The 72,089-nt window shown below is 43.2% G+C and overlaps 1 long non-coding RNA gene across 1 annotated transcript; it reads right to left on the reverse strand.

The window, feature by feature from the left end:
- Positions 1-24,670: 24,670 nt before the first annotated feature.
- LOC140133963 (uncharacterized) lies at positions 24,671-31,346 on the reverse strand. The gene is made up of 3 exons (XR_011855991.1): positions 31,281-31,346; positions 28,789-28,978; positions 24,671-25,061 (listed from the first exon to the last, which is right to left on the reverse strand). It is a non-coding gene; the product is annotated as an uncharacterized lncRNA (long non-coding RNA).
- Positions 31,347-72,089: the final 40,743 nt, after the last annotated feature.

The raw sequence follows: 72,089 nt of genomic DNA on the forward strand, positions 1-72,089 counted from the left end.
TAATGATGGGTCAGTGTTATCTATATGGAGGTCATTGTACAGGGAGGGGGAGGAGATAAGCTGTGACATCATCTATTGTAAGTAGTGATGTAATGATGGGTCAGTGTTATCTATATAGAGATCATTGTACAGGGAGGGGAGGAGATAAGCTGTGACATCATCTATTGTCAGTAGTGATGTAATGATGGGTCAATGTTATCTATATAGAGGACATTGTACAGGGAGGAGGAGGAGAAAAGCTGTGCCATCATCTATTGTCAGTAGTGATGTAATGATGGGTCAGTGTTATCTATATAGAGGTCATTGTACAGGGAGGAGGAGGAGATAAGCAGTAACATCATCTATTGTCAGTAGTGATGTAATGATGGGTCAGTGTTATCTATATAGAGGTACAGGGAGGGGGAGGAGATAAGCTGTGACCTCATCTATTGTCAGTAGTGATGTAATGATGGGTCAGTGTTATCTATATAGAGGTCATTGTACAGGGAGGAGGAGGAGAAAAGCTGTGCCATCATCTATTGTCAGTAGTGATGTAATGATGGGTCAGTGTTATCTATATAGAGGTCATTGTACAGGGAGGGGGAGGAGATAAGCTGTGACATCATCTATTGTCAGTAGTGATGTAATGATGGGTCAGTGTTATCTATATAGAGGACATTGTACAAGGCGGGGAAGGAGAAAAGCTGTGACATCATCTATTGTCAGTAGTGATGTAATGATGGGTCAGTGTTATCTATATAGAGGTCATTGTACAGGGAGGGGGAGGAGATAAGCTGTGACATCATATATTGTCAGTATTGATGTAATGATGGGTCAGTGTTATCTATATAGAGGTCATAGTACAGGGAGGGGGATGAGATAAGCTGTGACATCATCTATTGTTAGTAGTGATGTAATGATGGGTCAGTGTTATCTATATAGAGGTCATTGTACATGGAGGGGGAGGAGATAAGCTGTGACATAATCTATTGTCAATAGTGATGTAACGATGAGTCAGTGTTATTTATATAGAGGTCATTGTACAGGGGGAGGGGGGAGATAAGCTGTGACATCATCTATTGTCAGTAGTGATGTAATGATGGGTCAGTGTTATCTATATAGAGGACATTGTACAGGGAGGGGAAGGAGATAAGCTGTGACATCATCTATTGTCAGTAGTGATGTAATGATGGGTCAGTGTTATCTATATAGAGGTCATTGTACAGGGGGAGGGGGGAGATAAGCTGTGACATCATCTATTGTCAGTAGTGATGTAATGATGGGTCAGTGTTATCTATATAGAGGTCATTGTACAGGGAGGAGGAGGAGATAAGCTGTGACATCATCTATTGTCAGTAGTGATGTAATGATGGGTCAGTGTTATCTATTTAGATGTCATTGTACAGGGAGGGGGAGGAGATAAGCTGTGACATCATCTATTGTCAGTAGTGATGTAATGATGGGTCAGTGTTATCTATATAGAGGTCATTGTAAAGGGAGGAGGAGGAGATAAGCAGTAACATCATCTATTGTCAGTAGTGATGTAATGATGGGTCAGTGTTATCTATATAGAGGTACAGGGAGGGGGAGGAGATAAGCTGTGACCTCATCTATTGTCAGTAGTGATGTAATGATGGGTCAGTGTTATCTATATAGAGGTCATTGTACAGGGAGGAGGAGGAGAAAAGCTGTGCCATCATCTATTGTCAGTAGTGATGTAATGATGGGTCAGTGTTATCTATATAGAGGTCATTGTACAGGGAGGGGGAGGAGATAAGCTGTGACATCATCTATTGTCAGTAGTGATGTAATGATGGGTCAGTGTTATCTATATAGAGGACATTGTACAGGGAGGGGAAGGAGAAAAGCTGTGACATCATCTATTGTTAGTAGTGATGTAATGATGGGTCAGTGTTATCTATATAGAGGTCATTGTACATGGAGGGGGAGGAGATAAGCTGTGACATAATCTATTGTCAATAGTGATGTAACGATGAGTCAGTGTTATTTATATAGAGGTCATTGTACAGGGAGGGGAAGGAGATAAGCTGTGACATCATCTATTGTCAGTAGTGATGTAATGATGGGTCAGTGTTATCTATATAGAGGTCATTGTACAGGGGGAGGGGGGAGATAAGCTGTGACATCATCTATTGTCAGTAGTGATGTAATGATGGGTCAGTGTTATCTATATAGAGGTCATTGTACAGGGAGGAGGAGGAGATAAGCTGTGACATCATCTATTGTCAGTAGTGATGTAATGATGGGTCAGTGTTATCTATTTAGATGTCATTGTACAGGGAGGGGGAGGAGATAAGCTGTGACATCATCTATTGTCAGTAGTGATGTAATGATGGGTCAGTGTTATCTATATAGAGGTCATTGTACAGGGAGGAGGAGGAGATAAGCAGTAACATCATCTATTGTCAGTAGTGATGTAATGATGGGTCAGTGTTATCTATATAGAGGTACAGGGAGGGGGAGGAGTTAAGCTGTGACCTCATCTATTGTCAGTAGTGATGTAATGATGGGTCAGTGTTATCTATATAGAGGTCATTGTACAGGGAGGAGGAGGAGAAAAGCTGTGCCATCATCTATTGTCAGTAGTGATGTAATGATGGGTCAGTGTTATCTATATAGAGGTCATTGTACAGGGAGGGGGAGGAGATAAGCTGTGACATCATCTATTGTCAGTAGTGATGTAATGATAGGTCAATGTTATCTATATAGAGGACATTGTACAGGGAGGGGAAGGAGAAAAGCTGTGACATCATCTATTGTCAGTAGTGATGTAATGATGGGTCAGTGTTATCTATATAGAGGTCATTGTACAGGGAGGGGGAGGAGATAAGCTGTGACATCATATATTGTCAGTATTGATGTAACGATGGGTCAGTGTTATCTATATAGAGGTCATAGTACAGGGAGGGGGAGGAGATAAGCTGTGACATCATCTATTGTCAGTAGTGATGTAATGATGGGTCAGTGTTATCTATATAGAGGACATTGTACAGGGAGGGGAAGGAGATAAGCTGTGACATCATCTATTGTCAGTAGTGATGTAATGATGGGTCAGTGTTATCTATATAGAGGTCATTGTACAGGGGGAAGGGGGAGATAAGCTGTGACATCATCTATTGTCAGTAGTGATGTAATGATGGGTCAGTGTTATCTATATAGAGGTCATTGTAAAGGGAGGAGGAGGAGATAAGCTGTGACATCATCTATTGTCAGTAGTGATGTAATGATGGGTCAGTGTTATCTATTTAGATGTCATTGTACAGGGAGGGGGAGGAGATAAGCTGTGACATCATCTATTGTCAGTAGTGATGTAATGATGGGTCAGTGTTATCTATATAGAGGTCATTGTACAGGGAGGAGGAGGAGATAAGCAGTAACATCATCTATTGTCAGTAGTGATGTAATGATGGGTCAGTGTTATCTATATAGAGGTACAGGGAGGGGGAGGAGATAAGCTGTGACCTCATCTATTGTCAGTAGTGATGTAATGATGGGTCAGTGTTATCTATATAGAGGTCATTGTACAGGGAGGAGGAGGAGAAAAGCTGTGCCATCATCTATTGTCAGTAGTGATGTAATGATGGGTCAGTGTTATCTATATAGAGGTCATTGTACAGGGAGGGGGTGGAGATAAGCTGTGACATCATCTATTGTCAGTAGTGATGTAATGATGGGTCAGTGTTATCTATATAGAGGACATTGTACAGGGAGGGGAAGGAGAAAAGCTGTGACATCATCTATTGTTAGTAGTGATGTAATGATGGGTCAGTGTTATCTATATAGAGGTCATTGTACATGGAGGGGGAGGAGATAAGCTGTGACATAATCTATTGTCAATAGTTATGTAACGATGAGTCAGTGTTATTTATATAGAGGTCATTGTACAGGGAGGGGAAGGAGATAAGCTGTGACATCATCTATTGTCAGTAGTGATGTAATGATGGGTCAGTGTTATCTATATAGAGGTCATTGTACAGGGGGAGGGGGGAGATAAGCTGTTACATCATCTATTGTCAGTAGTGATGTAATGATGGGTCAGTGTTATCTATATAGAGGTCATTGTACAGGGAGGAGGAGGAGATAAGCTGTGACATCATCTATTGTCAGTAGTGATGTAATGATGGGTCAGTGTTATCTATTTAGATGTCATTGTACAGGGAGGGGGAGGAGATAAGCTGTGACATCATCTATTGTCAGTAGTGATATAATGATGGGTCAGTGTTATCTATATAGAGGTCATTGTACAGGGAGGAGGAGGAGATAAGCAGTAACATCATCTATTGTCAGTAGTGATGTAATGATGGGTCAGTGTTATCTATATAGAGGTACAGGGAGGGGGAGGAGTTAAGCTGTGACCTCATCTATTGTCAGTAGTGATGTAATGATGGGTCAGTGTTATCTATATAGAGGTCATTGTACAGGGAGGAGGAGGAGAAAAGCTGTGCCATCATCTATTGTCAGTAGTGATGTAATGATGGGTCAGTGTTATCTATATAGAGGTCATTGTACAGGGAGGGGGAGGAGATAAGCTGTGACATCATCTATTGTCAGTAGTGATGTAATGATGGGTCAGTGTTATCTATATAGAGGACATTGTACAGGGAGGGGAAGGAGAAAAGCTGTGACATCATCTATTGTTAGTAGTGATGTAATGATGGGTCAGTGTTATCTATATAGAGGTCATTGTACAGGGAGGGGGAGGAGATAAGCTGTGACATCATATATTGTCAGTATTGATGTAATGATGGGTCAGTGTTATCTATATAGAGGTCATAGTACAGGGAGGGGGATGAGATAAGCTGTGACATCATCTATTGTTAGTAGTGATGTAATGATGGGTCAGTGTTATCTATATAGAGGTCATTGTACATGGAGGGGGAGGAGATAAGCTGTGACATAATCTATTGTCAATAGTGATGTAACGATGAGTCAGTGTTATTTATATAGAGGTCATTGTACAGTGAGGGGAAGGAGATAAGCTGTGACATCATCTATTGTCAGTAGTGATGTAATGATGGGTCAGTGTTATCTATATAGAGGTCATTGTACAGGGGGAGGGGGGAGATAAGCTGTGACATCATCTATTGTCAGTAGTGATGTAATGATGGGTCAGTGTTATCTATATATATAGGTAATTGTACAGGGAGGGGGAGGAGATAAGCTGTGACATCATCTATTGTCAGTAGTGATGTAATGATGGGTCAGTGTTATCCATATAGAGGTCATTGTACAGGGAGGGGGAGGAGATAAGCTGTGACCTCATCTATTGTCAGTAGTGATGTAATGATGGGTCAGTGTTATCTATATAGAGGTCATTGTACAGGGAGGAGGAGGAGATAAGCTGTGACATCATCTATTGTCAGTAGTGATGTAATGATGGGTCAGTGTTATCTATTTAGATGTCATTGTACAGGGAGGGGGAGGAGATAAGCTATGACATAATCTATTGTTAGTAGTGATGTAATGATGGGTCAGTGTTATCTATATAGAGGTCATTGTACAGGGAGGGGGAGGAGATAAGCCGTGACATCATCTATTGTTTTGTTTATTAAAAATAAAATCTTAGATTAAAAAATGGGAAATTTTCTGGGAGCATTTTCCCATTTTGTTTTATAGTAACATTCCCGTGATAATCAAGCTTCTTTGATAATGTGGTAAATGCTCTAAAATCAGGATAACAGAAAGGAAAATCCAGCCGATGTGTGATGGATACAGAATGGTTTTCTTGCTGGAGATGTGTAAATTCTAGAGTGTCAGAGAACAGGATTAACAAAGCGGGGCATTCTTCTGGAAAAGCCAAGGTATTAATCATCTCCTACTTCTGAGCCGCTGCCAGCCTCATAATATCCATGGACGCAATTTAACTTTTTTCCATACTGCCATTTGTCAGTTAAAATAATTATAGTAATTGATTTACGACCCGTTCCCCACCGACCCTTTTTCTCTCAGATGTGTGAGTTTAAGCATTTCTATGTCAGGAGCCTGGAGCTATGGAAATGGCAGATATAAATCAATGTCTTATCAGCAGGAGTAACGTAACTTGGACAGTGATGAAATGTTTGATGTCTGTTTTGTTAAAGTCTCTGCAGCCTGTATTCTACAAGACATGTGCTAGGAGGGCACAAGTATGTGACAACACACAGATCATCAAATGTCTTAGTAGGGGGATGATCCCCTGTAACTGAGTATAGACTTATAGAAAAAAATGGAACATTCTGCGCTGGATTCGGGTCCGATTTATGATGGTAGTTCCTCCGCCGTCCACCAGCCTATCCTGGATGAAGGTGAGTGAAATTTTCGCGACACAATTTTTTTTTAAAATGCGGCGGTTTTTCAGAATCCGTCGGGTTTTCGTTCGGCCACGCCCCCGATTTCCGTTGCGTGCATGCTGGCGCCGATGTGCCACAATCCGATCACGTGAGCCAAAATCCCGGGGCAATTCAGGTACAATCGGCACAAATCGGAAATATTCGGGTAACACGTCGGGAAAACGCGAATCGGGCCCTTAGTAAATGACCCCCATTAAATCTAATTTATAAAGCTGTGTGTATGTGTGTGTATATTTATGTCTGCTAAAGGAACAAATTTTGCACAGCCGATTTCTGTGACTGCCAGAGACAGACAGTCACTGAAAGAGACTGTCAGAGACACCATCACTCAAAGAGATTGCCAGCAACAGACAGTCACTCAAAGCAACTACCAGAGACAGAGAAGGTCAGAGACAGAGATGGTCAAAAAAGTTTATAAAAAGGGGATGGTCAGATACAGTCTGAAACAGTCTATAGATACATATAAAATATTTTTTGTTAACCCATTCTGTTATAGCTAAGAGCAGTTATTTACTATCCCGGACAACCCCGGGAGCTATAGCTAGCATATAATAAAAAGTAAAACCTTAGTATTGACCACAAACAGCACAACCTGGTCCTGCAGCTTCCCTTCCTCCGACACGAGATAAATATTTATATGAGTTTATTTTCATTTTAGATGTCAAAGCAAAATATCAGGTACAACCATATTTAGGGCCAGATTTTATCATTCAGGGCACCAGTATAATACGGCTACATAGTCTCTGTCCTAAGTCCCCCACCGATCAGCAAGTTAGGCCCTATCCTGTGGATAGGGCCTAAATTGATTTGTGGGAAAACCTGAAACCTGAAACGGTTGAAATACTGAGCAATTATGAAAGGCCAAATAACACATCTCCACTAGGTGCTTCCATTGGATATCCAATGGTTCCCACAAGACCTCACATACTACAATGGGGTCTATAATTGTCTTAGTGTTCCTTCAGTTAATGTATCTATGTTTAAACTGAGCCTCCCCTGAAGATGTTAACCAGACCTTATACCCACATGTCTACAAAAGCATCAGACCCAACACCATTAAACCAAGTCATGGAGAGGTGTAAAAAGAAAATAAGCCGAAGGGCCCTACAGGGGGAAATTATCATACGATGATGCAATCCGCGCCCCTGTCCGGGCGAATATATAAGTGGATATGAACACCTGATCCATCCATGAGCCGGCTCCACCACCGGGCACAACTATGATCAGTGATGAATGCTTGCAGGCTTTGTTGAGTGTGCATGCACGGGGGATGAAGGGCCCTCACCGGCTCACTGAGCCGGCGTCCACTTCCCCTTCATGCTCACATGGTGTGGAGGTGGCGTAGTCGCAAAAGTAATCTCAATTTCTTGTATGATGCCAGAAAACTGGTGTAGATATCCCCCCCCCGATGCTCATCAGCATACACCACTATAACCTGGGAAACTTTCTTGTTCCTGATTTGATTAATCACTTCAGACCTGTTCATTTACAGGAGAACAGACACATTCAGGTTTGTACAGGAGAGGTTTTTTATCACTGCTGCACCTTCATTCTCAGATGTGGAGTCATTACATCTCCACCCGAGCGATATCTACTAATCATGCCAGGGCCTGGGACAGTCATATACAACATAGTGATAAGAAGAAGATGTGTGCACAAGATCACTTAGAAGGTTTCATGATCAAATATGACCTCAGTCGCTAAGAATTGATGAGTGACTGATATACACTGGAACAATAGCACCCCCGTTAGAGGGGTTGTCCAGGAATAGATATGAATGGGCTATCCTTAGGGTCTATCCTTGGGTCAGAATCAATATCAGATTTTTCTTTATGACAGTCTGATCTAAGGTATGGCAATGCATTGGCACATGGGGAGAAATGTCACCTGCTACACCTAGCTTGCTTTAGTCATTCCTGCCCACAGCATCTGAGGGGTCAAACTACCATGATCGGTGTGATCACCAACTATGACCGTCAGGGGCCCTGGGCTGTATGAATATTATAGCCCCTACAAGTCTGAAATTCTCTTCCTACATAAGGTGCTAGAATCAAACTTCTTGGAGAATGAAGGATGAGAGTCCCTTCTGCCTGTCATTAATTTGCAGTTTCAGGACTTTTGGAGGACCTTCAAAGGTCCTGAAATAGCTCTTGTGTACATGTGTATTGATAGCAGGAACAGATGCATGAGGATTTCATGGGTGAAGGTCCTTCTAAGTATAAAATTTGGTGGGTGGTTTGGGTGGCCATGGGCCCCCTAGAAAGCTTGGACCCTGGCTACCGCCCCAAACTGCCTATATTATAATCCACTACTGATGACCGTTGCCAAGTTCATGCTCCGATTGCCTACTGGTCACCTTTTGGACATCATAAAGTCTAATTGTACAATTTTCAACTTTTTGCACCGAAACAAAAAATGATTAATAAACTTATCCCACAGTCTTCACAATGTTCACACTTATATATTATGTTGAGAATAAGTATAAAAGTAATCTGAAGTCACATTGACTATGATTCATCCCCATATCTTGTGACTATAAGCTAGAGTAAACCATAAGAAACTAATTGGCACATGTGGATGAAAACATATGAACTCCTTAAAGAGGAAGTCACACTCCCCCCATTAGCTGTGTATGGGGCATGTGGGAGTGTGATGTTAAAACACATTTCCCCTTTATTGAGCTGTTTTTAGCCTCAGTCAAGTCATGTGATCGCAAACTATCTAAGGGGTGTGAAAGCCTGGATATAACACCGGCACTCCCAACACTTGGGGCTCCCACTTCCAATTATAATTCCAATTCTATAATACTCCCAGTATGATTTTTATTTGTCCTTATAGGAAATCTACTGCATGGATGCAGTATTTTATCTTTTTAAGGCCTCGTTTCGGAGAAAAAGGTCTTTTAAATTTAGGCAAACGTGTCACAGGAGCCTCTTGTGGCTCCATCGTCTACTACTTATTCACGCCTCTGTTCAGTGTTACTGCCCCCCTCCTCAGCCAGAGAGCTACTTACATCATAATAAGCAGACAATGGAGCAAGAAGGGGCTGCTGTGAGTTAGGCCGGAGCCCCTGAGGCTTATTAGCATAAATTTAAAAGACATTTTTCTCCAAAACAAGGCGATTAGAAAATACAGGAAGAATGGATCCAAGTTAAATGGACACACACCAACGTGTAAGTGTTCTTGGTGTACAATACTGCATCCATTTGGTAGATTTCCTTTAAGAGGGTTGTACCAAGTTTGCATATTGTCTATCCCCTATCCACAGAAAAAAGGATAACTAGCCAATCGGTGAGAGTCCAACTGCTAGGACCTCCACCGATCAGAAAAACACTGTTCTATTCAATACCATGGGAGTGTGATGCACAGCACTTAAAGGGGTTGTCCTACGAACCAAGTTAGGCTCTATGCACACAATAGGGCCTAACTTGCTGATTGGTGGGGGTCTCAGTGATGACGAGTCACGAGAACGAGGAGTCCGTAGGGGTCCCAGGTACCTCAGTCGGAACCCTCGTAGCTCCCGGAGATTAATGGAGCCAGCAGCAGCACATGACCATTCTATTCCATTCAGCTCTTTGGAGTTGACAGTGATCGCCGAGCTTGGCCCTTGGCAAATTCCATCAGCACCATTGAGATCCATATGGATCAGAACGGTCATGCAAGACTGTCTGAGCCATTAATCTCCCAGAGCAACGAGGGGTCCGACTGAGGTGCCTGGGACCCCATCGGACCCCTCATGATGTGTGGGGGTCTCATCAGTGACACCCCCATCGATCAGCAATTTAGACCGTATCCTGTGTATAGGGCCAAACTTGGTTCGTGGGACAACCCCTTTAACAAAAATGGGGGCCACTTAATCTGGTATTTCCGTAAACATATAAAAATATCAGTTATAGAGCTGGGAAAAAAATACTAATATGGATGTGAAAAATGATACAGGACAATAATGCCTGGGGTGTAGAATACAGGTCAGGTGCCATTCATAAAGACACCACTATTGTATTATAAGACAGATGGGGGGGGGTCCTTATAGATTTTACATTAGGTCGCAGGCAGAGGGAGTTCTGACCCAAATGACATCACTATTCTATTCATATTACATTGAGGTCCTATTATAGATTTTACATTAGGTCGCAGGCAGAGGGAGTTCTGACCCAGATGACATCACTATTCTACATGACTCCTATTACATTGAGGTCCTATTATAGATTTTGCATTGGGATGTAACAGTGGATGTTCTTCTTCTAGACCTGTACGTGGACTGAATATAGCCACGCTGTCATTTCATCAGCACTTGGGATTCCCTGTAACATAAGAAGTCACAGATGACGTCTCCCATAAGCGGGTGATGGCAACACACAGTGTACTACAATGTCAGCATGACTATTCCTGTCTGTCTAATGTACTGGCATTACACATGTCCTGATCCCATGTGTGGTCCAAGTCTGCTGGACAGAAGAAACCTGCTCAGAGGAGCTGCCATTCTCATCTTTCATGTGGCTTCTGACCCGGACTTCTGACCGTATTTATATGTATGATTTAAATACATACTTTTTCGCTCTGGAAAATAAAATATATGGAAACAGGGTTGGCGATGTACTTGTCATTTTTTGTATTTCCTACTGATTAAATAGGGACTACATATACTGCAGCACAACCCCTTTTCCCCTTGCGGTTTACAGTCTAGTTCTGTATACACCAGTTAATGTCTGATAATATGAGGGGTAATGGAGGACAGGGGGCCACAATATAAGGGGGGTGGAGGATAGGGACCACAATATGAGGAGGATGGAGGACAGGGGCCACAATATAAGGGGGGGGGGGGGGTTAGGACAAGGACCACAATATGAGAAGGATGGAGGGCAGGGGCCACAATATGAGGGAGGATAGAGGACAGGAACCACAATATGAGGGAGGATAGAGGACTAGGGCCACAATATGAGGGGTGATGGAGGACATGGGGCCACAATATAAGGGGGTGGAGGACAGGGACCACAATATGAGGAGAATGGAGGACAGGGGGCCACAATATGAGGAAGGATAGAGGACAGGAACCACAATATGAGGGAGGATAGAAGACTAGGGCCACAATATGAGGAGGATAGAGGACAGGGGCTACAATATGAGGAGAATGGAGGACAGGGGCCACAATATGAGGGTGGATAGAGGACTAGGGCCACAATATGAGGGGTGATGGAGGACAGGGGGCCACAGTATGAGGAGGATGCAGGATAGGAAGCCACAATATGAGGGGCATGTAAGACAGGGGCCACGATATGAGAGGGATGGAGGACATGAGCCACAATGGGAAGAGTAGGAAGAGATGTGTCATATTGTTGAAGAGATGGGCCACAATGTAAAGAAAGGGGGACACAAGTGCAAAAAGCTTAATAGGTATGGGGAGATAAATAAAATTCAGGGACCAAAAGTAAAGGGTTATATTTGTGATTATATGTTGCTGAGTTCCATTAAGAGGTTTTATATGGGTCCATATGGGTCTTGGCCTCAGGAAAGGGGCATTATATTATGTGAGAGTCATTAAGGTCGATATTATACTATTCTCGGGGGTTGGACAGGGGTGGTGCAAGGGGCATTGTTTGGGAAAAAGGGAGAGGCTTTTTGTCCCTCTTTTTCTAGCCTAAACATTGTGAGGTATGATGAGACATATAAAAATAATAGATAGATAAACCATCTACTTTTGGTATAACATTTCTTATTGAAGTAGAGCAGCAAGACGACATTTTCACGTCGGGTCGCGTGACGGAATGACGTGATCGCACGCCGCTCCGCCTCCCAACGCCCGCACGCAGATGTGAATGCTCCGGCACCTTAGCGCTCCCCACCGCAGCGAAGCGGGACGGAAGGCTGTGTATTACCGGGACCGGCAGCACGCTGTACCGCGGATCGGGAATCGGCGGGACCCGGTAACGTGAGTCCCCCGCTGGTCCCTTACTGCTGATCCCCCACTGTCCTCTATGAAGCCGTGGGGGTGAAGAACGTCACACCGACACGGACGAGGGCTGCGGTTGCCGAGACCAAGGGTGACCAGAACCGCTGGAGAGATTGGAAGGAGGGTTCCGGACAACAGTGCAGAAGCCACGTGTTTTACTCATCAGAGGAACCGCCAAGCGCTGGTGCCTTGCACACGCCGGGCATCAGCTCTGAAATCGGCCCAACGAGAGGTGTACACTGGCCTAAACTTTCACCAGGAACTGCAGAGAACGTCTCTCCGATGGTCTGTGGCGATGCCAGTAATCTAGTGCTCAACATGCTGCGACGACCTTTCTGAGAACCCCCATGTTCAACGATTCAGGTTGTACAAGTCACTTCTTTATGGTGTTCTCTTAAGGAAAACGCTTACCTACTTTGTGTCCCCTTGCCTTTCCTGTGACCTCACTAATAGCCGTGGCGAACTAAAGATCACTAACAGCTAATAACTGTTTTGTTATCTTCCCTATACCCTCTAATATGAGAAATCAGAGAGTCCTTCTAATAACTCTACTAACAAGTAATCTTTAAGAACGACTAACCCTATGCTTCTGTGACAAGTAACTCTTATTGGAACACAACTACTACTCTCTCTTGACTTTCGGTGTTAACTATGCATCATCCCCCCTCATTCCATGATCTGCAATGCTTATGCTTAATGGGAGATGAATGAGAGATTTGGCTTGCTGTGTTTATGGTACTAACAGTACTAAATATGAAATGGTTAACTGGTAACTGTTAATTATTAACAATTGACAACGTATTCCTCCCCCTTCTCTGGTAAAATTGTCTGGAGCAAGGAGGTGTAAAATCAACTTAATATCAGCCTGGACACTAATTGGACACTACTATGTCAATTTTTTTTTATTTATTTATTTATTTTTTTTTTTTTTATGTAATTGGTTAATGGTCTGCAGGGGAAGTTGATACTGATACGGGCAACCCGGCAGTACGGGTTCCAAAAATCGGAACGTAGTACTCCTGGTCAAGCAGTTGTGACGTTAGGCGATCCTTAGGACGCTGTTCCCCCCCTCCCTCTTGGAACACCTCCTCCCCCCCAAGTTTAACAATGCCTCCAAAAAAACCAGACAGGAAATCTGGGGGTCTAGAGAAAATGTGGAAAACTTCACCCACAAAAACGAGACAAGTTAATAGGGAGGATCCCCAACCTACATCAGCCAATCCAGACCCAAGTAGAACTAGTCCAGATAGTGAAGACACAAGCATAGGGAGTGAGGGGGTCTTGGCTCAAATACTAGCTACGGTCCAAGAAACCAAAATATCAATAGCAGAATTAAAGTCAGATGTTGGGAGTGTCCGATCAGATATCTCAACCATGAGAGAAGAGCTGAATTCATTAAGGGATAAATTTAAAGAGATAGAAAGAAACGCTAAGAAAAAGGAGGAGGATATTAAAATAATCCAGAAAAGTATGAAGGATCTGAGGGCAGAAAACGTAACCCTGAAAGAGAAATTGGTGGACCTGGAGAACCGGTCCAGGAGATCCAACATAAGAATAGTAGGGTTCCCAGAGCAATCGGAGGAAGGGAATTTGGTAAATCAAATTCAGAAATGGCTATTGGAGGTATTTGGAAGTGAGGGACTCTCTTCAGGATTTGCAATAGAAAGAGCCCATAGAATCCCATTCCAGAAACCAATTGCTGGGGCGGCCCCCAGAACAATTTTGGGCAAATGCCTGAATTCCCAAGATAGGGAATATATCATTAGAAACTCTAGAAAAAAAGAACAGGAGCTGATGGTAGAAGGTAACAAAGTTGCTATCTTCCCCGATTACGCGAGGGAAACTCAAAAGCAAAGAGCAAGTTACAAAATGGTGAAAAAGAGGTTGCATGAGGGAAATATTCAATTTTCCCTGTTATTTCCAGCCAAACTGAGAATTATTCATAAAAACAAAACGTGGTTTTTTGACTCGTCTGAAGAGGCCTCGGAGTGGCTGGAGAGACAGGGGATCTAAGATAAAACGCGAAGTGACCAAAGTGGGAAAGAATTAGTAAAGAAGAAAAATGAACGCTAAGTAAAATATGAGTAACGAAGACTAACGGGTGTTGGGAGGGCGATGGGAGAATTGGGGATCTACCTTATGTTGGTAAAGGTGGATCAAGATTGTGGTGGGTGGGACCTACTGACAGGAGGGTCTTCTTTTTTTTTTTTTTTTTTTTTTTTTTTTTGTTAAATGGAGAAGGTAACAAGGATTTTGTGCTGGAATATTAGGGGTCTAAGCGACAGGAAAAAAAGATGCGCAATATTTGATGTAATAAAAAAACATCTACCAGCAGTGGTAGTACTACTGGAGACACATTTAACACCAGAGTTTAGACAGAGAGTAAAGAGACGATGGGTGGCATGGGAATTACATTCCTATGGAGATAATTACTCTAAGGGGGTTTCAGTCCTTGTCCATACTAGTGTCGATTTCAAACTAATGAATAAGAGAATTGACAGTGAGGGGAGATTTATATTTATACAATGTTTATTGAATGGTTATGAATATCTGTTGGCATTTCTGTATATCCCTCCCCCCTCCTCAATGAAGGTGTTGATGGAGTTCACTGATTTTATTAAGGATAAAAACTGCAGTAGGATTTTGATAATGGGAGATCTGAATATGGTATTCGATTCGACCCTCGATCGTCTTAATCTCCTGGGGGAAGGGAGAATAAAAACCTGTGAAGGGAGAAAATTGAATGGTTTCTGCCAGGACATGGGGCTAGAGGACGTATGGCGAGCTAAATACGGCAGGAAGAAGGCTTTCTCCTGCCACAGTAAATCAAATCAAAGCTTATCCAGAATAGACCATGTTCTGGCAAATTCGCAATTAATAGGGAATATTTCCAGAATGGTTTATGAGCCAATTGTGATATCAGATCATGCCCCAATGATGATATCACTTGGGGAACCCTTACTGAGTAGGAGAAGGTTCAGACTCAACCCCTACTGGTTAACTATTCTCGAACCCACTCTGGATCTAAAATCAGTTATTGAAGAATTTTGGGACTTGAATATCAACACTGCAGATACACGGGTAGTATGGGATACTCTAAAATTATCTATTAAAAATACCTTGTCTCATGCCATTAATGTATCAAAAAAGAATTTTAGAAGGAAAGAAGATGACTTAAGAAAACAGGTTGAACAGACAGCTAAGAACCTAGATAAGCCAGGAGAAAGAAGACACACACAGGCATACAATGTAGCCAGGGAAAAATATAATGATTTTTTGCTAGACAAAGCTCAACATAAGGTGTTCTTCGAGGGACAGCGATACTTTACAGAAAAGGGTAAACCAGGAAAACTCCTAGCCAATATGATTAAAAATAATATAAAAGGGAATGGTAACATTCGCGCCATAAGGGGACATAAAGGCCAAATCTGTAGGGAACAAGATGAGATCCAACAAGAATTTAGAATTTTTTTCCAACGGTTATATGAAACATCAGGAGATATAGACCCAAGGAATATAGAAAATTTCTTTCATGACATCACTCTCCCTCATCTAACTAAGAGCCAGGTAGAAATGCTGGACGCCCCTATTACGTTAGATGAGCTGAAGCAAACAATTGACTCCTGTAATACGGACTCAACCCCAGGCCCAGATGGCATCCCCTTTAGTCTGTATAGGAGATATAGGGAGGTACTGGCCCCTATGCTGTGGTCGACATTACAAGTAATCCAAAGCAAAGGAAGGGTATCGGACTCAATGTCGGAAGCCAGTATTATACTCATCCCCAAGAAGGATAAAGACCCTCTAGAGCCGGGCTCATTTAGACCAATATCCCTTATTAATACAGATGCAAAAATTATTGCAAAAGTCCTCGCCATACGGCTTAAGAGGGTAATCACCAGTATCATTCACGGGGACCAGAGGGGGTTTATCCCAGGTAGGAATGTGAGCGACTGTTTAGATAGATTGTTTGTATCTATAGAGAGGGGTAGGGGGGACCTCCGCTCGATCCTGTCCTTGGATGCGACAAAAGCCTTCGACAGGGTCGAGTGGGGATTTCTATGGGAAGCTATGAATAGATTCGGATTTGGAGAAGTATTTACGAAGTGGGTTAAGTGTTTATATGACTCCCCCAAAGCTAGAGTTTATATTAATAACAGAGAATCTGAGTCTTTCCCCCTATCTCGCGGCACAAGACAGGGATGTCCCCTCTCCCCTCTCCTTTTCGCTATTTTCATTGAACCTCTGGCCATTAAAATCAGGGCTTCTGATGGCATAGGAGGAGGGGGGAGCGGTGGACCCCAGGATAAACTGATTATGTATGCAGATGATATTCTGCTGTGCCTTCGTGACTCCCCAACATCCATCCCTAACGCGGTTAGAGTAATTACAGAGTTCGGCCAGTTCTCCGGCCTGGAGATTAATTGGAGTAAATCAGGTCTGATGCCCCTTGATGGGAATAGGACGGAAGCCCTTAAAGCCGGTAACATCATGCGCTGCCAAGACTCGTTGAAATATTTGGGTACTACGATATCAGCACAGGTACAAGATTATGACCTCCTGAATTTGAAACCCCTAATAAGTTCTGTTAGATGCAGGATTCATATCTGGGATAAACTACCTCTCTCCTTCGCAGATAGGATTGCATTAATAAAGATGGTCCTTTTGCCGCAGATCTTATTCTTTCTAATCCCATGTCCAATCTGGATAGACAGCTCTTTTTTTAAAGCATTGGAAGCACTGTTCAATGAACTTATCTGGGGTCGGAAAAGAACCCGAATCAAACTTAGTTACCTATACGCCCCTATGGGAGAAGGAGGACTGGGAATCCCTTTCTTGTATGGATACTTCCTCGCAGCTCAGATGTCCCGTATAGTGGGGTGGAAGGATAGAAAGGAACCGTTAAAAACATTACTTATGGAAGATGGGAAAACCTACACAGTTTTTGAAGCCTTAGAGAGCGGGATAGAACAAAACAAACAACATAAGAACCTGATAAAGGAAGCCATTCATAAAGGATGGAAAGCTTTAAAAAAGATTAATCTTATCAATGGCATTATGGAGGATACTCCTCTGTGGTCAAACGTTAACTTTCCAGAGTTACGAGCCCTTCCTGACCCCATATTTTGGGAAAACAGAGGGGTGCGTTTGTTTTCACAGGTTTTGGAAGAAGGGAAAGTCATGAGTTTCTCAGCACTTAAAGATAAAGCAAATTTGAATGATGGTGATTTTTTGAGATATTTACAGTTGACACATGCAATTAATGCAATAAAAACCCACAGAAGTATAAAATTTGAAACACATCAATGCATAGAGTTTATTAAGCACACTGGGAGGAAAAAAGGTTTGATATCAGGGATTTATAGATTCCTGATCAAAGGGAATAATTTAGGGTTTAAACACAAGTCACAGGAATTCTGGGAAGATAAGATAGGAATGATTTCGAGGGAGGGATGGGGGGAAATATACAGGAATGTAAAAATTGGATCAATTAGCGAAAACCACAGAGCCATACAGACAAAAATCTTATATATGCTGTACTATACACCGGTCGCTCTGTGCAAGATGAAGCTAAGGGAATCCTCCAAATGCCATAGATGTGAAAGGGAGGAGGCTGACTTCCTTCATCTAATTTGGATATGCCCGAATATAAAAACATTTTGGGACAAAATATTCTCGAGGATAAATGAAGTGCTGGGGAAATCCCTGATCCCATCAATTAATGTCGCAGTTATAGGAACTTATGGACCCAGCCATAACATTAGCGTCAAGGAAGGTGTATTAATAACTAAATTAATGATGATTGCTAAAGTCCTCATAACTCGAACTTGGGGAAGCCACACATCGCCAAATATAGATCAATGGTTTAACCTTTCTCAAAAAATCAAAAGATATGAGCAAATTTATGCTAACAAAGTTGGGAAAAGTGGGAAATGGGCAGAGATATGGATGAAGTGGAAATAAGGGAAGGGGAAAGGAAGGGAAGAGGAAAGGAGAAAGGGAGAATGGAAAAGGGAAAAAGAAAGGAAAGAAAAGGGAAGAGGGAGTAATAGTGAACATAACAGGTATATCCCCCTGTTTTTTTTTTTTTTTTTTTTTTTTCCTGTCAGTAGGTGGGAGGGACGGGGAGGGGAGGGGATGATTAACTTTAATTCGAATTATAGATGTATATACGGGTGATGATACGTACCGATATGAAACTGATTTGTACAGACAATGGTGAATGTCTCTCCCCCGTTTTTGTAAATAAATCATTAAGGGTGGGCAGGGGTGGGAATATATGGGTAATTAATATGGAAATTGTAAACTTGGTATATATTTGTTGGAATATAAGAAGGGAAGTAAGAATTGCTGACAATTATTATCACGTTTTTTTTTTTGTATTGATGTACACTTTGCATATGATAATAAATATTATTACTCAAAAAAAGGAAAAAAAAAAGGGAAGGGAAAAAAAAAAAAAGTAGAGCAGCAATGTATAACCCAAGGGGCTGCAAGCTTCTGGAGCAATGACCATTTTCCTTTAAACTTTCGACAGCAATGGGCTTGTATGGTATGAAAATGCCTCCACTTAAAAAGATTAATGTTGCCATGAACAATCTTTATTTTTTTATTGAGTGCTGATTCTCTGTTAGTTGTCCTCTGCGCCCTAAGGGTTAAAGTACCGATAGAATAAACATTAACCTGACACTAATCACCTGAAAATGCACAGAACATGCAAATATTACATTAAACAACGACTGACTGTTACTGTTATCATGAATGTGGTTCCTAACGGTTTTGCCCTGGATAGTGCAAAGTCTAAGGGATTCCCATGTTTTCCATTGTTGTATCCCTTAAGGAATAAACTGTCATGTGAAATAACTTTTAACTCATGATTTGGGGGGTGTATGTAACATTTTTGTAATATGCTCTATTGTGTGTTAAAAAAAACAAACACAGATTGGGGGTCATTTATTAAGGGCCCAATTCACGTTTTCCCGACGTGTTACCCGAATATTTCCGATTTGCATAGATTTTCCCTGTATTGCCCTGGGATTTTGACGCACGCGATCGTATTGTGGCGCATCGGCGCCGGCATGCACGTGGCGGAAATCGGGGGGCGTGGCCAAACAAAAACCCAACGGATTTGGAAAAACCGCCGCATTTAAAAAAAAAAAAAAGTGTCGCGAAACTTGCACTTACCTTCACCAGGAGGATGAACTTGAGTGCATTCCAGCGGGCCTCGTGGAACTTCAGCGCAGCAGCGCCACCTGGTGGACGTCGGAGGAACTACCTTAGTGAATCCGGACCGGACCCGAATCCTCCGCAGAGAACGCGCCGCTGGAACGCGAATGGACCGGGTAAGTAAATCTGCCCCATTGTCTCATGCTAGCAACGCCATAACTGAGTGTTGTTAGGGAAAGCCGCTCTGCAGGTTGTTTGATGTATGAATACAGGGTGACTGTGTACTTATAGAGCACCAAACCTGTTAATGGTCCATTAATGCTCGACAACAATTATCATTTGCTGCTTCCCCTAACAAGATTGCTATGGGCCCCACTTCAAACTTTGGGGGTCATTTATCTTTTTTTCCCTTCACTGTGCTCTTATTTTTGTGCCTAATTTGTCTTTGTAGCTCTTTGTAAAATGCAGGTAAGGACTAGAGTGTCCTCTGTTATTTGTGTTCTTTTATGCACTAAACAATGTTAAATAACGCACAAATGTCTGGAAGCAGGAAAAACACGAAGATGAATTAGGCACAAACCAGGTTTACTGCTCCATGGGGAGCACTGGTGCACTGGTTGAAAAAAGTGCCCCCCAAAAAGTCACTAAAATCCAATTAAAAAGCCTGCAACCTCACAATATCTTTTCCCAGCTTCCAAAGCTGGTGTCTTTAGCTTCTTGCTGCACATCTCCACACTGTGCCCCTATATATAGAGTATTCTGGATAACAACAATGCACCACACTGTGCTGCTAAATAACACTTACTTCCTACAACTGAACATGCTGCCTCTACATATACTAACTCATACACTCTGACCCCCTCAATCAGGCCCGGCGCCAGCACCCGGCCAACCCGGGCAAGTGCCGGGGCCCCGGGGTACTGGAGGGGCCCACTCGGGCCCCCGGATCAATTGTACCAGTGTCGCTATAAGACACTGGTACAATTGATCACCATCGGAATCGATCACTTTTCTGCCTCTATGCTGCGCTGGTCGGGCCATAGAAAGGGCCCCGAGTGCCACCACTGGTACCAGGGCCATAGGTTCGCCACCACTGTTTTAAGTGACTCAAGGCTTTCCCCTGTGAACCCAATACAGCCCAGGACGTGCCATGCTCAGAGCTATTTGGCTGCCAGGACTACAGGAGAAGCGGGAAGGTATGGATAGAGATGGATTGTCATTGTAGCTCCTGCTCTGGGTCCCCTGATCCTTCCTCTTCAGGGGACCCTGGAGGGAAGATACAATCCAAATGTCTCCATCTTTCTATTGTATTGGTGAATTCAGGACGCCAATATGATTAAAAACTGTGATCCAGCAGGGATCAATAAGTTACTGCTTAAATTGTCATGTTGGCACTTTGTGACATATAAGTGGGTTTTGGTTGTAACTTAGGCACTCTGTCTCCAAAAGGTTCCCCATCACTTAAAATATCTATGTACAGTAGTCCAGAGGGCTAAGAAGAGGACAGGACATCAGTGATGGCTTAATATTGACCCACAAACTTTCCTCATGTCTTATTAGTTAGGAGTAGAATTGCTGACTGTTTGGTTAATACTTCATGCGGTTTTCATCTAGTTTTGTGTAATTTAATATCATAATAATGCACAGCACGCTATATGACTCATTAGCTTCCACCGAATGCTGTGCAACACTTCACAGTCATGTATCCAATTTCACATCTAAATACTGGATATGCCCAATTTATTTGGCTAATCAATAATTTCCAGGGATTCGGAATTGATTCTCAAAAGAGGAAAACAAGTTCATTACAATTCATTTAACTCGTCTCCGACCATCAGCTGACTTTAGGCGTCAGCGGGCGCAGGTCCAGAGTCTGCAGCAACTTCATTAGATGTTGCTGTAGTTTTCTTCTGCTCCTGCGCTAGTCGCTGGAGCAGGACCAGGTCTAACTAGGGAGAAGGCAATAGCGGTTTATTACCCCTGCTGCTTTCTCTGTTCCTCACATCATCGCGTTACAGTAATGTAGAGCCTCCGACTCAGTAGACTCAGCAGTCATGTGACTACCAAGTCTAACGGGGTTAATCAGAGCTGCTGGGTCTGATCAGACCCATTGGGGGTCATTTACTAAGGGCCCGATTCGCATTTTCCCTACGTGTTACCCGAATATTTCCGATTTGCGCCGATTTTCCCTGAGTTGCCCCAGGATTTTGGCCCACGCGATCAGATTGTGGCGCATCGGCGCTGGCATGCACACGACGGAAATCGGGGGGCGTGGGCGAACGAAAACCCGACGGATTCGGAAAAAACGCCGCATTTAAAACAAAAAATGTACACTTACCTTCACCAGGTATAGGCCGGTGAATTTCAGGGCATTCCAGCGCAGGAACTTCAGCGCAGCAGCGCCACCTGGTGGACGGCGGAGGAACTACCTTAGTGAATCCCGGCCGGACCCGAATCCACCACAGAGAATGCGCCGCTGGATCGCGAACGGACCTGGTAAGTAAATATGCCCCATTATCTGATCAACATCAGCCCTGAAAGGTAGTAATTACCCCCTGTAACTGGACTCTTATAGATGCCCTAGTTACAGCCGAAAACTTGAAAAAGAAAAAAAACAATTTAAGTAAAAAAAAAACAAACTGTGAAATTGTCGCCCAGGGGTCTTTTAGGGCCTTATGGGTGGCATATAAAGTAAAAACAAACATACACAAAAATATTAAGGAATATTCATAAAAATACATTCACATATAATATTTTAAAAAATCCCCCGCTACAGTATAAAAATCACCGGCATTAAAAACCCCATTTGCCAGAGTCTATACATATTGTGCCACATTTACTACTAAGGGCCTTGCGCCAGTTTTCTGGTGGACTTTGCACATTCTTTGAGGGCGCGTTCACACGTTGCGTTTTGGTCGCGTTTTCATTGCGTTTGAAACGCATATACAACAGCTGATGAGAGGTGATTTGCCTAATTACATTACCGTTTACATTTGTAAACGTAATGTTAACACGCACGTTAACAAAACTTGTGCGTTCACACGTTGTTAACACGCGTTTACGATGCATTTTGTAAACGGAAATGTTAACAGTGATGTAATTAGGCAAATCACCCCTCCTCAGCTGTTGTATATGCGTTTCAAAGGCAATGAAAACGCAGGTCAAAACGCAACGTGTGAACGCGCCCTGAGGTGCAAACTGCTTGAACAGGTATTTAAGAGGTTTCTGCGCCAAATTAGCAGGCGGTCCGGTGCTCAGTCGGATCGTGCAACACATTTATCATGAAAAGTCCGACAGAATTGTGTCGTTCGGACCATGTTAAAGGTGCACCGAAAAAATGCGGTGCACTCTGTCGGGGCAGTGCAGGGGGCGCCAGATTTATGAAGAACAGGCACCAGAAATCCTGAATTATCAATAATGTTCATTTTGAGTTAATTTAAAAATTAAAACTAATATATACTATAAATTACAAAAATAAGTGATAATTCATATGCAAAATAGAAACAAAACCAGTCGCAGATACTGACAAACAGCGACAGAAAAAAGATACCGATACATCTGCCTCTAAGGGCCTATATACACAAGTAAATGTGATGTGTCCAAGTATAGGAACATAAGTGGCTTCTGACTGCTGAGACCACTACTAAAACCATCATAGAGGTCATCAGAATGGGATTTAGAGACTCAGCATTAAAGGAAATCTACCACCAGGATGAAGGATTGTAAACCAAGCACACTGACATACTGGTGTGTTCCCCCTCTGGCAGGATCTGCTCTATTTAGCGTCATATGCCTTTGTTTTTACAGAAAAGGCTTTAAAAATTACGCAAATGAGCCTGAGGGGCTCTGTGGTCTATAAATAGCTATGCATAATTTATAAAAGCAAGGGCAAAAGAAGCTAAAATAAGAGCGGACCCTGTCAGAGGGGGCACACACCAGTATGTCAGTGTGCTTGGTTTACAATCCTTGATCCTGGTGGTAGATTTCCTTCAATGTGTCAATTGAACATACCAATTTGTTTGGAATGTCCTTCAATCTTTTTATAGCTTAACAAGCACAGTGCATACATTTTACAGAGGCGGTTCTGGGTATTGCAGCTCAGACCCATTCACTTGAATGTGTATGAGCTACAATCAGGCCATGTGCAGTTCTATGTGTGACATCATTGGGCGGGCAAGTAGCTGATTTCTGGAGCACCAGCAATCTCATGATGTCAGCCTATCCGGAGAATTGCCCATCAATAGTTAAAGAGGTTGTTTCAAGTATATTTAAGCTGATCAGCGATGGTCTGACTTCTTGAACTCCCTACGATCATGAGAACAGGTCCCAGAGAGCTGAGATTGCATCCTATTCCGTGATGGGTGTAGCGTCAGGACGAGTATATACGCTGCTGCTCCATTCAATATCTATGGAAGAGGCGAGAGAGATAGGGTAGTGCTATGCTTGGCCGACACTTCCATACATTTGAATCTGGGCAGCAGGGTGGCTCAGTGTTTAGCACTTCTGCCTTGCAGCGCTGTGGTCCAGTGGGGTTCAAGTCCTACCCAGGTCAACATCTGCAAAGAGTTTGTATTTTCTTTCTGTATTTGCGTGGGTTTCCTCCGGGTCCTCTGGTTTCCTCCCACACTCCAAAACATACTGGTAGGTTGATTAGATTGTGAGCCCCATGGTGACAGGGACCAATTTGGCAAGCTCTGTGCAGCGCTGCATAATCTGTAGGCGCTATATAAATAAAGGATTATTATTATTAATTATTATGCAGCAGCAGTGTGCATGCTCGTCCTGTCACGCCACCCATCAGTGAGAACGGGATCTCCGTTCCCTGAGTCACTGGGGGTTCTTTCTCGTGCTCGGTAGTCGGTAGACACCTCACCAATCAGCTAATTATCCTCTATCCAGTGGATTAAGTATTACTTAAACACTTGGGACTACCCCTTTAATTTGTGGAAAATTCCTTTAAGACCCCTTCAAGAACTGTTCTCATTTGTATTATAATTTCTTTAAATAACGGTATCATTAATAACTTGTACCGCAATGCATGAGTGAAATAAGGAAAAGTTTTTACTTGTATGGAGAAGTTTTCTCCCCCGGACGTGACAATTTCCTGTAAATGACATTTCATTAAGAAATGCAAATAATCAGCCGAATAGATCCATAGAAGAAGTAGGTGGTGATGAGTTTTATTGGTATTCGTGGCGTTTTGCAGGGAAGACAACAGCTGGCAATAAAAAAAATTCTAACATAAAAAATGATGCATAAGAAAGTAAATAGACAAAAATATGTAATCCACACCCACTGAGTCACACATGGCGGCACCATTGTGTAATGTTCTGGACTGCGGCTCCGGCTTGTGAGAATGAATCAGAACATTCATGTGCAGTTTGTCATTATCTTTAATTTTTTTATTATAACGTTCATTTGGGTTCTCAGTTTATTTTTGTATTTTTGCTTAGAGACCTAAATGCTGATATTATGGAAATACAGTTGTACATCTGTCATTAATCAGTGGTTACGTGTGATGTGCAGAGTTACGTCTCTCCCGTTGTTTTTCTCATCTGAACCATTATTTTCTACCGGTGTTTTTATGTTTCAGTTTTCTTCCACTGTTCTGTTGTCTGTGAAAAAAAATTTAGAAACTTTCCTAATTTTTTTCATGCATGCAGACCCACAGCAGGCAATAGAAGCAGTAGTGGATTATAATATAGGTAGTTTAGCCACACAACCACCCACCAAATTTTATACTGAGAACGACCTTCACCCATGAAATCCTTCCACATTTGTTTCTGCTCTCAATACACATGTACACAAGAGCCATTTCAGGATATTTAAAGGTTCTCTAAAGGTCCTGTAACCACAGAATGAAAGCAGGCAGAAGGGACACATCCTCCATTCCCCAAGAAGCTGATTATATAGGGGGTCATTTACTAAGGGCCCGAATCGCGTTTTCCCGACGTGTTACCCGAATATTTCCGATTTGCGCCGATTTTCCCTGAATTGTCCCGGGATTTTGGCGCACGCGATCAGATTTTGGCGCATCGGCGCTGGCATGCACGCGACGGAAATCGGGGGCGTGGCCGCACGAAAACCCGACGGATTCGTAAAAACCGCTGCATTTTTTTAAAAAAAGTGTCACGAAAATTGCACTTACCTTCACTCAGCCAGGCTCGGTGTATTCTAGTGCGTTCCGACGTGCTTCAGTGCAGCAGGGCCACCTGGTGGACGTCGGAGGAACTACCTTAATAAATCCCGGCCAGACCCGAATCCACCGCAGAGACCGCGTCGCTGGATCGCGAATGGACCGGGTAAGTAAATCTGCCGCATAGTATCATATGTAGGAAATAATTCCTATAAAATTTATACAGCTCAGGACCCATACCAGTCTTAATCAGCCCCTGAATAGAAGTTTATGAGTCTACAAAAAAAAATCTGCTGACCGGTCAGTTTTTTCACTGATGATGCTGGGGAAGCAAGACCTAGAAACCAGATTAAACCAACCCTTAATACATAAATAGATACTTCCTCTAATCTTGTAGATAAATACTTTTCTATGATGTTGAGTAGCTTATATTAGAATATACGAGAGACAATTATTACAAACTAGCTTATGTAATGTACCACATCTGCATTTTCATCTAGATTAATACTGTATATACAAAATAGAAGATTTCTACATATGACCCAGCTTCAGTTTGGAAACACCCAAAAAACCCATGTCTCTATGGGGGTCATTTACTAAGGGCCCGAATCGCGTTTTTACAGCGGGTTACCCGAATATTTCCGTTTTGGGCCGATTTTCCCTTAATTGCCCCGGGTTTTTGGCGCACGCGATTGGATTGTGGCTTCGGCACCGGTGTGCACGCGACGGAAATTGGAGGTGTGGCTGAACGAAAACCCGCATTTTCTTTTAAAAAAGTGTCGCTGAACACGCGCTTACCTGCACCGGGCCCGGCTTGGTGAAGTTCAGTGCATTCCGACACCTGGTGGACGTCGGAGGAACTGCCTTAGTGAATCGCCGGAAGGAAAGAATCCCCCACACAGAACGCGCCGCTGGACTGCGAATGGACCGGGTAGGTAAATCTGTCCCATTGTGTTGGGTATATGCATTTTATCTGAATAAAGGACATTTATATATTAAGCTTCCGCGTTGGACTCTTCTGTGAGTGCCGGTCCGCAGTTTTCTTTTTTAGCTTCAGTTTTAGTTACATCCCTCCACATGAGGCTTATTCTTCATCCAATACATTTCTTATCTCTCATAGGTTCCCTATTGTCTTGTTCAGTTCAAATATAATATTGAAAAGATCATCGCTCAGTGGTTCTGCTCCTGCTGCAGAGAACACGATCTTCTCCCCAATTTTTTTCATGCAATGGTTAAAATTTTCGGCGGCAAAACTTTTTAAATTCAGAACTCAAGATGATATTTTCATTGATAATGCTATAATTATATATTATATAAGTATGAACAATTAACAAAGAAGAAAATGTAAATATTTACATTGTACAAGACACTTGGACTGACACCATTAAAGGACATCAACAACCAGGATGAAGGATTGTAAACCAAGCACCCTGACATACTGGTGTGTCCCCCCTCTGGCAGGATCTGCTCTTCTTTTATCTTCTTATGCCTTTGTTTATATGAAAAAGGCTTAAAAATTATGCACATGAGTCTGAGGGGCTCTAGGTTCCCCATGGGCTAATTTGCATAATTTTTAAAGCCATTTTTGGTTAAAAAAAAGAGCACAAAAAGCAAAAAGAAGAGCGGATCCTGACACACCAGCATGTAAGTGTGCTTGGTTTACAATCCATTTAACTGCTGCCTGGCAGGGGGTAATTAAGGAGAACTCTTACTTCCCGACCCTAGTCAATAGCCTCTCACTCCTACAGCCAAACCAGTTCCCTACGCTGTACTGAAGAGAACCAACCAGGTCAACACAGCGCTGTCTACAGTTGGAAATCTGGAATAGATATACTGGTTTGGCTTAATCCCACATCATGTTATTAGGCTTCTTGTAGGTCATGCTTGGTGTTAAGGGGTCTGCCTTCAAAGGAGGCATTGTTTTCCCTTTTCCCACCTTGGAAAATGTATTAAGACTGGCAGGGGCATGAGCTGAATACAGTACCCTGAACTTCTGTTCGACATGGACCAGAGCACTGCGGATTCAGTTCAGCTCATCACTAGTTCTAACTATTAGTGACCTATGCATAGGATAGACACCATTGATAATTGACCATCGAGGGTGGAACACCTGGTAATTCAACCGGTCAGCTTAAAGGACACCTGTCATCAGGTCTGTGTCACTAGTCCTGTCACTACTACCTGTTGGAGCAGCTCACAGGGATCCATCCCAGCCTTTATCTAGTTATTTCATACATTAATCATTATAAAATCATCTTTTCTTTATTATGTAAATGAGGCTGGTCACATGGTCAGAGGCAGTGATGTCACCCCTGGTCCCCCTCCCCTCTCCTCCCCCTGCTCATGTCTGTGTGTAATGTATAGTAAAGCATTGCTGGTGTCTGTGCTGCATCTGCTGACATGCTGCATCCTCCTAATACACATGTGTGATACACAGACATCAGCTACACAAGTACCTGACATGTTCTGCTATAATATGGCTGCATCCTGGAGCTGTTGTATCCCTCCTATACACACACACAGGCTGCAGGTGGGCGCCAGCACCAGGAAGCACACCATTAAACAGGCTGTCAGTCATGTGTATGGGAGTATCTCATACACACAGGCTGCAGGGGGTGTGGCCATCAGCACCAGGAAGCACATCATTATACAGCCTCACATCATTATACAGACTGTCAGTCATGCACTGGGGGTGTGGCTGTGCCTCCCACTCATGAATAGAGTGGACAGCTTGAATATGATAATGACCCATTGGACATTTCACAGGTCATTTGCATACATCTTTAGGACCTCATTGCTTAGGTTTACAGGCATGTAGAGGGATAATGAAGAGATAGAGGCAATGCTCTCTAATGGCAGTTTATGAAAATATATTTAGATTAGGGGGGTTATTTTGCCTGACGGGTTCTCTTTAATATTATATTCCAGCTTTATTTGCACTTTACTGGCACTAAAGGTACCACTGTGATCAGTGGTGATAGCCTATCGATAACATATCCCTATAGATAGGTCAATATTTAGAGCCCAAGACTTCCCCTTTAATAGCACTCTCAGCTTTGACACATAGACAGTGATGGATCATGGTTAATCAGTAAAAGGTTCGTCAGTAAAAGCTAAAATATCTTGAGTCCCCTTTGCCAGTAACAGTTTGATAATATGTTCATCTAATGGTTCTGCAAAAATAAATTATTTTGTAATATACTTACAAAAACTATACTGCTCCACCGCCGGTGACCTATATTCCAGAGGCTCCTTATTTTTATCAATGTCACATGACCCGCATCACACCACTTGGCTTAAGTGAGTAATCGCTCTGTACAGCTTGCAACTTATCTGACAACTGTTTTTTCTTTGCATCCTGATAGACCTTATGCCAAAAATAGACTATGCATTTCGCTGTAAATTAAAAGAAAATCAATTAGGTTAATTAAAAATAGCAAAAAAATAATTCTTTTGCTGGTCGTCTACTTAATGTGGCTGCTACTGGTGGTCACACATGCTCAGTAGCTTATTTCTCGGACCTAATCCTCTTACATAAATGTGGTGGAGTATATGGGTCCAATAGGCGGCAAGTTGCATCTCATTGCCTTTCCCTGGACAGACAATCTCCTCATCCTGATCACATCGCAGTCGGATAAACGGCTCCTTCTGGGAGAGCCAGGATGGATTTAAATTCTTACTTACTTTGAGAAAGAACACAAGGCATCATGGGATCTGTGGGCAAGCTAACTGGCTTCTGCCTGAGGGCATAGATTGACAGACATTAGTCTCCGCCCACTTCACCTCTAGTGAGAAAGATTTTTGTCAAACACTTTCAGAACAGAAAATGCCATAACTTTGGAACGAAAATGAGGAGCAGCACAAAGTAGGCATCATTCTGTTTATTTTCAAAGTGTAAATCACATATAATAATTTGGTAAAATCACTATAGCTTTACAGTTACACTTTAGATATCCTGAATTAGTGCCCAGAGCTGTGCATAATCTTCTTACCATACAGGAAGCTACCGCGGGTTGGGTTAGTTCGTAATACCCCAACCAGCGGGCCATTACATATATAAAGTATATTTGTATTTGGCTATATGTATATTTGTGTTCTGTTTCAGAGTAATAAACAAGAGCGGAGTTAAACTCCATTGGTTTATGATGTATATTTGTCTAGTATATTCTTCAACCTATTGGTTTGTAAAGCTACGGAATATGATGTTGCCATATAACTAAAGATTGTTATTATTACTGACATCAGGAAAAGAAACTGAGAAGATTTGTTTAGTTGTGATATGCATTTTTCTTGTTCAGCTGCTGTTGTTCTCAAAACAAAATGTAATTCTCCTTTTGTTACCCAAGTGGAGAAGAAGGTCCTGAGTTCAGAAGGCAAAATATGAGTTGGGCCACTACGTATTATAAATAGAGCAATATAAGGTGCTAGTTCCGCAAATAAAATGACTTAAATAGGTCGCCTGGGGCCTGGAGGGCCTTTGATTTTAATGACCTATCCTTATAGAAATAATAAAAGAGCTGCAGTAACACAGCTTGGCCACTACACAGAGAATGGAGCTGTTCTTCTGGCTCTGCTATCTCTGCTATTTCTTCCGGCAGCTGGATTTCACTGGATTTTGAGTTGCACGCTACAGATAAACTCAATAAACTGAATACAAATCAGAAAAAGTCTTTGACATGAATGGGGCTTGGTTATAACAGCACACATGTAGGGTGGGGGGCTCTACTGGATATTGTATAAGGTGTGCAGAGCAGTGAATGTCAAATTAAGCGATGGTCATGGGGGGTTTAAAATAGGACTCCGTGCAGATACTAAGAGAGCGGGTCCATCCATAGGGCACTTGAAGGCTGATTCGAATATTCATAAAAAGAGATCATCTCTGAACTGGATGATCAGGTTGTGTCCAGTTATATAAAATAAGCTTATATTTTTTATATATTGGGGCTCATTTACTAAGGGTCCTCAGAGCGCATTTTCGTTGGGTTTCCCGGCGATCTCCGATTAGCGCCACATTTAACAGGGGTTTTTGGCGCACGCGATCAGATTTTGGCGCATCAGCGCCAGCTTTCAAGCGACACAAATCGGGGGGTGGTCCGTTGGACGATCTGTGCAGGATTTAAAAGACACGCACTTACAAGCACCGGGAAGGTGCACTCCGGCGGACCTCGGCGGGGAAGTGACGGATGCAGGAACTCGGGCGCACGAGCTACGTGAATCGCGCCGGACTTCATCTTCGTAGGATCGCCCGGATCGGGAATCGCGACAGGACCGGGTAAGTAAATTTGCCCCATTATGTATGAATGCAGGCTCCACATAGGAAGTTCTACTTAAAGGAGTTATCCACTTTACCTCAGGTTTTCTCTTATTTGTGTGTAAGTGTAGGGCGGCAGGATATGAGGTAATTTACCAATATACATCTAGTAATATCTCTGCTCTGCTTTCTTTATATGTAAAGAGAAGCCTCCTGTCTTTTACCTCATCAGCCAGAGATTCCTGACCATAAAATGGCCGCAGATGGAGGGTCATGTGATCTCTATCTGTCCATGAGCAATCACACTGACAGGACCTTATGATAGTATTAATAAATAAGATTATGTTTCTGGCAGGATTATTACTCATGGACAGAGATTACGTGACCATCTATTAATAGTTCTGCACCACTTTCTACATATGTAAAGTGAAGCCTCCTGTCTTTTACCTCATCAACAAGACATAAAATGGCTGCAGATGGAGGGTCATGTGATCCCTAACTGGCGATTTCTCATGGACAGATGGAGATCACATGACCCTCCATCTGCGGCCATTTTATGTCTGGCTGATGAGGTAAAAGACAGGAGGTTTCACTTTACATATCAATTACCTAATATCCTGCTCCCCACACTTACACACACATAACATGAGGTAAAGCTGCCATCCCCTTTAAGATCATTTGTAAGAAATGATTACATCCATCTCAAATTTACATAACCATTAGTTTCTATATCTTATCTCTACATCAATTTATGTTGGGCTCATGTTGCTGCTAATAAGATTTCTAAATCATCAAATGAATGTAATTTGCCCAAATGTGATATTGTTCGGTGGTATATTGAATAACATGTGCTATGTCTTAATGATATTTCAATGAATTTTCATTTCCTAATAATTTAATATTGATTATTTTACCGAGAGGCTCACATTATACTCTAGACATGGCCGTCTTACATCTACCTCCACATTCCTCATAGAGTGATCGCTCCTATCTCCATCAATTATGGGATATGGATACTGAACTAGAAGACCTCACAGGAAATGAAATGGAAATCTCTGATACACATCTGAAACACATTTCCTGACTTCCAGCTTCAGCTTGTACTTTATATTTATATGGGTAATGTCAGGGCTAAGAACTTCATTCAGCCGACAGCTATTCCTTCAGACATTCCAAATACACGCACCCCCGGCTTAGCCCAGGATGCATGTGAATGTGCAGGGGGTATTTGCACATAACATATACATATGCAACAAGTGTTTGACATGTTCATAAAGACTTCCACGTGCGTGTAAATATGGATTTAAGCGTAAGGCTTTATGCACACAGACTGGAGGGCATGTAACAGAACACCTTATGTAAACCACCTGTAACGGCACTTCAATTGATTACCCATACCACAAATATCAGTAAACTTTAACTATATAAGTAACTTCCAAAATATGACAGTCACTTCTTGCTGGATGGAAAATTAGGTCACAGCTTTATTTATTTCATATATTAACCCGTAATATCCAAAATCAGACACTTGGGATAGAATGACACATTTTTGAGCTCTGGAAGCTGTATGCCCAGCTGGACTCCCAGTTGGCAAGTCGGACAACCGAGCAAGAACCATCTCAAATCTTCCACCATTCGGCCTGCTGTGACTTGAAATTGACTATAAAATACAAGGTTAAAACATTATAAAATTACATAACATCTCAATAGCATAGGGAGGAGGGAGGGAGGGACAGCTTGAGTGTGGCCTAAAAGAGGGAGTTATCCTTGGGTCATCAGCCATATATACCCCCACGTCCTGTAGAAGAGGAGGTCATGAGGTAAGCAACAGAGGAGGAGTGAGAACACATCTTAAAGGCACAGATCACCAACCCTATTAAAGTGCAATAGTACCCAGACATTCTCCCCTTCGTATCTAATAACATCATCCCCCAGTCTAGGGGTACCTTCCTTAAACAGTCAGGTGTACCCCACACTAACACACATGTGCTGTTTATGGGCCGCAGCAGTTGTCTAATGCGTAATCCCATGCACTTGACCATATTTTGTGTCCATGTGCAGCCCATACTCTAGCACCAAACAATGAACATGTTCTTATGGAACAATTTACTCATTTGACCCAACTTACATAACTATATGTGTGCAGTATAGTGACTGTATGTATATACCTATGCATGTACGGTAAAGAGCAGGGGTGTAACTACAAGGGTAGCAGCATTGCAACTGCCATTGGGCCCATAATGTCAGGGGGCCCGGCATCTAGGGTACTGGTACTGTATGTATGTATATATGTTGTGTATATATTGGGGCACATTTACTTACTCTTCCCGTTGACCACACCGATCCGGAATGTCTCACGAGGATTCGGAGCTTCTGCGATTCACTAAGATTGTGCATCCAATTCCGTGCTTCCCCTCTCAGGGAAGGTGTCGCTTCCCCACTCATGTGTATTTATTGGGGGGGGGGGGGTTGGTAGCACCATTTAATTGTTCACCTCAGTCTGGATAGAATTTTTCCCCCATGGTTTTCCACAATAGAGTTAACAGCATGAGGGTGGAGAAGAGATTCATTTTTTGTCAGTCTAGGGCACCAGTTCCCTGTCCCAGGCCTGTTGCCTCCTTTTTGCCGTTTTTGGACCCATAAAAAATGTAATATAAATTGATCAAAAGATTGTATAGTTGTAACATCTTACCCAGCTCTATACACAGTAATATGGAAAAGTTATGAGTGTCAGAATATTGCATGGCAGAAACTTTATTTTGTTGCAAAGTTTTAACAAAATGTAAGAATCTAATATAAATAGAAAACTTTAACAAGACATTATAATGACCTAAAGAAACAGAGGTTGTGTCTGTTGTTGGACAATGAAACCTTAAAACCTTTTAAAAAGGAAAACAAGTTACAAAATGGCACAACCACTTATTTCTTCGGCAATTCCCAGCATTTGGAATTTTTGCCAGCTTTTCAGTATACTGTACAAAATATTAAATGCTGTCAGTAAGGTTAAATTCACACTTTCTTACCTCCATTAAAAAAAAGTGTAGAATGGAGGTTTAACGTATCAGTTAAGAATCCCATTGACATCAATGTCATCCGTTATGGTCAGCTTGTCCGTTATCTGTTATCCATGCAGAAGAAAAGTACTGCAGCCTCTGTCATTTTTTCCGGCCATATAAATAACGGATTTCTGCCTAAATGTAACATAACAGATGACATAAAATGGACATGGATGTCAATTGGATTTTTAAGGTATTTGTAAAAACTCCAGTTAAACATCCATTCTTTACTTTTTTTAAGGGAGGGAACGGTAGTGTGAAATGAGCCTAAGAAGTACAATTTCTCCCACAAATAACAAGCCCGCAATGGTGGAACTTGAAGCTGATGAGCCTCAGTCAGCCATGAGGTGAGTTGAGCCTCCTGTCTCAGGCAGCACATCCTGCAGCAAGATGGGGGGCAGCATCAGGGGCGCAATTATCTGCTACAAAGCAGGACCTGCCACTTGAAAATAGTGGTTGTTTACGTCTGACGTCACCATTGGTGTGAGACACTGCATGGAGAACCCAACTACTGAAAAAATAACCTGATATATTATTACGGGATGGGGCAGAGGGGGCGCCATTCTATGTCACGCCTCAGGCAGCAGAGAGTTCAGGTTCACCCCTGGCTCCAGTGCAAAGTCCGTGCCAGGCCCCCGACTCTAATGTATGGTTTATAGTACTAGTCTACTCATATAGGAAAGGGACTCTTTATGGATCCAGTTGCAACAGCACCCCCTCAAGTTACAGTACAGCTTATGATACATAGATATGACTTTTGGAATACAGGGAGTGGAAGGCAGAAACACAGAAATGGAAACTGACACCGTCTTGAAAGGGTTAATTGTGTTAGATGAAGGAAAGCCTAGCTTCTGTATTTTGGGCGCAGGCTTCTGTTTTTTGCCCGTTCTTGCTGCTACAAATCATTTGCTTCGAGTTTTTGTTATAACCAGTGTCAACACATCGAGTCCATAAAAGTAAAAACAGAAGGGTGGGAAATGTGGCAAAGCTGGAAGATGGAAATATCATATAAACACGTAAAGTATAAAACACATGTCTCCTACTACCGCCCGCACAGAGGCGCAGCACTACACAGGGATGGGGGACATACAAAAGGTATTTGGGTTTATTCAATGAACGCTCCCAGGCGCCAGTGTGTGCACATGAGTAAGTGAGCAGGAATCCCGGTAATCACAACCAGTCCCCGTAACTCCAAAGGACTGAGGTATCCGTTTCATTTACAATATAAATGGCATCGGGATATAGAAGGAAATTAGTAACATTTTTCATTGCTCCAGCAATTGACTTCAACCTGAAGTTCAGCTGCTCCTTTTCCGTGGAATGTTATTTATGTGAAGTTGGAAACAGACATTTCCAGAGCTCCCGTTGTAAGAGAACAAGATGTCAATCCACTGTGGGTCTGTAGGGTTTTCTGAAAATTGAGTTATATTTATTTGGTTTGCTTCTATTCCCTCTATTCAAGAGTCACAGGAAATGAGAATGAAGGATGTAAATGAGAAACAAGACGAGACATTCTTATATAATAAACTAGGCATTCAGCAAAATGATGGAATAGATGTGGTGTATACAATCCGAAATTGTTTTACTGGGAGTATTCTAATTTACCTGTCTATGATTTCCCACCTGGACTATTGCAACGTGGTTAAAAATCTAGTAAGGACATTAAGGACTTTGTGTACTGCTGTATAATGACTATTTATAAGGACTGTTTAGGATACTTTTATATTGCATTTTAAAGGGGTATTTAAATTTAATTGAATTCATTTGCCATATGTAAACATTTATTCAATTGTATGTTATTAAAAAAAATGTTCCTGTGTGAAGATAATTTCTCATAAATGCAGCCATGTTGTCCCATATAAACGAGATAGCTTCCTCGGATACGACCACCTCACATTTTGGCAGCGGTGGCGACGCATGTGCTATTGAGTCCTGCCTGACCACCTGGCTTCAGCGATCATTACCATAGGACGGCTCTAGGACATGCAGTAACTCCTGGACATTTCATATACAAACACTTTTTGTTTTTTGTGCAGTCACTCCAGCAGGGGTGGTCGTATCCAAGGACACAGTCTTGTTTCTAAGGGACTATATGATTACATTTATGAGAAATTATGTTCACACAGGTAAATTTTTTTTAATGACATCTAATTGAAGAAATGTTTATATATGGCAGATTAATGAATCTGGATGTGAATGCCCAGATTAGAATACCCCTTTAAGCCCTCTTTTGTAAGGATATGTATATGTGTCCGTAAAACGGAGGGCTAGGACGTTGGGGGATACATCCTCCAGAAAGTCGGAGGAGGAGTGATGATGGGCAGCAGCCAGTGATTGGCTGCTGCTGCTGATGTTCAGCGATGTAACTCCGCACCTGCCAGTAAAATCTATGGATATGCTCAGAATATAAGCCTTTCTTGGGGTATATGCTGAGAGTAATAAAAATATGAGGTGATTTATTACCCAGCTGAATTTGAAGTTAACTTCTTCTTATACCTGGTTTAACAAAAGCATTCTGTACAAGTCCCAAAGATTTGTGTCTTTTTTCTTCCTTGCGGCCAAAATAGCAACAACCACTTTTTGGAAGAGCTCTTCCATTGGATAACTGTCAGTGACAGATTACATTCCTTAAATGCCAAACAAAGAGGCTATGGTCCTCATAGACTGGTAGCCTTGGATGTGTTACCTGCAGATGGCCTTGTAGATAGGCCGCCCATACCCGAGGTCTGTACACTATCTAGAGACTACTCCTTCCCTAATCTCCCTTTCCTCTTGTCTATATTGGGGCTTATTTACTAAGGGTCTGCGGATTGTACTTCCCGACGTTTTCAGGATTTGCGCCGCTGGCACAGGTATTTAGAAGGGGATTGTGTCGCACGCGATTAGAGTTTGGCGAAAGCTGCGCCGGTTTTCATGCAACAGAAATGGGGGGTGGGCCATCGAACGATCCGACTGATTCAGACTTGGCACAGGATTTAACATTCAAATTGTGTTGCATACAATGCACTTACATACACCGCAAAGAAGATGGTGAACTTCGGTGGACCTGAGCGGGGAAGCGACACATGCAAGAAATCGAGCGCTTGATCCGGTCTGACAATGCATTCCGGTTGGACAATGCACATCTGGGAACGCGCCAGGGACAGGCAAGTAAATGTGCCCTATTGTATTCCCCCACACACCTTTTTTGCTTTTTTCTTCTATTGATTTTTACCTGATGGCTGTTTTTGTTTTCATGACATTACTTAACAATAGTGATAACAGGCTGCCCAATTGGCTAACACACTGGAACTTTCCAGAGACTCAGACCAAGAGTCCCCCTATAAGTATAAGCTCAGTCCTGGGTTCTGACTAAGTCATATAGAAATATACTGCTAATATATTGCTTCTAGCTTCCAGGAGATTAATCCAACCCTACAGACCACTGCTTCAGGGCTGAGGTACTAGTTCCTACCCCTCCAACACGGAATGGTTTTATGCTCTAAAGCTAAAACCAGGCTGCCAATCCAGGTGACAGGAAGGCCTTCATCACACCTGGTCCTGCCCCACTTGGAGGCTGTCACTGAGCCAGTACCCACCAAGGTGAAGATGCTGTACAGAAGCAAAAAATACATCAGTCGCTGCTGACCATTCTGTGGAGGTTCCAGACCCACCAGCTTATAAGATGGAGCTGTCTGCTGATAATGTCCTGCTACCTTTGGTCCTGCTTGCACCCATTACAGCTGTCAAGACCTCACTAGCTGCTTTTGTCAAAAAAAGATGTAACCCCTGAGGTTGACACGTACAATGAAGAACCTTTGCCACTCGTCAGAGAGAACTTGTCTTTCCCTTGTTACCTGTATATTTATTAGGCTTCAGCCTTTGGAACTTTTCTGCTAAACCAAAATGTTTTAAAAATGTTATTCAATGTTTGTTTCAAGCCATGTACCCATTGTCCCTTTCATTGTAGGACTGTCATTGTAGCTTCTCACCAGGGGCTCTATACAGTAAGAATGTAGGGTACAGTAGGATGACCTACAAAGATAATGCAGTCCTATCAACACCTTCTTACTTCCACAGTTCCATACAGCCAATGAAGTGTTGCTTTAAAATAGCACTGAAAGCAGCATCTCTTAAGTTGCCTGGGACTGCAGGAAGATTTGGTGAATTTGTTTCATGTTTGGTGAACGGTGAAGGGGTCGATGGCCTGAGTGCCCACAGAAAGGGCTCTGAGTGCCACCTCTGGCACCCGTGCCATAGGTTCGCCACCACTGACCTAGGGGGTATGTAATGTCCCAAAGTTTGGATCGTTACGAAATCTTTAATTTTGAAATTCTTGTTGGAGTGGACCCAATCGGAATTTGTGACCATCAGGCAATATATCTACACAGTTAGGGCAGGTCAGATGTTTTCTCTTAGAAGACACCTTGGGGCTTATGGTTCTGCATTTCCTTGAATCAACAGATCCACGTATGGACATCTACAACAAAAACGGTGCTGCTACTACTCTGTCAGCACACTGTCTAAACCCAGTCCCACTGTTCCTTGAATACACACTGCTTATATGCAACTTTGCCAGCATTTGTTTAAATTGTTGGTGGAGTAAAACCTTCCCACATCCTGTCTGAGACGGTCCAATGGAAAAAACATGGTTGTGACCTGAGAACTACAAACCCAGAGTCCATGACAAACAGCGACCCATCTTATGACCACTTCCGTTTTGACGTAACCCCACTTCTGTCACTGCAGGGAACATAAACCTCCAAACTACCTAACAATCTGGGGCACATCTACTTACCCGTCGCTGGAGTTCACCGAAAGTGCATTGTCCGACGATAATAATAATAATCAAGAATAATTCACTAAAATCGTGCACCCGATATCCTGCATGCGTCGCTTCCCCGCTCGGGTCCGACAGAGTTCACCAACTTTTTAGTGGTGCATCTACGTGCTTGGGTTTGTGACACAATTTGAAAGTTAAATCCCGCGGTCAGTCCGAATCAGACGGACCGTGTGCCAAAATTCAAGCAGAAACAATCTGTGGAATAGCCTGCCTCAGGCGCTGGTCACAGCAGGGACAGCAGAGAGCTTCAGGAAGGGTCTAGATGCCTTTTTACACCTAAATAACATTGATTGTTATGCTATATAGGATTGTTTCCCCTAAATCCCTTCCTCATCCAATCCCTTCCCTTCCTTGGTTGAACTTGATGGACAAGTGTCTTTTTTCAACCGAATAAACTATGAAACCTATTAAATACCTGTCCAAGCCGTGTAATTCCTGAAAACGGTGCAAAGTTCGACAAAAGTTAGCAGCACAACCCTTAGTAAATGATCCCCTTTCTGTCTGAAAGTAAATATTTTTTTCTGTAAAACAGACTAGAAACCTACCCTTTGGTAATAGTATGAAAAAAGCACACATGTAGGAGGGTCTCGGAAAGGGTTTAGTAGACCGAAACCCCTTTGTGTGTATGCTGCTGTGTACAAGGTAATTTAAAAAACTAGCCTATCAAGTTAAAGGGGTGGTCTGGGAATAACATTATTTATATACATAACCGGACTATACACACGGAAACTAATACTGTAGGAGGCACTGGCAAAGCGACTCAGCGGGAGCGGCAGAGGAGGTGAGTATAAGAGGTTTCTTATTTTTACCTATTATTGGTTATGTTTTACTTATTTGTTTATTTTATTTTAATTCCCTTAAAGTGTCACATGTTATGAAAAAGAAAAGTAAGAATTGTTATTGTATTTAAAGTGGTTCCAAATACGAAGTGGTTACGAAGAGATTAAAAAAAAGGGTTGAAAATTGCAAGATAAACATTACAAATTTTTTTTTTTTTTAAAAGTTAAATTAAAAAGGTGGAAAATAATGTAAAAGAAGACAAAAAAATAGCTATCATTAAGAAAAAAAATGAAAACAGGGCCAAAAAACTGTATAAAAGAAAGAAAGGGTTAGAGATCAGTAGAAAAACTGCCTTAGGCTACATTCACACGAACATATAGGGGATGTATATACGCCCCCCTTACACCGCAGTAGCCTCACAGCGCCGTATGGGTGCAGCACCGTAGCCCATGGAGGGATAGGACATAGGATATCCTATCTTTAACGGAATACGGCGCCGGGTCCTATGTTACTCTATGAAGAGAGGAGGGGGTGAGGGGCGCTCTCTCCCTCCCCCTCTTCCCGGCGCCGATGTATGCCCACCGTATTATGGTATGGTACGGCGGGCATACATCATGTGAATAGTATGCAGTAATACAAGAGTAATGCAGTATAACAGGAGCGAGCAGACCCCCTAAGGTTCAAGGTGTCTAAACAACCCCCAAAGTTTCCTTTTAAAATCTAGAGTTTGGGATATACTTGCCATATAAGACTACCCCCCTATCAACGCACATGTGGTAAAAAAAAGAAATTAGATCTTATTTCAAAGTGGTAATTTTAATTAATTAAAACACTGGGGCGCATTTACGAAGGACCTTGCGCCAGTTTTATGTCGGACTTTCTTTTAGGTGGAAACTGCTTGCCCAGGTAATTAAGAAGTATCCGCACCACATTTATGTCGCACGCGACCGTTTTGTGTGCACTAGTCTTAAAACAACACAAATTTCTGCACTGAAGGAGTTCTGATGCACAGCCGGACCGTGCGCCAGATTTATCATGCAAGTCTGAAAGAAAGTGGTGCACTCTGTCGGAGCAGCACAGGGGGCGCCAGCTTAATGCAGAACGTGTGAGAAAATTCTTGAACCTGGCGCCCCCTACACTATAAACAGGCAACTGCACTGTTCTTCGTAAATGTGCCCTATTCTGTACCAAAAAAAAATCTTCATTTCGCCATCTTCTGGCGCTAATAACTTTTTCATACTTTAGTATATATACGGTATTCCTGGTGGTGAACCCCATAATGGAAAATAGTCCCCAAATGTCCGATTTGACACTTTTCACCATTTTGCAGCTCATAAAAATTGGGATAAACAGTGATCAAAAAAACGTATAGTCCCCAAAGTGGTAGCGATGAAAAAGTCATCTTTTTGCCTTACACAGCTCTGAACACAGAAGTATCTGTCCCAGTGATAGTGCATGGAGACCCCATCGACGGTCCAGTTCTGCTTCCATATACACGGAACAGGCATGTTTTTTAATTGTAGATCCAGACAAAAACAAATTTTAAAAATTTTGCATTGTCTTGGGAACAAGGATTATCAATAAAGCTTCATTACAGACACCTTACAGCTGATCATTGCAGCCTGAGACTAAAGTAACATCCAGAGAGCTTCACCAGAGGACATAGGGGGCAGAGGAGTCTGTCTGTAACTAGAGGTCATCTGTAAGTCAGGGGTCTGGGACCGTCTGTACTAATAACTCGGTGCCTCCGGGTGGCTTTGAGCTCACTTTAGGCTTCCAGAAATTGTTGTTTGGGGATGGAAAATAGACAGTAGTAAATATCTGCAGGATGTCTCAGCAAAACTACAGGATGCAAACTCCCCTGAGGAAGTTGCAAAAAGAAAAGGGCCAAAGTTTATAAATCTATTGTACATTCAGCTTATGATTCCTGAGTCACTTAACTTTTACCAAAAAAAACCCTATTTCCCACATAGTAACACGGGATATTATTAGAAATATAAAAAAGAGATAATTGTTGCATGAAGTTGTTTGATTCTTAAACCACCCCCATGCAGGGTATCTTTTTAGAATATCGCTGATGTTATGTGTTGTGCCCTGTAATAGAGGAGTATTGAATTTTTGGGCATTATTAAATATTTTCCCTATGTGAACTCAGCACTTCTTACTTTATTTTACATCAAGGGTTAACTTGCATTAATCTAAAGTGTTTTGTTATATACATTTGGTTCATTATTACTTTATCTGTATAGACTAGTAGAAAGGGCTAATGAACATTGAGAAACATTTTTGACTGTGTGGGGGAAATTTATCATATGCCGGCGTAGATTGCGGCCAAGCGCCCCCCCCCCCCCCCCTTGGACTGGCAAGAAAACTGGGAGAAAAGAAGTGATAAGTCTCCCCCAGTATCTCTATGTCAAAGAGAAACTACAAAAAATGACAAATAATTGAGAGCACAATTTTTCAGCAAACAATGGGTGCAGGTCTTCTGAAGGTTTGACTAAACTGTCTTGTCTTTTGTAGTTCTAAGAGAAACTAGTAATTTTCCACAGCTATAGTATAGATTGTTTTGCAGAAGAAAAACAGACTTGTTTACTAGACAAGCAGCGACTTGACCTTTAGAGTGACAGGTGATGTCTGGAAAGTTGTTTACACCTTAGAATCTTGCTGCCATAGAATATTATGGGAACTCAGTGTAAGTCTATGGGAGAATGCTATGTCATTGTTTTTTTGCTGAAATGGAACTTCTCCTTCCCTGATAAAAAGTATGTAAGGACAATAGTCCCAGTCCTTAGTGTCTTGAAGTTAGGGAACAGAGCTTGGAGAAGAAGACTAAGACTGCCAGTCTACCCAAGCAACCAGTAGAAGAAGATGAGATGCGGATACTCTGGGCTCCTAGCCTGTGACAAGGGTACCAGCTGTGAGACACTGAAGGGGTTAACTGTGGATGGGCGGTATGTTTCCCCTAGGTTTTGCTTCTATGCAAGGCCTTAGTGCTGAGGTGGGTTTGTCCAGCACCTTGGACACAGGTGATGGGTGCAGACTAATGAGGCTGCATAAAATGACTCAGCAGAGTGGAGTGTGGGGTCTCTCTGTGGAAGGAGGCTGAGAGGACACAGCCCTGACCTATGTGTCTGGAGCAGCCACGTGATCTTTGGATAGTGTGAGTTAGTGGACTATTTGTATAGTTAGCACCCTGACGGGTAGGTTTTTGTTTGTTTATTCAAATACCTGAATGTAAAGGCTGGTTTATTTTTGTTGCAATAAACGCAGGCGAGACCTGTTTGGACTATACCTTGGTGTCACTGTCTTGAACTGCATCACAGCACCCCGCTACCACAGTCTCTACCGGGCCAAATCTTCCACATATGGTGCTTCGGATTGCGGGCAGTTCAAAAAGACATACACCTGAAGGGCTTGCTACATCCTGCAACATTGCATGGCCTGGGTGAAAGTGCAGGATAAAGCCAAGATGGAGGACTTTATTAAATACCTGCAAGAGGAGTCCCTGGCTAATCGGCAGCTGCAGCAAGCCATGCTCCAGCAGCAGGAGGAGAGGTCCCGCCAGCAGCAAGCCATGTTCCAACTGCAGGAGGAGAGGTCCCGCCAGCAGCAGGAAGAGTCCCAAGCCATGTTCCAGCTGATGATGGAGAAGTTTTCTGGCATTATGGCAGCAGCGCAAGCGACGACTACTGAGGGGTCCCATACTGGTCTACAAGGGTACCCGGTTGTCCAGTGTTCCGCACGGGCTGCAGTACAAAAGGCGTTACAAAAAATGGCGACAACCGACGACATGGAGGCGTATCTCACAGTGTTCGAGCGAGTAGCTGAGCGAGAGGAGTTACCGGCTGAGCAGTGGGCAGATGTCCTGGCACCGTTCCTGACCGGCGAGTCGCAGAAGGCTTACTACGACCTGAGTGAAACGGAGGCCCGTGAGTACCCCCAGCTAAAGGCGGAGATTCTGGCTCGTCTTGGGGTCACCGTTCAAGTTCGCTCCAGCCGGGTCCACCAGTGGGCTTACTCAGAAAAATTACCCCCACGCTCCCAAATGCATGACCTGATCCATCTTGTCCGGAAGTGGCTACAACCAGAGGACTGCACCCCCGCACAGATGGTAGAGAGAGTGGTCCTCGACAAGTTCACCCGTTCTCTGCCATCTCGGCTCCAACGGTGGGTTGGACAGGCCGGTCCCACAAAAGCTGAGGAGCTTGTGTCCCTAGTCGAGAGGTATCGGGCTACGGAGGACCTTCTACTTACCTCTCCGACACGAAGCAGTGCCAGTGACAGGGTCACCAAACCAGCTGGTAAGACTGCTACTGCGGAAAAGGGGAGACATGTCAGGTTGGGAGGGGGTTCATTGGGGGGCGTGGATACCCAGAAACCCAGTGAGGCTCGTGACAGAGGTCATGGCCGTATCCAGTGCTGGCGGTGCCATGAAATGGGCCATATTGCTGCCAACTGTCCACTGTCAGTGGAGCCAATGGACTGCAACCAGACCCGGCGAGTGTCACTGTTTGCCTGGCCAGTTCTGGCGGCTGAGTCAGCCACGGATGCAGAACCCCAAGTATGCATGGTCACAATCGGTGGTCACACAGTGGAAGCCTTGCTAGACTCGGGGAGTCTGGTCACCCTGGTGCGGGGAACTTTGGTTGATCCTGGACTATACAGTGGGCGGAGAGTGGGAGTGTTGTGTATACATGGGGACACTCGCGAATATCCCACTGCTGTCATCAACCTACATACCCCTTGTGGTACTGTTACCCATGAAGTGGGGGTGGTGGGGATCCTTTTTCATGAGGCTATTATCGGCAGAGACTTACCAGTGTTTTGGGACCTCTGGAGACGAAGACCCACCTCAGGTGCTGTTGCAGATAATGGACATCAGGTATGTCCCTTTGAGGCCGATGTACCCACACCAGCAGTAGGGGTGACCCCATGTGATGAATTCTCTCCCCTAGAGGTCCTAGCTGGTGAGGTCGAGGGCCACGAGGAGGTGGCCGACATGCTGGACCTTGAGATTTCCCGTGAAAATTTTGGGGCTGCACAGCTACAGGACCCTACCTTGGTTAAGGCACGGGAGAATGTTAAGGTGATAAATGGGGTACTCCAAATACCAGGGGCTGATAAAATATACCCCCGAATGGTGATTATTGGGGAACTGTTGTACAGGGTCGACCAGATACGGGGGGAGGAGGTTGAGCAACTGGTAGTACCCCAATCTCACCGTAGGCTGGTGCTAGAGTTGGCACACAAACATGTGCTGGGAGGGCACCTAGGTGCTGAGAAGACCCGAGAGAGGATCCTGCAGCGATTTTTCTGGCCCGGGGTGTGGGAGGAGGTAAACCGGTATTGTAGCTCCTGCCCTGAGTGTCAACTTACTGCCCCGGTCTCCCACTTCAGGAGTCCTTTGGTTCCCCTACCAATCATAGAAGTGCCCTTTGAACGGATTGCAATGGATCTGGTTGGCCCCATAGTCAAATCCTCCAGGGGGCACCAATACATCCTAGTTATCCTGGACTACGCTACGCGGTATCCCGAGGCGATTCCATTAAGGAACACCTCCTCCAAAAATATTGCTAGGGAGCTGTTCCAGGTGTTCTCCCGCACAGGCATCCCCAAGGAAATCTTGACTGACCAGGGTACCCCATTCATGTCTAGGGTGATGAAGGAGATGTGCAAGTTACTACAGGTAAAACAGCTCCGCCCCTCTGTGTATCATCCTCAGACAGATGGCCTGGTCGAGAGGTTTAATAAGACCTTGAAGGGGATGCTTAAGAGGGTGGTCAGCAAAGATGGGAAGGACTGGGATTGTTTGTTGCCCTATTTGATGTTTGCCATACGGGAAGTTCCCCAGTCCTCCACGGGTTTCTCACCCTTTGAGCTGTTATATGGCCGTTCCCCACGTGGGCTTTTGGATGTAGCCAAGGAGACCTGGGAACAGGAGAGGACTCCCCACCGTAGTGTGATAGAACACGTCTCCCTTATGCAGGACCGCATAGCGGCGGTAATGCCCCTTGTAAAGGAGCACATGACAAGGGCACAAGAGGCCCAGTCTAGGGTCTACAATAGGTCAGCCAGACTCAGGACCTTTAACCCAGGCGACAGAGTGCTAGTTCTGGTGCCCACCGTGGAAAGCAAGTTCCTGGCCAAGTGGCAAGGACCATATGAGGTCATGGAGAGAGTGGGGAAGGTAACCTACAGGGTATCTCAGCCGGGGAGGAGGAAACCCGAACAGATATACCACGTGAACCTCCTAAAGCCATGGAGGGAAAGAGAGTCCCTGATGGCCATGGGAGTAGAGAAGGCGTCTGTCTCCAAGAAGGGGACACCGGAGGTAGGTGTACCCGATGCCAAGGTGCCTGAAGTACGGATCTCGGAGTCCCTCTCCAGGGCCCAGATTCAGGAAGCGAAGGAGTTTGTGCTCCGAAATGTGGATGTGTTCTCTAAGTTACCGGGACGTACTTCAGTCATCAAGCATGACATCATAACCGAACCCCACATCCGGGTACACCAAAAACCCTACCGGGTCCCTGAAGCGCGCCGGCTTGCCATATCCGAAGAAGTCAGGCAAATGTTAGACCTGGGGGTTATCGAGGAATCTAAAAGTGACTGGTCGAGTCCTATTGTGTTGATTCCCAAACCTGATGGTTCCCTACGGTTCTGCAATGATTTTAGGAAGTTGAACGAGGTGTCCAAATTTGACTCCTATCCCATGCCCAGGGTTGACGAGTTGATAGAACGACTTGGACAGGCTAGGTTCTTCTCCACCCTTGACCTGACGAAAGGGTATTGGCAGGTACCCCTGACTGACAGGGCTAAAGAGAAGGCCGCTTTTGTTACCCCTGATGGGCTTTTTCAGTACATGGTACTCCCCTTTGGGCTACATGGGGCTCCCGCCACATTCCAGAGGTTAATGGATCTCGTGCTAAAACCTCACCGGAGTTATGCCTCGGCCTACTTGGATGACATCATAGTCTATAGTACCGACTGGGAGAGTCATCTAGCCAAAGTACAAGCAGTGGTAGACTCCCTGAGGGCAGCAGGGCTGACAGCGAACCCCCAAAAGTGTGCACTGGGTCTGGAAGAGGCCCGTTACCTGGGGTACCGTATTGGGCGAGGGGTCATCAAACCCCAAGTAAATAAAGTAGAGGCGATCCAGCAGTGGCCACGACCTTTGAGCAAGAAGCAAGTGAGGGCTTTTCTGGGCATAGTGGGCTATTATCGCCGATTTATCCCCGATTTTGCGACAATAGCGGCACCCCTAACTGACCTGACTAAGGGTAGCAGGACGGTGATGGTAAAGTGGAGTGAAGAGGCTGAGGGGGCGTTTCAGCGACTTAAGACGGTTTTGTGTGAGGGACCGGTACTGATCACCCCTAACTTCACCAAGACCTTTATTGTACAGACTGACGCTTCTGACGTGGGTTTGGGGGCTGTCCTGTCCCAAGTAGTGGGGGGTGAGGAACATCCTGTAACATTCCTGAGCCGCAAGCTCACACCTCCTGAAAAGAACTACAGTATAGTTGAGAGGGAGTGCTTGGCGATCACATGGGCTCTGGAATCCCTGAGGTATTATTTGGTAGGGCGGCAGTTTACACTAGTGACTGATCACTCTCCCCTAACCTGGATGAGTCAGGCCAAGGAGAGGAACGCCAGGGTCACAAGGTGGTTCCTCATGCTCCAGAATTTTAAATTCACGGTGGAACATCGAGCAGGAAAGCTGCATGGGAATGCCGATGCCCTATCCCGTACCCACTGTCTGATGGCCAAAAGTGTTCGCCCCCACAGGGTCAAACAGAGGGGGAGGGTATGTGAGACACTGAAGGGGTTAACTGTGGATGGGCGGTATGTTTCCCCTAGGTTTTGCTTCTATGCAAGGCCTTAGTGCTGAGGTGGGTTTGTCCAGCACCTTGGACACAGGTGATGGGTGCAGACTAATGAGGCTGCATAAAATGACTCAGCAGAGTGGAGTGTGGGGTCTCTCTGTGGAAGGAGGCTGAGAGGACACAGCCCTGACCTATGTGTCTGGAGCAGCCACGTGATCTTTGGATAGTGTGAGTTAGTGGACTATTTGTATAGTTAGCACCCTGACGGGTAGGTTTTTGTTTGTTTATTCAAATACCTGAATGTAAAGGCTGGTTTATTTTTGTTGCAATAAACGCAGGCGAGACCTGTTTGGACTATACCTTGGTGTCACTGTCTTGAACTGCATCACAGCACCCCGCTACCACAGTCTCTACCGGGCCAAATCTTCCACACAGCCTTCTGAAAAAGAGAGGGATAACTAGCCTAGGCCTTTCCTCCATAGCTTTGGGGCCACCCCTAACCTGGGAACAGCATATGTAGAGGAATTATTATTTTTATTATCATAGGAAACATATACAGTATACGAGTATTTATTAATTCTTTATTCCAATGAGTCATTATATAGGCAGCTACAAGCTACAACTCTCTTTGCATGCCTAATCCTACCACCTAGGGTCCGCACACAGTACACAGTAAAATACATAGTATAATACTGAATAATATTCCCTCCTTTTTGTGATCATTATCATACAAAACTGCCACCCAATTGCCCCCAAAATTAGAATCCCGCTTGGTGCCCATTTCCTCTGTTTCCTCTGACTCACAGACTTCTAATCCCCCATTATTATTACCTTCCCTGTCAGCATTGTGGCCACTTACCCTCTTCTCTCCATATTGTTCTTAAAAAAGAAGAAAATTGTTAAACCTTTCTCAAAGCTTGGGTCAAGATCCAAGACATATCACCCATTGCCCCGGACAGGTGGACCGACCTCAATATTCAGGACTGTCCTGTTGAATCCAGGACATATGGGGGGTATGTATTTGGAATGCTGCCCCTTTAATGGATTTCAGATTTGGACCATCATAGTTTTCCCTTATCTCTCAATTAAATCATTGACAGAAGGAGAATGTTAGTAAAGATCTAATTATTATCTGTAACCAAGGCTACAAATCTGAAAGACATATGAATTCACTTCTCATGGGGTCTGGAACTTGCATAGTGTAAAATAGATGAATGTCAAAGCCAAGTTATAGTGATCTGCACACAACCTTATGGACATGTTTGTTATATAAACAGCACAATCCAAATTCCAGTGGAAATGTAAAGGCTGATGTCCGAAAAATGTCAGAGGTCATGGAGAACGTCTCATCGTCCTCTCAGCAGAACATCACAGAGACACCAATAGCTCTGGGGCTCAGATACACAACATAATCATGTGCAAAAGAGAGCAGGACCCAGCGGTGTAACTAGAAGCTGATGAGCCCCAGTGCAAAGTGTGTGCCAGGCCCCCGACTATAATGTATGGTTTATAGTAATAGTCTTCTCATATGAGAAAGTGACACCTTATGGGGCCCCCTAAACCTCTTGGGCCCGGGTGCAACCGCAACCTCTGCACCCCCTCAAGTTACGCCCCTGGAAGGACCCATCCTGCCATTCAGGGGACATATATCTGGCAGGATACACATCTCCATAGACGACTATGGCACACACGTGCCACCGTACCATGCACAGGGAAAAGACAGAGCATGCACCATCTTTTCCCGTGTTTATGGCCGGGCACCGTGCCTCGCTACAAAGATGGGAGGGGGTAGCAGCGCTCATCCCTCCTCTCCAGCATGCTGCTGTATACCTGCCCGGGCTATGACTTGGCTATCATACAAGTGTGTAAAAGTAGCCTTAGGCCCTATTCACACGACCGGTATTGTGGTCTTGATCTGGCTACACAAATTGCTTTCAGTTTATGGCCACAATAGAGGTCTATGGCACCTCATCGTAATGCAGTGAGCTTATCTTTTAATGGAGAGAGTAGAGGAGCGCTCATTCCCCTCCCTCCTCCACTTGGCCATGTACTCGCCCCGGGATCCGGTGTGGGGGCGAGCACACGGCCTTATAATAAGGCCTTAAAGAGAGTCCATCCTCTCCAAAATTGCCCCACAAGTAAAATCAGCATTGTGTGTGACACTGTATAAGCTTCCCAAATATACCTTTCATGTAATTTTTAATTTTAGATAAGAGTCTATTTTATAAGGTCAAGGAAGGAAGGGGGGGGGGTAAAGTGCTGAATTACTTTACGGTAACGTTTTTTCATAGAATTGTATAAATATTTACACAGAGCACCACTAACTGCTGAACCAAACAGATGTGGAGCTGCAGCGCGCACCTGCCTGCACCTGGCCAGCGCCCCCAGGCCATTTCATTTCCTTATGTAGTTCTTTTTTTACAAGTAGTAAATCATCCGCCGATCAGTAAATCCTGTTAGTTCACACAATATGCCAGCAAGGACACAGAAAATGACAAATGAGTCCAGGGCTACAATTTTGAGACCAGATATAAGCAAATTGTATGGTTAACCCACCCCCACTAACATCCCAGCACACTTTACAGATCATTATAAAGCATCATATGATATAAATATCATAAATATCATTGTAAAGCACACTAGAAAATGAGTCAGTGACTACAGTACTGATCAGACACAGATAAAAAGTAACATCTAGCAAGTTACATGTGTGAGATGACTGCGCTCCCTCGGGTACAAAACTACATAAAGGATACTTATCCTAGCCATGACTTATCAGTTGCCACTCAGTTACTTGCAGCAAATCTCCACACTGCACCCATAAAATTATCACAGTCACAAATGTGGGGAATCTATTACTAAATTGCACCAGGATTCTGGTAGGTTTTGTGCCAAAATACTGTCTAAAAATACATTGCACCACAATTAACAAGGCTTTTTTGGCACTTATCCGTGGGGCGTGGTCAACAGAAATTTGTCCGTGTGCCAAAAGTTACAGCACACAGTTTAGTCCAACTAAAACTAGGTCTAAAGTAGGAACCGACAGTTTTCTGGCACAGGAAAAGACTGGTGTTTTCTTGTCTATTATAAATATGTATAATGACTCCCTGCAATAAATTTCCATCCAGTTGCCTCATAATGAATAATAATATAAATTGCTCCTATAGTGAATGAAGCTGTGCTCATACAGTATATACAGGAGATGAGTAACAGTACTGTGCAGCGCCCCACACATACAGTCATGGCCATAAGCTTTGAGAATGATACAAATTTTTAATTCTTACAAAGTCTACTGCATCAGGTTTTATAATGGCAATTTGCATATACTCCAGAATGCTATAAAGAGTGGTCAGCTTAACAGCAATTAATTGCAAAGTCAATATTTGCCTAGAATATGAACTTTTTCCCCCAAAACACATTTCAACTTCATTGCAGGCCTGCCTTAAAAGGAGCAGCTAACATTGTGTCAGTGATTGCACCAGTAACACAGGTGCGGGTGCTGATGGGGACAGGGCTGGAGATCAATCTGTCATGATTAAGTAAGAATCACACCACTGGACACTTTAAAGGGAGACTGGTGCTTGGAATCATTGTTTCTCTTCTGCTAACCATGGTTATCTCTAAAGAAACACATGTAGTCATGATTGCACTGCACAAAACTGGCCTAAAAGGGAAGAGTATCGCAGCTAGAAATATTGCACCTCAGTGAACAATCTATCGCATCATCAAGGAATTCAAGGAGAGAGGTTCCATTGTTGCCAAAAAGGCTCCAGGTGCCCAAGAAGGACCAGCAAGCGACAGGACCGTCTCTTACAAGTGTTTCAGCTTGGGGATGGGGCTCCTAGCAGTGCAGAGCTTGCTAAGGAATGGCAGCAGGCAGGTGTGAGTGCATCTGCACACACTGTGACACTGCGGAGACTCTTGGTAAAAGGCCTGGTGTCAAGGAGGGCAGCAAAGAGGCCACTTCTCTCCAGAAAAAAACATCAGGGACAGACTAATATTCTGTAAAAGGTACAGGGAGTGGACTGCTGAGCAAAATTATTTTCTCTGATGAATCCCCTTTGCTTGGAAGATCTGCAAAACAGCTTGTGAGGAGAAGACCAAGTGAGCGATACCACCAGTATTGTCTCATGCCACCTGTAAAGCATCCTGCAACCATTCATGTGTGGGGCGGCTTCTCAGCCAAGGGAATTGGCTCTCTCACAGTCTTGCCTAAAAACACATCCATGAATAAAGAACCGTCCAAGAGCAGTTTGGTTATCAACAAGATCCAGCATGATGGAGCACCTTGCCATAAAGCAAAGGGGAGAACTAAATGGCTCAGGGAACAAAACAGAGATTTTAGGTCCATGGCCTGGAAACTCTTCAGATCTTAATCCCATTGAGAACTTGTGGTCAATCATCAAGAGACGGGTGGACAAACAAAAACCAACAAATTGTGACATAATGCAGCAGTGATTGTGCAGGAATGGACGGCTATCAGTCAGGATTTGGTCCAGAAGATGATTGAGAGCTGCCAGGGAGAATTGAAGAAGGGTCAACACTGCAAATACTGACTTGCTGCAGTAACTTATTCTAAGTGTCAATAAAAGCTTTTGTTACTCATAATATGATTGCACTTGTATTTCTGTATGTGATAAAAACATCTGACAAACCAGAGGGGAACAGATCATGTGAAAATAGAATATTTGTGTCATTCTCAAAACTTTTGGCCATGACTGTACATAATTAGAGTAGTCATACTGCACAATTAAGATAATTCTGCTTAAAAAATGCAGGTTGAGCTTTTATAATAACAATATGGACCATGTTTACTATATGAGGTCACAAGCTTTGCCCATATATTCTCTATATCTGGGGCCATAGCCCTTGATATCACTAGGGATCATTATGTACGACCTGCTGAGAGGTGCAGATAAGTCTTCCCAATAAGCTCTTCATCATGTTTACAAATGATGGTAGAAATTCCTTGGAGATAACATAACCTAGTTATCTTCTGTACAAATGTTGCGTGAATCAAGGGATTTACTCTACAGTCTGGAAACTATTACCGGTCCATGACCTCATGTTTGAGACCATTCTTCATGTGAAGGAAGAAAAAAACATGAAATTCTGGGACAACAGGGGAGGATCAGGGACTTTATATAGAGATGATCCTCAAGGTTGATCCTTGTGGATTTCCCTTGAGCTTGGTCTACAGACGATTTACACTTGCATTTATTTCTAATGGATGTTTAGCGATCCAAGAATAAATCCGTTTGCATCCTCACGGTCAGTGTTGACAGGATCCCAAAAATTAAGCAAAAATCCAGCAAAAACTCCCCACCCAAAACACTATTGCAACGGGTCAATCATAGTATCTTAGTATCATAGTTTATACGGCTGAAAAAAGACACTTGTCCATCAAGTTCAACCAAGGAAGGGAAGGGATTGGATGAGGAAGGGATTTAGGAGAAACAATTCTATATAACATAACCATCAGTTATTTAGGTGTAAAAGGCATCTAGACCCTTCTTGAAGCTCTCTGCTGTCCCTGCTGTGACCAGCGCCTGAGGCAGGCTATTCCACAGATTGACAGTTCTCATAGTAAAAAAGCCCTGTCGCCTCCGATAATTAAAATGAATAGCTCTGTGTTTGTTTACTGACCAGGTGTCATCATCTTGAAAAATCAATTGCAAAAAGAATGTAAAAAAATTTAACTTGAAATAAAAAAAACATAATAAATTATACTCGTCTTATTTTCTCCTGTCAACTCTGTGATGAAACTTCACCTCGACTCCCGATTTCTGATGAGAAATGGGTGGCACACAACTTCTGTGTCATGTGTAATGCCGAGGAAAGGCTCACTAATATGATATTGGGGATCTATCCTTAGGGTCAATCATCAAAATAATAAGCTTGGAAAACCCTTGAAGGACTTTTACACTGTGGCGTTGGGATAAAATTTCTAATTTTTCTCTACATTTGGAGTCTAACTTTATGTATCATCTTTAAAATCAAGTGATGGTCTAATAATAGGTTTGAATATATCCGTCAAAGGTCGGGTTTGACAAGTTTGGCCAAACTCTGGGGAAAGGTTTGATTCGGGTACCTCTTACACAACAGGGTCACATGTTCTGCCTACCCAATCACAGTCATGCCCATAGTGGGCCAGCATTTTCGTATGCAGATCTGGCTGATGTCTCGGTCAGGTGATCTGAACCCACGATGTTTGGCACAGACCCAAATGCAGGTGGTCCCCAACTTATGGACTCTCAACTTCCAGACGACCGCTAGTTACAGACGGACCCCTCTGCCCACTGTGTCCTCTGGTGAAGCTCTCTTTTTGCTTTACCTTAATCCCGGGCTGGAATAATCAGCTGTAAGGTGTCTGCAATGAAGCTTTATTGATAATCCATACCCCCATGACAGGACAAAATTTTGAAAATTCAATTGTCACAGGGACAAAAAACATTTTTTTTTGGAGTTACAATTACAAAATATACCAGTTGGGATTTACACACAAATTCAACTAAAGTACAAACCTAAACCTATCCTGTACATAACCTGGGTACTGACTGTAGTGGGGTTTGGATTCGCTCATCACTATCTATTGGAAAACCAGTCCCAATCATTACATTCGGAAATAATTTGGGCATACCTTAATATTTTTGCATTGCCATTTACATAATACAATGTTTTAAGCCTTATTGATCCCAAGTTTTTTACTTGGTCCTGTAACTCTATGGGGCACATTTACTTACCCGGTTCCGCGGATCGTGTGTGACACAATCCCAGCACAGACCATTGTAAAATACCTGACAGAGCTGCGCAAATCCTGGAAACCGTGAAGAGTCCGACAAAAGTGCGATCCGCGACCCTTATTTAATAAGCTTGAGTGTCTTTTTGGACAATTCTGTGCTGCCGCAAGTAACCTGTCCGGTGTCAGTGAACATATCAATGAAGTCTAATGTATAGAATCAGAGAATGGTAGAATTGTTTCCATATTGTTTGTTCATGTTTTCTGTTTGCCAGATGTGGCCATGATTCACACACAGCGCAGCATCACAACTACAAGTGTTGTAACTGGGGGTGTTAATAACTACAGAAATAGTACATTGAAAGACGTTTGTAGACGTTCCGAACCCTGCGGCAAATCACAGCAAAGCTGATGATGATGTGATGCTCCAGACTTTTGGAAGGGAACATAATGACAAGATATGTTTCTGATCTTCTACCACTAATGATAACTCTATGAACATGGACAGCATCCCACGTAGTACAGAAATGACACATATCATTTTTTATACCTCAGCTGCTACAGAACCTCTTAGGAAAGGGTATTAAAAATATTTTTTCCACCATTTGTAGGAAATTCCTTTATTCTTTTACAAAGTCTGCAGCATCTGTACAGAATTGCTATGTTCTGCAGAAGTTGGAGAAAAGTATTGTATAAAAGATACTGCTGGTGCAGTATATAACTAAATAAGGGGCTGCTGGTGCAGTATATAACTAAATAAGGAGCTGCTGGTGCAGTATATAACTAAAAAGGGGCTGCTGGTGCAGTATATAACTAAATAAGGGGCTGCTGGTGCAGTATATAACTAAATAAGAAGCTGCTGGTGCAGTATATAACTAAATAAGGGGCTGCTGGTGCAGTATATAACTAAATAAGGGGCTGCTGGTGCAGTATATAACTAAATAAGAAGCTGCTGGTGCAGTATATAACTAAATAAGGAGCTGCTGGTGCAGTATATAACTAAATAAGGGGCTGCTGGTGCAGTATATAACTAAATAAGCGGCTGCTTGTGTACTATAAAACTAAATAAGAAGCTGCTGGTGCAGTATATAACTAAATAAGAAGCTGCTGGTGCAGTATATAACTAAATAAGGGGCTGCTGGTGCAGTATATAACTAAATAAGGGGCTGCTGGTGCAGTATATAACTAAATAAGAAGCTGCTGGTGCAGTATATAACTAAATAAGAAGCTGCTGGTGCAGTATATAACTAAATAAGGAGCTGCTGGTGCAGTATATAACTAAATAAGAAGCTGCTGGTGCAGTATATAACTAAATAAGGAGCTGCTGGTGCAGTATATAACTAAATAAGAAGCTGCTGGTGCAGTATATAACTAAATAAGAAGCTGCTGGTGCAGTATATAACTAAATAAGGAGCTGCTGGTGCAGTATATAACTAAATAAGGGGCTGCTGGTGCAGTATATAACTAAATAAGCGGCTGCTGGTGCAGTATATAACTAAATAAGGGGCTGCTGGTGCAGTATATAACTAAATAAGGGGCTGCTGGTGCAGTATATAACTAAATAAGGGGCTGCTGGTGCAGTATATAACTAAATAAGGGGCAGCTGGTGCAGTATATAACTAAATAAGGAGCTGCTGGTGCAGTATATAACTAAATAAGCGGCTGCTGGTGCAGTATATAACTAAATAAGGAGCTGCTGGTGCAGAATATAACTAAATAAGGGGCTGCTGGTGCAGTATATAACTAAATAAGGGACTGCTGGTGCAGTATATAACTAAATAAGGGGCTGCTGGTGCAGTATATAACTAAATAAGGGGCTGCTGGTGCAGTATATAACTAAATAAGGAGCTGCTGGTGCAGCATATAACTAAATAAGGGGCTGCTGGTGCAGTATATAACTAAATAAGGAGCTGCTGGTGCAGTATATAACTAAATAAGGGACTGCTGGTGCAGTATATAACTAAATAAGGGGCTGCTGGTGCAGTATATAACTAAATAAGGGGCTGCTGGTGCAGTATATAACTAAATAAGGAGCTGCTGGTGCAGCATATAACTAAATAAGGGGCTGCTGGTGCAGTATATAACTAAATAAGGGGCTGCTGGTGCAGTATATAACTAAATAAGGGACTGCTGGTGCAGTATATAACTAAATAAGGGGCTGCTGGTGCAGTATATAACTAAATAAGGGGCTGCTGGTGCAGTATATAACTAAATAAGGGGCTGCTGGTGCAGTATATAACTAAATAAGCGGCTGCTGGTGCAGTATATAACTAAATAAGGAGCTGCTGGTGCAGTATATAACTAAATAAGGGACTGCTGGTGCAGTATATAACTAAATAAGCGGCTGCTGGTGCAGTATATAACTAAATAAGGGGCTGCTGGTGCAGTATATAACTAAATAAGAAGCTGCTGGTGCAGTATATAACTAAATAAGGGGCTGCTGGTGCAGTATATAACTAAATAAGAAGCTGCTGGTGCAGTATATAACTAAATAAGGAGCTGCTGGTGCAGTATATAACTAAATAAGAAGCTGCTGGTGCAGTATATAACTAAATAAGGGGCTGCTGGTGCAGTATATAACTAAATAAGGGGCTGCTGGTGCAGTATATAACTAAATAAGCGGCTGCTGGTGCAGTATATAACTAAATAAGGAGCTGCTGGTGCAGTATATAACTAAATAAGGGAATGCTGGTGCAGTATATAACTAAATAAGGGACTGCTGGTGCAGTATATAACTAAATAAGGGGCTGCTGGTGCAGTATATAACTAAATAAGGGGCTGCTGGTGCAGTATATAACTAAATAAGGAGCTGCTGGTGCAGTATATAACTAAATAAGGGGCTGCTGGTGCAGTATATAACTAAATAAGGGGCTGCTGGTGCAGTATATAACTAAATAAGCGGCTGCTGGTGCAGTATATAACTAAATAAGGAGCTGCTGGTGCAGTATATAACTAAATAAGCGGCTGCTGGTGCAGTATATAACTAAATAAGGAGCTGCTGGTGCAGTATATAACTAAATAAGGGGCTGCTGGTGCAGTATATAACTAAATAAGGGGCTGCTGGTGCAGTATATAACTAAATAAGGGGCTGCTGGTGCAGTATATCACTAAATAAGCATACCTCCCAACCGTCCCGTTTTGGGCGGGACAGTCCCGTTTTTTAACCCTTGTCCCGCCTGCACGGATCGTTAAGTGAAAGTCCCGTTTTTTTTGCGTTTTCACGGATTTTTCCGTCTTTAAAAAAACCGCACGTGTCACGTTCTTGTGGGCTCAGTTTTTTCGACTTTGACTGTGCACTCAAAATAACACCTCAGCTTTATTCTTTGGTTCGGTGCGATCGCGGTGATACCGGATTTATAGGTTTTATTGTGTTTTAATACATTTTCAAAAATTAAACGAATGTGTGCAAAAAAAAATTTTGCCATCTTCTGACGCTAATAACTTTTTCATACTTTGGCGCACGGAGATGTGTGAGGTGTCATTGTTGGCGAAATGAGCCGACGTTTTCATTGCTACCATTTTGAGGTCTGTGCGACATTTTGATCATTTTTAATTTCATTTTTTATGTGATGTAAAAAGGTGTAAAAGTCGCATTTCGGACATTTGGGCGCCATTTCCCGCCTCGGAGGTCACCGCCGCCCGTAACCGTTTTTATATTTTGATAGATCGGGCATTTTGGGACGCGGCGATACCTAATATGTTTGTGATTTTTACTGTTTATTATGTTTTATATCAGTTCTAGGGAAAGGGGGGTGATTAGAATTTTTAATATTTTATAAAATTTTTTTATTTTTAAAACTTTTTTTTTCTTTTTTATTTCCACTATTTCTTAGACCCTCTAGGGTACATTAACCCTAGATGGTCAGATCGCTCCTACCATATACAGCAATACTTCTGGCTCATTGTAACGAATCTGCAGAAGCCATGTAGCCTCATGTCAAAAGAAGACCCGAGGCTACCACGGCAAACGATCGCCGCCCCCCGATGACGTTCGGGGGCACAGCGATTCTAAAAAAGACTTTGCCGGCGACAATGACCGACCGCGGTTATTAGCGGTGGGGGTTTTCTGCAACATGCAAAACCCCCCACCTTGTATGAAGAGGACTCAGCCCGTGAGCCCTCTTCATACACTCCTTATACTCTCTGCGCCGTAGAGCTACAGCGCAGAGCGTTAAGGGGTTAAAGGGGTTTTCCCACAAATACAAGTTAGGCCCTATCCATAGGACAGGGCTTAACCTGCTGATGTGTGGGGGTTTCAGTGATGTGACCCCCATAGATCATGAAAACGAGGGGTCTGTTGGGGTCCACATAAGGTCATCGCTCTGTGACAGTAATGGAGCAAAATGGTCATACACGGCCGTCTGCTCCATTACTCTGACGGAACGATTTTTGCGTTTCCATATTTCACTCCCCACTTTCAAAAATCAATAACTTTTTTATTTTTCCATGTACAGAGCTGTGTGCGGCCTGTTTCTGCGTAACAAATTATACTTCCTAGTGACAGTATTAAATATTCCAGGCCCTGTACTGGGAAGCGGGAAGGAAAATATCAAATGTGGTTTTTATGGCTTTCACTGCGCGCTCCATAGGACCCCTCCCCTTTACTGCGCTCCATAGGACCCCTCCCCTTTACTGCGCTCCATAGGACCCCTCCCCTTTACTGCGCTCCATAGGACCCCTCCCCTTTACTGCGACAACGAGCATGTCTCCCCCCCCTAGACAACAAGCATGTCCCCCCCCCTAGACAACAAGCATTTCCCCCCCTAGACAACGGAGCATTTCTCCCCCCCTGGACAACGAGCATGTGCCCCCCCCCTAGACAACGAGCATGCCCCCCCCCAGACAACGAGCATTTCCCCCCCCCCCCTAGACAACGAGCATGTCTCCCCCCGACTCCTAGACAACGAGCATTTCCCCCCCCCCCCTAGACAACGAGCATTTCCCCCCCCCCCCCAGACAACGAGCATGTCTACCCCTGACCCCTAGACAACGAGCATGTCCTCCCCTGTGGCTGCGTGCCCTTTTTTGTGTGTTTGTGTTATTTTTGTCTTCCAGGACCGTGCCTGCTGTGGACTGCTTCGGATTCGAAGGATTACGTCGATGACCGACATTTCTAACAAATAAAATGGTCAACGAGGGTGTGTCTGCGTTTTTTGTTCAATAAAATTTTCTGAAAACGGTGTGATTATTTATTTTTTTGCGACACTCTTCATAGTTTGCCATAGTAGTGGTGCCGGCTAGGTGACGGTGCTCATTACTAAGGGCAGGCCTTAGTGTTTGCCTTAATTTTTTTGGCAAATTCACACTAACGCCCATACCATTACCCCGGTACCCACCGCCACCAGGGGTGCCGGGAAGAGCCAGGTACAAACCAGTACCTGACCGTCTATAGATGGTCAGGTAGTGGGGCGGCTGCAGGCTGTTATTGTTGCGCTGGGATAGCCCCCTAACAGTGGCCTATCCCAGCGCAGTAATGGCAGGCTGCTGCTGCTTTTTTGTATCAGGCTGATTTGAACAATAGGGGGCACCCCATGCCGTTTTTCACCCCATTTTTTTGTAAAAATGGGGGAAACAGCCTGGGAGCCCCCTTTAAAGGGGGAACCCCACGCATATTTTTGTCAAAAATTTGAAGAAAAAACGGCATGGGGTGCCCCTATTTTTCAAATCAGCCAGATACAAAAAAGCAGCAGCAGCCTGCCATTACTGCGCTGGGATAGGCCACTGTTAGGGGGCTATTCCAGCGCAACAATAACAGCCTGCAGCCGCCCCACTACCTGACCATCTATAGACGGTCAGGTACTGGTTTGTACCCGGCTCTTCCCGGCACCCCTGGTGGCGGTGGGTACCGGGGTAATGGTATGGGCGTTAGTGTGAATTTGCCAAAAAAATTAGGGCAAACACTAAGGCCAGCCCTTAGTAATGAGCACCGTCATCTAGCCGGCACCACTACTATGGCAAACTATGAAGAGTGTCGCAAAAAAATAAATAATCACACCGTTTTCAGAAAATTTTATTTGACAAAAAACGCAGACACACCCTCGTTGACCATTTTATTTGTTAGAAATGTCGGTCATCGACGTAATCCTTTGAATCCGTAGCAGTCCACAGCAGGCACGGTCCTGGAAGACAAAAATAACACAAACACACAAAAAGGGCACGCAGCCACAGGGGAGGACATGCTCGTTGTCTAGGGGGGGGACATGCTCGTTGTCTAGGGGGGGACATGCTCGTTGTCTAGGGGGGGCATGCTCGTTGTCTAGGGGGGGCATGCTCGTTGTCTGGGGGGGACATGCTCGTTGTCTAGGGGGGGCATGCTCGTTGTCTGGGGGGGGGCATGCTCGTTGTCTAGGGGAGGACATGCTCGTTGTCTAGGAGGGCATGCTCGTTGTCTGGGGGGGGCATGTTCGTTGTCTAGGGGAGGACATGCTCGTTGTCTAGGAGGGCATGCTCGTTGTCTGGGGGGGGGGACATGCTCGTTGTCTAGGGGGAGTGGAATATGCCCCCCAATTATATACATAAATATACATTGGTGCCAGTGGATGCGTTGAAGGTATGAGCAGTGACGTGGCCAGGGGGTGTGGTTAGGGGGCGTGGCTAGGGTGTGGCTTCTGTGGGTAAAAAAATTCGCCCCCTCTTTCTCGTCCACAAAAGTTGGGAGGTATGAATAAGGGGCTGCTGGTGCAGTATATCACTAAATAAGGGGCTGCTGGTGCAGTATAACTAAATAAGGGGCTGCTGGTGCAGTATATAACTAAATAAGGGGCTGCTGGTGCAGTAAATAACTAAATAAGGAGCTGCTGGTGCAGTATATAACTAAATAAGGAGCTGCTGGTGCAATATATAACTAAATAAGGGGCGGCTGGTGCAGTATATAACTAAATAAGGAGCTGCTGGTGCAGTATAAAACTAAATAAGGAGCTGCTGGGGCAGTATATAACTAAATAGGGGGCTGCTGATGCAGTATATTACTAAATAAGAGACTGCTGGTGCAGTATATAACTAAATAAGGGGCTGCTGATGCAGTATATTACTAAATAAGAGACTGCTGGTGCAGTATATAACTAAATAAGGAGCTGCTGGTGCAGTATATAACTAAATAAGGAGCTGCTGGTGCAGTAGATAAGTAAATAAGGGGCCGCTGGTGCAGTATATAACTAAATAAGGGGCTGCTGGTGCAGTATATAACTAAATAAGGGGCTGCTGGTGCAGTATATAACTAAATAAGGGGCTGCTGGTGCAGTATATAACTAAATAAGGAGCTGCTGGTGCAGTATATAAATAAATAAGGGAATGCTGGTGCAGTATATAACTAAATAAGGGGCTGCTGGTGCAGTATATAACTAAATAAGCGGCTGCTGGTGCAGTATATAAATAAATAAGGGAATGCTGGTGCAGTATATAACTAAATAAGCGGCTGCTGGTGCAGTATATAAATAAGGGAATGCTGGTGCAGTATATAACTAAATATGGGGCTGCTGGTGCAGTATATAACTAAATAAGGGGCTGCTGGTGCAGTATATAACTAAATAAGGGGCTGCTGGTGCAGTATATAACTAAATAAGGAGCTGCTGGTGCAGTATATAACTAAATAAGGGGCTGCTGGTGCAGTATATCACTAAATAAGGGGCTGCTGGTGCAGTATAACTAAATAAGGAGCTGCTGGTGCAATATATAACTAAATAAGGGGCAGCTGGTGCAGTATATAACTAAATAAGGAGCTGCTGGTGCAGTATATAACTAAATAAGAAGCTGCTGGTGCAGTATATAACTAAATAAGGAGCTGCTGGTGCAGTAAATCACTAAATAAGGAGCTGCTGGTGCAGTATATAACTAAATAGGGGGCTGCTGGTGCAGTATATAACTAAATAAGTGGCTGCTGGTGCAGCATATAACTAAATAAGGGGCTGATGATGCAGTATATAACTAAAAAAGAGACTGCTGGTGCAGTATATAACTAAATAAGGAGCTGCTGGTGCAGTATATAACTAAATAAGGAACTGCTGGTGCAGTATATAACTAAATAAGGGGCAGCTGGTGCAGTATATAACTAAATAAGGAGCTGCTGGTGCAGTATATAAGTAAATAAGGGGCCGCTGGTGCAGTATATAACTAAATAAGGGGCTGCTGGTGCAGTATATAACTAAATAAGGGGCTGCTGGTGCAGTATATAACTAAATAAGGGAATGCTGGTGCAGTATATAACTAAATAAGGGGCGGCTGGTGCAGTATATAACTAAATAAGGGACTGCTGGTGCAGTATATAACTAAATAAGGGGTTGCTGGTGCAGTATATAACAAAATAAGGGTCTGCTGGTGCAGTATATAACTAAATAAGGGGCTGCTGGTGCAGTATATAACTAAATAAGGGGCGGCTGGTGCAGTATATAACTAAATAAGGGACTGCTGGTGCAGTATATAACTAAATAAGGGGTTGCTGGTGCAGTATATAACTAAATAAGGGGCTGCTGGTGCAGTATATAACTAAATAAGGAGCTGCTGGTGCAGTATATAACTAAATAAGGGGCTGCTGGTGCAGTATATAACTAAATAGTGGGCTGCTGGGGCAGTATATAATTAAATAAGGGGCTGCTGGTGCAGTATATAACTAAATAAGGGGCTGCTGGTGCAGTATATAACTAAATAGGGGGCTGCTGGGGCAGTATATAACTAAATAAGGGGCTGCTGGGGCAGTATATAACTAAATAAGGGACTGCTGGTGCAGTATATAACTAAATAAGGGAATGCTGGTGCAGTATATAACTAAATAAGGGAATGCTGGTGCAGTATATAACTAAATAAGGGGCGGCTGGTGCAGTATATAACTAAATATGGGGCTGCTGGTGCGGTATATATCTAAATAAGGGGCTGCTAGTGCAGTATATAACTAAATAAGGGGCTGCTGGTGCAGTAAATAACTAAATAAGGAACTGCTGGTGCAGTATATAACTAAATAAGGGACTGCTGGTGCAGTATATAACTAAATAAGGGACTGCTGGTGCAGTATATAACTAAATAAGGGGCTGCTGGTGCAGTATATAACTGAATGAGGAGCTGCTGGTGCAGTATATAACTAAATAAGGGGCTGCTGGTGCAGTATATAACTAAATAAGGGGCTGCTGGTGCAGTATATAACTAAATAAGGGGCTGCTGGTAGAGTATATAACTAAATAAGGGACTGCTGGTGCAGTATATAAGTAAATAAGGGGCTGCTGGTGCAGTATATAACTAAATAAGGGGCTTCTGGTGCAGTATATAACTAAATAAGGGGCGGCTGGTGCAGTATATAACTAAATAAGGGGCTGCTTGTAGAGTATATAACAAAATAAGGGACTGCTGGTACAGTATATCACTAAATAAGGGGCTGCTGGTGCAGTATATAACTAAATAAGGAGCTGCTGGTGCAGTATATAACTAAATAAGGGGCTGCTGGTGCAGTATATAACTAAATAAGGAGTTGCTGGTGCAGTATATAACTAAATAAGGGGCTGCTGGTGCAGTATATAACTAAATAAGGGGCTGCTGGTGCAGTATATAACTAAATAAGCGGCTGCTGGTGCAGTATATAACTAAATAAGGAGCTGCTGGTGCAGTATATAACTAAATAAGGGACTGCTGGTGCAGTATACAACTAAATAAGGGGCTGCTGGTGCAGTATATAACTAAATAAGAAGCTGCTGCTGCAGTAAATAACTAAATAAGGGGCTGCTGGTGCAGTATATAACTAAATAAGGAGCTGCTGGTGCAGTATATAACTAAATAAGGGACTGCTGGTGCAGTATATAACTAAATAAGAAGCTGCTGGTGCAATATATAACTAAATAAGGGGCTGCTGGTGCAGTATATAACTGAATAAGGAGCTGCTGGTGCAGTATATAACTAAATAAGGGGCTGCTGGTGCATTTTATAACTAAATAAGGGACTGCTGGTGCAGTATATAACTAAATAAGGAGCTGCTGGTGCAGTATATAACTAAATAAGGGGCTGCTGGTGCAGTATATAACTAAATAAGGAGCTGCTGGTGCAGTATATAACTAAATAAGCGGCTGCTGATCCAGTATATAACTAAATACGAAACTGCTGGTGCAGTATATAACTAAATAAGGGGCTGCTGGTGCAGTATATAACTAAATAAGGGGCTGCTGGTGCAGTATATAACTAAATAAGCGGCTGCTGATCCAGTATATAACTAAATACGAAACTGCTGGTGCAGTATATAACTAAATAAGGGGCTGCTGGTGCAGTATATAACTAAATAAGGGGCTGCTGGTGCAGTATATAACTAAATAAGGAGCTGCTGGTGCAGCATATAACTAAATATGGGGCTGCTGGTGCAGTATATAACTAAATAAGGGGCTGCTGGTGCAGTATATAACTAAATAAGGGACTGCTGGTGCAATAAATAACTAAATCAGGGGCTGCTGGTGCAGTATATAACTAAATAAGGAGCTGCTGGTGCAGTATATAACTAAATAAGGGACTGCTGGTGCAATATATAACTAAATCAGGGGCTGCAGGTGCAGTATATAACTAAATAAGGAGCTGCTGGTGCAGTATATAACTAAATAAGGGACTGCTGGTGCAGTATATAACTAAGGGGCTGCTGGTACATTATATTACTAAATAAGGGGCTGCTGGTGCAGTATATAACTAAATAAGCGGCTGCTGATCCAGTATATAACTAAATACGAAACTGCTGGTGCAGTATATAACTAAATAAGGGACTGCTGGTACAGTATATAACTAAATAAGGGGCTGTTGGCGCAGTATATAACTAAATAAGGGGCTGCTGGTGCAGTATATAACTAAATAAGGAGCTGCTGGTGCAGTATATAACTAAATGAGGGACTGCTGGTGCAGTATATAACTAAATAAGGGACAGCTGGTGCAGTATATAACTAAATAAGGAGCTGCTGGTGCAGTATATAACTAAATAAGGGACTGCTGGTGCAGTATATAACTAAATAAGGGACTGCTGGTGCAGTATATAACTAAATAAGCGGCTGCTGGTGCAGTATATAACTAAATATGGGACTGCTGGTGCAGTATATAACTAAATAAGCGGCTGCTGGTGCAGTATATAACTAAATAAGCGGCAGCTGGTGCAGTATATAACTAAATAAGGGACTGCTGGTTCAGTGTATAACTAAATAAGGGTCTGCTGGTGCAGTTTATGACTAAATAAAGGGCTGCTGGTGCATTATATAATTAATAAAGGGCTGCTGGTGCAGTATATAACTAAATAAGGGGCTGCTGGTGCAGTATATAACTAAATAAGGGGCTGCTGGTGCAGTATATAACTAAATAAGGAGCTGCTGGTGCAGTATATAGCTAAATAAGGGACTGCTGGTGCAGTATATAACTAAATAAGGGACTGCTGGTGCAGTATATAACTAAATAAGGGACTGCTGGTGCAGTATATAAGTAAATAAGGAGCTGCTGGTGCAGTATATAACTAAATAAGGGGCAGCTGGTGCAGTATATAACTAAATAAGGGGCAGCTGGTGCAGTATATAACTAAATAAGGGGCTGCTGGTGCAGTATATAACTAAATAAGGGGCTGCTGGTGCAGTATATAACTAAATAAGGGGCGGCTGGTGCAGTATATAAACTAAATAAGAAGCTGCTGGTGCAGTATATAACTAAATAAGGGACTGCTGGTGCAGTATATAACTAAATAAGGGACTGCTGGTGCAGTATATAACTAAATAAGGGGCGGCTGGTGCAGTATATAAACTAAATAAGAAGCTGCTGGTGCAGTATATAACTAAATAAGGGGCTGCTGGTGCAGTATATAACTAAATAAGGGACTGCTGGTGCAGTATATAACTAAATAAGGGGCTGCTGGTGCAGTATATAACTAAATAAGGGGCTGCTGGTATAGTATATAACTGAATGAGGAGCTGCTGGTGCAGTATATAACTAAATAAGGGACTGCTGGTGCAGTATCTAATTAAATAAGGGACTGCTGGTGCAGTATATAACTAAATAAGGGACTGCTGGTGCAGTATATAAGTAAATAAGGGGCTGCTGGTGCAGTATATAACTAAATAAGGGGCTGCTGGTGCAGTATATAACTAAATAATGGACTGCTGGTGCAGTATATAACTAAATTAGGGACTGCTGGTGCAGTATATAACTAAATAAGGGGCTGCTGGTGCAGTATATAACTAAATAAGCGGCTGCTGGTGCAGTATATAACTAAATATGGGACTGCTGGTGCAGTATATAACTAAATAAGGGGCAGCTGGTGCAGTATATAACTAAATAAGGGGCAGCTGGTGCAGTATATAACTAAATAAGTGGCTGCTGGTGCAGTATATAACTAAATAAGCGGCTGCTGATCCAGTATATAACTAAATACGAAACTGCTGGTGCAGTATATAACTAAATAAGGGGCTGTTGGAGTGTATAAAAAAATAAGGGGCTGCTGATCCAGTATATAACTAAATACGAAACTGCTGGTGCAGTATATAACTAAATAAGGGGCTGTTGGAGTGTATAAAAAAATAAGGGGCTGCTGGTGCAGTATATAACTAAATAAGGAGCTGCTGGTGTAGTATATAGCTAAATAAGGGGCTGCTGGTACAGTATATAACTAAATAAGGGGTTGCTGGTGCAGTATATAACTAAATAAGGGGCAGCTGGTGCAGTATATAACTAAATAAGGAGCTGCTGGTGCAGTATATAACTAAATAAGGGGCTGCTGGTGCAGTATATAACTAAATAAGGAGCTGCTGGTGCAGTATATAACTAAATAAGAAGCTGCTGGTGCAGTATATAACTAAATAAGGGGCAGCTGGTGCAGTATATAACTAAATAAGGAGCTGCTTGGGCAGTAAATAACTAAATAAGGGGCTGCTTGTGTACTATAAAACTAAATAAGGGGCTGCTGCTGCAGTATATAATTAAAAAAGGGGCTGCTGCTGCAGTATATAACTAAATAAGGGGCTTCCGGTGTTGTATATAACTAAATAAGCGTCTTCTAGTGATGTATATAACTAAATAAGCGTCTTCTAGTGCTGTATATAACTAAGTAAGGATAATTTCCATATTGCTGCTAACTGATAATAAGATGGAAAAGGAAAGAATAAACACACACACACAGACCAATTGCTAGACCCATCCAACTGTCCCTACCTACTTGCCCATCCTATTCTTGACAATAGGTAACAACTGTTCATTGTTCCCTTCCAGCACCAGAGTGAAAACACAGAGATAAAAACAGGACAAAGAAACACAGAAGAATAGTTGTACGAGGACAATGTAGTACAGAATCAAGAAACAAAACCGATGGTCAGAAGACAAGCAAGGGTTGTAAGATCAAAAAATACAGAAGTCCAGAAAACACTAGCAAGAATAGTTATAGTAAGCAGTGTGTGGACAATCATCTTATGAGATATCCAAATCCCAGTCCAAAGAGTGATTAGACTGTTCTCCTTACATCCGGACAAACTAGACCAAGAATGTGAGTTGAGGAGGCACCTGTCCATCATAGCTAGCTAACAGTCTACAGCCCAGAAAAAAACTGGAGATAGATGGGTGTGATAGAAATCAAGAGTTAGATGTGAAATAAAGCCGTGTTCAGACTAGTACAGGACAGAATGCATACTAAGTACAACATTTTATGCCACACTTTACTGGCAAAGGATGTAACATCTGTTGGGCACAGGTAGAATGGCTCAATCCATCCATATGCAATATGTAAAAGATGGTTTTCTCTTATGGAGATTGTTGTGTTTCGAATATGTTTTTCATCAGGATATGGTGGAAGAAGGAAAAAATGTATATGTACAGAATGGAGGCAGCAAAGCCATGGGGGTGCACAGGTAACAATCTCACCCAAGCCCTGTTCCCTAAGGGGCCACATAAGAGAAGACCAGATTTTGCATTAGCGACCAGAAGCTTCAGCTCTATCTCTGATAATTATTATACAGAGAGATCTGTCAATAAATCTAAACCAGGCTGAGCTCTGGCACCAGTCTGTCACAAAACAATAACCTCTCAGATTTTTGTATTATCTCTGTTTTAACTACAAATGTGCAGATACAAATTTTTTTTAACAAAAAGCCTTGGTTTGAACAATAAAACTGCTTAAAATACGACATTACCCATACACTGATCCTCAGAATTTATGTGATGTGATTTTTTAATTTTTTTTAAGTATAGTAAACACCTTAAGTCCATTTTTATGTTGTATGAGGGTTTCTTTCTTGCAGGACCATTTGGGTTTTTCAATGGCACCATAACAATTTACTGTTATGAACCTAATTCTGTAAATGCAATTCTGGGCATGTTTTTCATTTTTATTGTTGTGTTTTTAATGTTAGGCCATTCACTGTGCACATTAAATAGTATTTTACTTCTATTCTACATTTTGGGTAATCATGGTGAAGGTGAGTACATTTATTTTTGTAATCTGCACTGCCAGTTTTCAGAAGGGCCCCTTAGTACCAAATAGCGGTCCACTAGACAAAAATAAAGGCAAAAGAAAAAGGGCATGAATATTTACTATGGTCTCTGCCAGAAAACCGGCAAAGACTATAGCTAAAATCGTTCCTCGCGTAGATCCTTTCTGGATCTGATAACAGACCAGAGCCTTATAGTAGATCCAAAAACAGATCGACAATCATTGGCAACCCAGGCTCGTAATGCAGGGTTCCTAATGGTGTAGGAGAATGAGCCCTGTCCTTCTTACCATTTAGACAGTGCTTTCATTGATAGCAGCATCTAAATAGTTAAACATTTACGGTAACCAAATGCAAGGCATTGGATCGGGAACCTGGTAGTAAATTCTTTGCTCCTATGGTGCTCGCACAATTAACGACCTAAATGTAGGTCCAAATGTGGAAGCTCATTGTAGTTTTGAACGTACATAATAATCAATTTGTGGTAAGGGGTCGATGTGTACCTCTCCATGCAGAAATCCATAGTCCAGTATGAGAAGTAACACTGATTCTGAGCATTATGTACTGTTCTGCACTGAGAGCTTGCTGTGCATCCATGGCCCTTTCTATTCACTTCCATAGAGTGTGCTGCCACTTATCCACGCACAATGTCCACAAGAAAGGAGCCGGGGTACCCCAATTCCAGAGATATGTTTTGGTTCTTGACACTGTGGGGCACATTTACTTACCCGTTCTTTCGAATTCACAGAAAGTGCTTTGTCCGATAATAATGCACTGTGCCGCGTCCCCGCTCAGGTCCTGATATCCTGCATGTGTAGCTTCCCCGTTCAGGTCCGCCGGGGTTCACCTTCTTCTTCCTGGTGCATGTAAGTGCATTGTCTTGTGACACAATTTGAAAGTTACCGTATATACTCGTGTATAAGCCGAGTTTTTCAGCACAAAAAATGTGCTGAAAAACGTCCCCTCGGCTTATACACGAGTCACAATGGCAGCGCCCAGCGCGATGTACAGAGGTCGGCGCGGAAGCCAGAAGATGAGCCGCGCGGACATCAGGGGAGCAGCGCTGCAGAACGGGGCCACCGGAGGGTGAGTTTATACGTTTTTTTTTTTTTTTAATGCAGGGCTGGGATGTATATTACTGGGGGCAGGCTGGGCAGTGCTATATACTACTGGGGGCAGGCTGGGCAGTGCTGTATACTACTGGGGGCAGGCTGGGCAGTGCTATATACTACTGGGGGCAGGCTGGGCAGTGCTGTATACTACGGGGGGCAGGCTGGGCTGGCTGTATACTACTGGGGGCAGGCTGGGCAGTGCTGTATACTACGGGGGGCAGGCTGGGCAGTGCTGTATACTACGGGGGGCAGGCTGGGCAGTGCTGTATACTACTGGGGGCAGGCTGGGCAGTGCTGTACACTACTGGGGGCAGGCTGGGCAGTGCTGTATACTACTGGGGGCAGGCTGGGCTGTGCTGTATAATACTGGGAGCAAGCTGGGCTGGCTGTATACTACTGGGGGCAGGCTGTATACTACTGGTGGCAGGCTGTATACTACTGGGGCAGGCTGGGGTGGCTTTATACTACTGGGGGCAGGCTGGGATAGCTGTATACTACTGGGGGCAGGCTGGGGTGGCTGTATACTACTGGGGGCAGGCTGTACACTATAGGGAGTTGGCTGGCTATATACTACATGGGGTTGGCTGGCTATATACTGGGGGTGGGTGTCTGTGACCAATCCATTTCCCACCCTCGGCTTATTCTCAAGTCAATAGGTTTTCCCAGTTTTTGGTGGTAAAATTAGGGGTCTCGGCTTATACTCAAGTATATACGGTAAATCCTGCGCTCAATCCAAATCAGTCGGATCGTCCGACGGCACGGGCCCCGATTTCTGTTGCATAAAAGCCAGCGCAGCCGCGCCACAATCAGATCGCGTGCGACACAAAGACACCTGTTAAATACCTGTCAAAGATGCGCAAATCCCTAAACAGGTGAACAGTCCGAAAAAAGTGAGCAGCGCAACCCTTAGTAAATAAGCCCCCGTATCTGCATCCTTTAGATGTGAATGGCAAGTCAAATGGGATAATACTAAGCGATACATTAACATTTCAAAGCACAAGCCTTTTACTAATGTATATGTGAAATGGGCCCAGTATGAACCTCCATGTTCTGGTATATAGTGCCGGGTAACACAGAGTGCTTTTTTTTTTAAATTATAAAGAGCAGCACTTGAAAGAAGAGAAAAACATATCACACAAGCCTCACATTACGGTGCTAGATATGCCATATGTTTCATGAAATGTTTATTCTATGATGTCTGTGCTCCACGCTGGGGATAATGTTCACAAATGCAAGCAGAGACAGATGGAGTGAGCTCTCTGTTATACTATAATAGTAGCTGTGCTGCGGAGGCTCGGTAATCAGTAACATACTAGGTGAGTGTTCTTTCTTTCTGTCTCTGTCCACATTTCTAGGCTATATATGCAGAATGAAAGATTATGTATGAATCCGATATTCTAAGTGGTTGGAATTTTTTCTCTAGCCCCCAATGGTGCCTGAGAAATCAGTGCCATTAGTCTGGGTGCAAAGCCATCATGTCAGCATTCTTGCCACTCCCCATGGTGCATACACGCTGCCATTTTCCTAAGGATCCGCATCTGTAAGATCACTGCCAAAATGGAGGGGTGCTGGAAATAACATGCTACTGGCAAGGCCATCTGTGGCATGTTATTGCCAGTACCCCTCCATTTTGGGCAGCGATCTTGCCAATCCCCATGCTGATCCTTAGGAAAATGGCAGCGTGTATGCAACATGGGGAACAAGAATGCTGGCATGATAAAGGATAACAGACCCATTTAAAGAGTTAATCTGGGTGTTTGGATTCAGTCTGGGTTTGGCCAAACCTGCAGGACCTGAATACTGATGGTTCTGGTCATCACTATTCAAGCTCCAGGATAAGGAGCCACTACATACCCTACACTAATTGTCGAACTGAAGCATCATGAGCCCACCAAACGGTGGGGAACTTCAGAACCCTCCAGCCAAAAAAAGCCTCTAAGAAGTATCATCAATAAGATCTAATGATTTGTAATGTGATCTAAAATTTGTAAATCTTACTATAGTATTACCACCTATGTGACCATGGTCAGATTTCTGCCCATTAGTAGTAAACATAGAAGCTTTCTATAGAATGACAGCAAGCAGAGATATACAAAACAGTGAGGAATTCATACAGAAAGTACATTGGAAAATTGTATTATTTTTTATAATACAAACAGTAACATAAATTTGCTGAAATAGGAACATCCCTTTAAGAAGATGACATTGAATGAGTTTCACCCTCTACTACTAAGGTGTGAACTAAGTGGTTGCCCGGTTTTCACCCTTTAACCCCAAAAATAATAATAATAATATTAATCTTTATTTATTTTTATATCATATTCCATAGCGATTTACAACTCATAGGAGAGATATACATATATAATATTACATTACAGAGTACAAAAAGTCACATGGAACAATAGAAATTGAGGAACCTAAATTGGGATCTAACGTGCAGAGAAACCACCAGGTCACTAACTCTTGGAGTGCAATTGGTGACAACTTACCTAGACAGGTCAGAGGAAACAGGCAGAGTA

This window comes from Engystomops pustulosus, chromosome 5, assembly GCF_040894005.1.
Source record: "Engystomops pustulosus chromosome 5, aEngPut4.maternal, whole genome shotgun sequence".
NCBI lineage: Eukaryota > Metazoa > Chordata > Amphibia > Anura > Leptodactylidae > Engystomops > Engystomops pustulosus.